Source organism: Arvicola amphibius, chromosome 1 (genome assembly GCF_903992535.2).
Source record: "Arvicola amphibius chromosome 1, mArvAmp1.2, whole genome shotgun sequence".
Taxonomy (NCBI): Eukaryota; Metazoa; Chordata; class Mammalia; order Rodentia; family Cricetidae; genus Arvicola; species Arvicola amphibius.
The window spans coordinates 192,870,453-192,942,541 of record NC_052047.1 but is presented as its reverse complement, the minus strand read 5'-3'; the positions used below and the strand labels follow the sequence as shown (position 1 = coordinate 192,942,541).

Here is a 72,089-nt window from a genome sequence, read left to right as displayed (position 1 = left end):
AGACATTTGTCTTCTAGGGGATTCTAGATGTTGACAAGTTTGCAGTCACTATCAACCATCACGGAAGTAGTTTTGTAACTTATGATGCCTCCATTTAACCATGGCTGCCAGGAAGCTCAGCATTCTACCCCCGGAAACAGCAAACCAATTCAGGCTTACAGTTAACTTATTGGGCTTTAGTCCCACATAGTAATATCAAGTTTTAAATGCTCAAGCCATATTAGGATATTTCACTGTAAGCTATTTAAAGTCCTTATTGGAAAGGGCAGGTTAATCAGGTGTGATGGTGCATGCCTATAATCCCATAACTCAGGAGGTAGACAGAAAATCCACAGTTCAAAACCAGAGTTGGCTATATATCAAGTTCAAGACCAGCCTGGGTTACATGACACCAATGAGACCGTCACTTAAAAGGCTTTTTTTTTTTTTTTTTTGGTTTTGGTTTTTGAGACCGGGTTTCTCTGTAGCTTTGAAACCTGTCCTGGAACTTGCTCTGTAGACCAGACTGGCCTCGAACTCACCTACCTCTGTCTACCGAGTACTGGGATTAAAGGTGTGTGCCACCACCACTCAGCAAAAGGTCATTTTTTAAAGGGCAGCACATATATAAACTAAGCATGGTAACCAATCACAAGCATATTTAGGTGAAAGACAGCACTCCAGAGGTAGGATCGGGAGTTCAAAGACAGTATGGAATATAATAAGACCCCATCTCAAAATAATAATGATAATATTTATAAATTATCTGACTCGTTAAGAAGAGCTTAATCAATGAAGATATTGCCTCCAAAACAGTCCTTACCACCACCACCCCCCCTCACCATCACCACCACCACCACCTCCCCTGCCACCACCATCACCACCACCACCACCACCACCTCCCCTGCCACCACCATCACCACCATGGCACAAGCACTGCTGTTTTAGACCTTTATTCGTGGGGAGTAACAGCTCAGGGTCTTTGGTGGCCACTTTCATGCTGCTTCCTGGCCACAGTGCAGTGAGCAACCTTGTGTTCCTCATCACCACGTTCTGTCTCACCACAGTTCAGAACACTAAAGCCCAGTGACCATGAGCTGGGATCTGTGAAGCCAAGAGCCCAAGTGCTGTACCCCACATCTGGGGGACAACATCAGCAGGGTCCTGCCTAGTGTATTCATCCCTTCTTGAAGGGAAGTATGAGGATTAAGAAATGGTGGGTAGAAAAAACAGAGATGCAAAAGAAAAGAAGAGACACAGGATAAAGTCAGGAGGTCAACCCAGTGAATACTTAATGTGCCCCCATTTATTTCTCATAGGCTTTATAAACCCCAATTCAAATAGGAGGGGGAAGGCAAGAGGCTTCTTTACCAAGGTGCAAGGAACAAAGTAATCACCTTCTCAATACCCAAAGCACCAAGTAACCACATGCTAGATCAAAGCATCCTGTAGGCAGCCACACCCTGGTCAAACCTCCTGTTGTAAACTTGAAGGAGCAAGAATTGGCCTGAACTCTCTGACCTTTGGTCAAAGTGGAGCGGATCCACTTCTGTGGGCTCTGACACCCAAGCAAATCCTTTGGGACTGGGGCTTCAGCTCAGAGGACAGAGCACTTGCTTAGCACACATGAAGCCCTGTGTTTGATTCCTAGACCATATAAGCCCTTGTCTGTAATCTCAGTGCTGGGGTGGCAATTAGCAGCATCAATATGGCGGCTCACAACTGCCTGTAACTCTAGTTCCAGTCGGGACATCCTTATGCTGATCTTCACAGGCACCAGGCACACTCATGGCGCATAATACAAATACAATAAAAATTAAAAATAAATCATTCCCCTTTAAACAAACAAAAACAAAAACGTAGGCGAGGGACGTAACTCAGGTGATAGATTGTATATACAACATGCACAAAGTCCTGTGTGTGAATCTTGTATCCTGTAATCCGGGCATGGTGGTGCACACTCGTAATTCCAGCCTTTGAGGGACAGGAAGATCAGAAGTTCAAGGTCATGCTAGCTTACACATTGAGTTTGTGGCCAGCCTTTAATACATGAAACCTGTCTCAGCAACAAATAAATTTAAAAATGTCTTGGTGGTTCACTCACGAAGGCCGTCACAGGTTTTACATACGGCACAACTGGTGGCCGTCCAGATAATTTCCATCTTCTGGCATTGTCTTCCTCGGTCTTAATTGGCAGCTGTCCTTCAGGCGTGACCAGGGCGGGGCAGGCTTTCCACTCCGTTCCCACAGCACCCAGAGCTCTGCAGTCAGCACCTGTTTGGTCATTGCCATCTGCTGGCTGCAGCCTATGAGGCTGGGAAGCCATGCGCCTTTCTGCCCTCAAGCTCCTGGATGAGCTCCTAACAGCACAGAGGGTGCTAGCAAACGCCGGAATGACTACTGCCCACTCCTCCCCATACCTGCCAGAGGAAAGGACAGTTATACCAAGGTCAATAAGATGAAAAATATCGTGGATCGTATATGGGAATTTAAGGTGTCCATTAATTACCTGAGAGAATCTGGTCAAGCAAGTCACTTAAGTTTCCTTTGCTGTCACTAGGAAAATGAAGCCATTAACATCCATCATACTGAGAGCCAGTCATGGTGATTCAAGCCTGTAATCCCAGCATTTGGGAGGCAAAGGCAGAAGAGTCGGGAGTTCAAGGTCATCTTTCTCTGCTAGGGAGTTCAAAGCCAGCCTTGGACCCTATCTCAAAACAAACAAACATACAAACAAAACAAAATGAACAAAACAAACAAACAACCCTATCATATTAGTTTGTTTTGATTTTAAATGGAACATAGTTAGTCAAATGTTTACTCAGAATTATGCCCACAATGACCATATGTATAAATGGTAGACATTTCATTGTTCAGAATAATAGGAAGTGAAAAAGGAAATAAAGAGTGAAATTTCTTGGATTATGATTAGTAATTCTACAGAGCATCAAACTATTTATTTTAATGTAGCTAAGTAAAATAACTTCAAACATTCCGGGTGGTGGTGGCGCACACCATTAATCCCAGCACTTGGGAGGCAAAGGCAGGCGGATCTCTGTGAGCTCAAGGCCAGCCTGGTCTATAGGGTGAGTTGGAGGACAGGTTCCAAAGCTACATAGAGAAACCCTGTCTCGAAAAACAAAACAAACCAGAAAACCTTCAGGCATTTAGTGATTAAGGTAAAAACTGCCAGTTTACTTTCAGTTCTGTGACCCTGGCTAATCAAACAAAAATTAATCTTAAGTCCTATTTGCTTTGTAAACTTTCAGTGAATCAAGTTTCCCTATATGAAGCATCTTTGACTTTAGCCAATTACAATTTTTCCCCCTTGCCTTATTTTCTCTTGCTGGTGTCCTGTGCAGAGTATACTGGACACAGAGACAGGGAGAGTTGGTCATTCAAGTGACAATCTGAACTGCCCATGACTTTGAGAATCCAAGCAGCCAGTGGGAGGATTAGCCTGGGGTCGCCTCCAGGTGTGTGGACACCTTACCTGAGTTTGGTTCCCAGCACCCATGTCTGACCTGCTCACAATCAGCTATAATCCTAGCTTCAGGATGGACCTCCAACATCTTCTGACCTCCAGACATGTGCACCCCCCCCCACACACACACACACAAACACATAATCTAAAGGTAAAAATAAACCCAAGAATGAGGAGGAGGTGGGGAAGAAGCGGAAGAAGACAACTAAACAAAAATTAAAAAAAAAAAAAAAATCCATCGCGTTAGCTCCTGTTTAGAAAGGGCTCGGGGTTAGTAATATCCAGAATGGGGTCAGGTCCGGGGCAGGAAGAAGCACCCTTTGATCCTCCCTAGGGCTCCAGAGGCATTCGCCCAAAATTAGCTCTTGCTTCCCTCCCCAAGCGCCTAAATCCCCCTCCCGCCCCCCACCATAGCCTCAGCCCACGCCCGGCTGAATCCTGGCGAGAGGGGCTTCCGACTCCGTCTCCCAGGGCTGAGAAAGAACAGGTCTCTCTTTCCAGTCACAGGAGCACGTCAGCCCCAGGAAAACTACTGCTGCTGGGTTTGTCCCTTTCTGCCTCCAGAAATAGCGCGCATTCCCTGCCTCTGCGCGCTCTGCCCACTCCCTCTGAGAACACACCGAGACAGAGATGGATTAAGAGAGCGTTCCGATCAATGTAAACACTCAGCAGTCCATTTGTTTTCAAGGTCCAGCGGCCTCCTCTGCACCTGTTGGCTTAGTATCAACTTCCTCCCCTTCGCTCAGGCTGCAGGAGACAGCCAGTCTTAGTTCGAATTACAGGCAAGCCACGTTGCTCCCAAAATCTCCGAGAGTACCGTGCCAGTTTTGGAGATGTGAGGATTGAGTCTCAGAGAAGTTCATACAGTTGAAGAAAATGGCACAGCAGGGCTAGGGTTGAGAACAAGGGTCTGGGTCCTCTCAGAGCCTGGCTTTTGCTGTGGATCCCAGAAGCATCAAGAATCAGGATGGTTCCAAGGGACGAGGTTTGTAGGACTAGCTGCAGAGATAAAGTTCACAGTGTCTGATACCCACCTGATGGATTTCTAGGCTGGTGGAGGCAGAAAACACACAAGAGGACAATAACCAACCAGTTGAGCCAAGTGCAGAAGTGACATGTATATCAGGATTAGTAGAGAACAGGAAATGAAGTCATAACTTCATCCCACCTGTTCAAAAAATTAAGCAGAGATGTAAAAAGGCATTTGAAGTCTCAAAGTTGGTGGAGTTCCTGTCCAGCACTACATACAACCGGCCAAAGTGACACACACCTGTAATCCTAGCACTTGAGAAGTGGAGGCAGAAGGGGCTAATGTTCAAAGTCATTCTTGGCTATACAGTAAGCTCCAGGCCAGCCTGGAATCCATGAGACCTTGAAAAAAAAAAAGGAAGGAAGGAAGGAAGGAAGGAAGGAAGGAAGGAAGGAAGGAAGGAAGGAAGGAAGGAAGGAAGGAAGGATGGATGATGGGGGCTGGAGAGATGGCTCAATGGGTAAGAACACTGGCTGCTCTTCCCGAGGTCGTGAGTTCAGTTCCCAGCAACCAATACCAGCAACCACATGGTGGCTCACAACCATCTGTAATGAAATCTGGCTCCCTCTTCTGGCATGTGAATGAAAAATGAATGCATGGTTGGAGCTCTCAAAGAGGAGGAGGAAACATACAATGTGCTTGAGAAATTCAGCTGATATCTGTAAGGACTGCAAGAGGGCCCCCTGCCACCTCCCAATCCTACCTAAATGAGAATGTCTTCCAAAACCAAAAATGCAGGCTGGCTGTAGCGCTCAGTGGGAGTGTTTGTGCAGCATGAGCAAGGCTCTGGGTTCTTTCCCCTAGCACCACAAAAAAGAGGACCAATGGGGAGGGAGAGGACGGAGAAGGGAAGGAAAATGTCGCTTCTAGACACCTGCAGTTGAACTAATTCACCAGACCCACACTATAGGAGATACTAAAGCAAGTTTTTATAAGATTCCCCAGCCAACAAGCAGCACAGCCAAGATTTAAAAACTACTTAGCCCCAGCAAGCACTCAGCAAATGTCAGCTAAATGAACACTAAGGGATGCTTCAGACAGGCACCACGAGCTTCCGTTTGTAAATGAAGAAGCCGGAGCCTGGGAGGAGAGGGAACCTAGCCCAGCCACACAAAGCTAAAGATCAAGGCTATGTGGACTTGGAGATTGTGTTTTTTCTTTATCTGCTAAGATCTCGATGGCAGAAGCAGAAAGGTGGTCATAGGGTCAGCCTTCCCCTGGCGAGCACATACAACCAGAGATGTCTGTGCAGTCAGTGAATAGGCCCCATCTTTTATCCACTTATCTGGCGTCTGGTGCTAAGGGACTCAGTGAAGGAAATAGAAACTCAACATTAAGGCTAGCACCCTTAGGAACTGGGTATCAGGAAGCCCAGGCTCTGCAAGCTGGCATTGTGGAGGAACTTATAAAGGGCCCTTTGCACCTCACCAAGAGTAGATGATCTTACTTCTAGGTCCACTTCTCTAACACCCATGAGAGGAGAGGAACCCCAAAAGTCCTCTATGTTCCAAGAGGTAGCATTTCCTGTATTCTAGAACTTGCTGACAGATAACGGCTCCCTTTGATGACCCTACTAAAATGTTTTGATGGCCATGTAATTGACCTTGTTAATCGAGAAGTCCTGCTTAGAACAGCAGAAGTGGCCCTGCACATCTCAGGAACATGACCGGGCTAACCTGCAAGGTCTCTAGACTCTGTCAGGCTTAGCGAGGCCCCCTCGCTGCCCTGGCCACCTTCTGGAGTTTTGCTTTTGTGACAGCTCCCACCTACAGCAGCCTCCCCATGCATGAGGATGCAATCGAGGACCCAGGAAGTAGCTGAAGCTTCAGGAGTACTGAACCCTAGATAGAACACCCCCACCCCCACACACATACTGTAAAGTTCATTTATAGGTTAGGTGTAATAACAGATATGATAATAACAGAACCATAACCAAGAGTTGAGGCAAAGGTAAAACTGGTTCTTCTGAGACCACACAAATGTCCTGTGAGGATGCAGGCTGGATGGCACAATCTACAAGAGATGATGTTGCCTCCGGCCTCCCAATGTCACCAGCTGGGTCTCATTTCCCATTCTTGTCTCCCAGCCAGAAAAATCAAGATCTCCCCACTCTAATTAAACCCTTATCACATGCTGGGGGGGGGGCAATCACAGGCTGAGGTGTGAGCGTGAAGCTGACACCAGCGCCCTCTCCCTTCTTCCCAGTTCCCTGAATGGAAGAGTCAGACTCACCACAGACCTTAGCAACCTTGAAAGACATTTTCTTTCTTTCTCGAGAACTTTCAACTTCCAACATTAGGAGTGACGATGGCAATTTGGACACACCCAAGAAAAGCCTAAAAGTAAAAAGTAAAGCAAGAGTGACCGGAGCACCAGGGGACACCCAACAGTCCCTCGAATAACCAAAATGGCTACTAAGGGAATCAAAAGTGGGGTCGTGTATACCCCACGGACACAGCACAGCAGGAGGATCTTCCTGTGAGACAGGAGGGTACAAAACTGTGTGACATTTCCTGTTACTCAGAACGGCTGTAATCTCAAACCTGCAAATTATTTCTAGACTTTTCAATTTGATATTTTCAGATCACAATGAATTGCACATATCCAAAAGCACAGACAGTGAACTCATAGATGAGGGAGGAGTAACGGATTGTGAGTCTTTTATTTGGCTACACTGGTAGGCGGGGAATGGTAACACAGGGTTTCTGTTTGTATCCTCTGTGGGCGTTGGCCTTTGCCAAGTACCTAGTGAAACCTGTAACCCATACTCTTAAAACTCAACTTGTGTGGTCGCAGTTTCCCAGTTGAATTGGCAGCTTACGTTTTCGTCGCTCCTTTGAGCTCCTTATTGTAGTGAGGAGCAGTGGGCTGTGTTCCTGCCACCCAGCACCGGGCCACCTGGTTAGCTTATGCCCCGAAATAACAACACACAAACTGTACTCAATTAAACCTGCCTGGCCCATTAGTTTCAGCCTCTTATTGGCTAACTCTCACATCTTGACTGACCCATATCTAATAATCGTATGCTACCACGAGACCATGGCTTACTGGGAAAGATTCAGCATGTCTGACCTGGTGGCTGGCTCCATGGCGTCTGTCTCACTGAGGAGAGGCATGGCATCTGACTAACTTCCCTTCTTCCCAGCATTCTGTTCTGTCTACTCCACCTATCTAAATCCTGCCTTATCAAAAAGCCAAGGCAGTTTCTTATTAACCAATGAGAGTCCTCCATCACCTTGTGTTGCGTATGATTTATCTGAACCTCTTGTTTGTTTTGTTTTGTTTCGAGATAGTGTTTTTCTGTGTAGCCCTGCCTCTGCCTCTCAAAGGCTGGGATTAAAGGCGTGAACCACCATGCTGGGCTGTGCCTTTTCCCCCTAAGTTCAGTCTTCATCTTTTGCTCATTTTAAAATTGGGTATTAGCTTTTCTCTTAAAAAGGAACTGAATGACATCTGGAACTTTTGTGCACATCTGTGCATGAGCACAGAGTGGCGGCCAGAGAATTCGTGCTGGTTCTCCCCTCCCCCACATGGTCCTGGGAATAGAGCCCAGGCCATCGCGGTGGACAGCAAGCGCCTCACCTGCTAAGCCATCTTGCCAACCCCTTTTTCTCTGTACGTTATGGAGCTTGGCCTTATGCCTAATATTGGCACAGCTTTTTGTCTTTTATCTTTGCTGATTGTGTACTTTTGGGGACACATAGGGTTGTAGTTTTTCGTTTTGTTTTGTTCTTTCAAGACAGGGTAGGGTCTCTCTGTGTAGCCCTGGCTGTCCTGGAACTTGACCTGTAGACCAGGCTGGCCTCGAACTCAGAGATCCGCCTGCCTCTGCCTCCCGAGTGCTGGGGTTAAGGGGATGAGCCACCACCTATTTTTTTGATTTGTTTTTAATTTGTTGCACTTACCAATCTTTTATGATATATAATTGTCTTAAGTCCAATTTCCCTATAGATGATAACAGGCAAGTTCGGCCTTGCTACCTGCCAGCCGAGGGCCTGAGCTGCCAGGGATCCAGAAGGGCTCAGGTTCCCTCGTGGCTACTCATTAGCTGTGGGTCTCTGGGGAGGCAATTCGCTTCCCTTTGGCTTGTCAGATTCTTTACCCCCTGTGTTAGTCAGGGTCCTCTAGAGGAGCAGAACCAAGACAACGAATATTTGTTGCAGGGGGATTTATTATAGAGACACATGCACTGTGGTCAGGGTGGTCTTACAGTGCCCGCCTCACACTGGAGAGGCCGAGAACCTGCTGATTGTTTGGCCTGTAAGACCGATGCCTCCACAGTCCCAGTCTGGCAGGAAGGTCCAGAGGGTTCCTGGACAGCTGCAGGCCTTCAGTGCGCTTTGGAAGCCAGAAGCTGGGTCCTTACATCAGTGAAGGGACGTAGTGGAGGAGAGAAACCAAGCAGAATGCACCTTCACAGTGGAGGAGAGCAGGTGAGAAGCTTCTTTCCTTTCCTTTATCTGAGCTGCCACCAGGAAAAGCTGCCCATCATTAAATGGATCTTCGAACACCAATCTGATGAAGAAAATTCCTCACGGGAGCACCCAGCAGAGTGCCCTTAGCTAATTCTGATCGGCAAGCAATTATGATTAACCATCATACCCACAAAGACAGGGCCATAGGCCACCTCAAGGAGCTGGTGTTGGAATGGAATGAGGTAGCACCGGAAGAGCGCTCCAAGTCGCCACACATCCCTGTGTAACAGATCACAAGTCCTCCACACAAAACTCCTGCGGCCCCACTTGCCTACAGGTGGCTCTGTGTGTGTGCGTGTGTGTAACAGGTGTTAAGGAGTGTGTGTTTGTGAGTGGGAGGAGGCAGGGCCAGGCTGTGGGAGACAGGGCACAGTTGGCTCAATTACTCATGGCCTCAAAATAAAAAAGCCGCTTGAAGTATTTACAGGCCCTGGGATGATTGTAAATCCCACAGCCCTGGACCCTGGCCAGAATACCGTGCTTACCCTCCCCCAGCTCCACTGGTGGCCAGAGCCTGGCTGCCTCCCTCTTTCCTCCTGACACCCGGGAGCACCAACGCCCAAAGGAATACACACCAGGGTGGTCCAACGGGAGGAGGCTTGGACCTTTGTGGTGTGCTGGGCTTTCCGTAGTCCTGTGTGTGGACTGCTTGCCTGCTCTGAGAACCGCTTAGGTAGAAAGACTGACACAGAGCCAATATACGGCAGCCTCACCTGTTGGCTTAGCTGGGTGCGCAGTTCCGCAGTCCCCATCACAGGTGAGGCTTTGTGTTTTTGAGAAGGGAACAGAATTCCTTCCCATAGGCCCATTCCTGTCCCTGGTATCTGGGAAAAGTGGAGAATTTAAAGGTCTCTCTCTTCCTGTGAGTTTATTTCTAAATAGGTAATCACGTGCCAAACGAGCTTCATAGAGCTGCTTTTCTGTGACCTTGCTAAAGAAGAAAGGCCAGGCATGTCTGTCTCCACATCTCCAGTGTTGTCCAGCAGCATACATCCTGGACGTCCCTCAGTGTCCCAAGGCGCCAAGTTCCCATCCCAGGAAGCAGGGTGCTGGCAACAGGATCACATCCAACCTCCTTGTTTGGGGCATTAGGGAGGGATGCGATGTGCCCAAGGTCACTGCAGTAAGAACAGGTACAGGATGAAGTCTGTACATAGAACTCAGGAATATTCCCTGTGTGTTCCAAGCCCAGCTAACAGAAATCCTTGCTCAAAGTGATGGTCGGCTGTACTGGAACTCGGGCTTCCTGGTGGCCAATCCAAGACGCTTTCTACTCCCCCAAGATGCCACTAGGAAGGCGATACAAAGCAGAAAATCTTTGATAAGATACGTTTTGAAGTCAGGCATGGCACACAGCTGTAACACAGCACTCTGGGACCCAGAAAAAGGGTCTCAAATTCAAGGCCAGCCTAGACTACATCATAAGACCCTATCTTGCAAGACAAAACAAAATGGTCCCTTCTTGGGGTAAGGATACTGGGTTAATGATGACAGCTAAATGTCTGCTGTTCCTCCATGGAGATCTGGCTCCACACCGCATCCCAGGAACAAGGCTGGGCATTGCGACTTAGGCCAATTGGGTGAGGTGGAAGTGAGAATCTGGAACTTCCTAGCGAGGTAATGCATTAGCTCTCTCTTCCATCTCTGGGCTCTTCTGTAAATCCAGCTCATTGTCGGAGAAATCACTTGCTCTCTCTGGCTGCCTGTGCTGCCAGCCTGGCCAGGCTTCCAAGTGGCCTGACAACCCCCAGAGTGAAGTTACTTTGGACATCTGACAACTCAGTCACACTTAAGTGACCACTGCTGATGCCACATGCTGAGAAGAACCACTTAGCTGAGCCCTGCCCCGATCTCTGACCCACAGAATCATAGATGTGATAAGATGCCGGGTGTTCTGATCTGAGTTTTGGTGCCATTTGTCACACAAAAATAGACACAGTGTGATAATTATCTTGAAAAGCTGCCTGCTGGGCTCTTTCTAGAGTGAGCTCATATACTCCCAGATTTTAGACTCGTTCTAAGCATGAATTACTTACTTAGGTTTATTTATCAGTTAAAGGACAGGATTTCTCCATGTTTCCTAGGCTGTCCTTACTCAATGCTTTCTTAGGGTCACCTAACTCAAACTGGATTTGTAAAAAAGACAACAAAAACAAACAACCCTTTTGTTAGAAATTGCACCTCCTGTCACCCTCCCCCAAAATAGTACATACTGTTAATCACACTCAGGAGGCAGAAGCAGATCTCTGTGAGTTCTAGGCCAGCCAGGGCCAGAGAGACCCTGCCTGAAAAACTAAAAACAAAACAACTTTCCCTATGCTCCAAATATGATACACTAAATCTTAGACGGCCATACACACACACAGGCACACACAGGGACACCCACACATAGGCATATACAGGTACACACATACATGCACGTGCACACACACACACACATACAGGTACACACATACATGCACGCACACACACACATACAGGCACACACATACATGAACACGCACACGTGTGCGCGCACACACACACACACACACACATAGGTGGAAAATACAGCTTCATTTTACGGAATAAATGCTGCATTCTGGCAGTTTACTCTTACGCGTCTTGATTCTTGAACTGTCTTTGCAGACTCGTGTGATGTCTCCATGGTGCCAGGGAGGAAATGGGACACAGATTTAGCAAACTTCCCAAGTCCATGTGAACAAGCAACAAAACTGAGGTTTAAAACCCATCCTTCTCAAATCATGGGGGTTTGTTCACTGCTCAGGCTGTGCTGGCCACAGTAGAAACTGTGGCGTAGATGCGTTGTGAGGCCCCAAAACCCCACAAAAGCTGTTTGCCCCGAGGAAAATAAATGAGGACTAAGCCAGCCACTCTTCACCAGCTCAAGCCCCCTCCTCAGGCCCCTGCCACAGCTGTCACCATCACGCCTCTGATACAATTACAGACCCAGGGCCCCCACTGCCTCCTCCCCCTTCTAGTCCACAGGAAGGCAGGGACCCATCTTTCCTGGGAACATGGAAGCAGAGCTCAAATCTGTCAAAGGCCCTGCCAGCTGCTGACATCATGCCCATCCCATTCTGAGCTCGTTCCCTGGTGCTGAAGAGGGTCCTGCCGTGGGGATGTGTGGAATCCCACAGTTGGCTTTCTCCGGATGTGTACCAGGCCTGGGCTCTGCACCTGCTGCTGAGGAAGTCACCTCCTGCTTCCCATCCAGTCTTCTACTTCCCACCTAGTTCATGAACCGTCACCTACTCCCCGCCCAGTGAGTTCACAGGCACACACCCCACACATCACCTCCACCTCCCACTCACGCCTCCAATGCATTACAGAATGAAGAGACACGGAGCTGAACTAACCATGGGCTACTTCACTTGGTGGCTTTGGGTCTTAAACTAAACTTAGGCTTCTCTATCTGAAAAACCGCTTTATTATAGACTTTCTATCCCAGATCCTTAACGACTCCATCTCCTGATCAACCCCCTGCTCTTGCACTGTTCTGGCACAAATGGTAACCCCTTCTCTTCACCATTAACTTCCCTTTTCCCGTCCCTCACCTGCCGGACTACATTTGGCCTAAAGAACCCTGCGGCCTCCTTGCCTGCCATCCTTATGAGCCCAGCAGCTACTTACTCCATGTCAGACTTCAGAGCAGCTTTGTGTGTTTAGAAAGTATCCAACCCCCTGAAGCAAGGCACAGCTATACCACAAACTCCTATATCCAGACACCGGGAGCAGACCCCACACCCCCGACCTCCTGAAAGATAATTGTTTGATCCACTATTTCCTGATCAATCTGGACTCAGTAAAAGGAGCTGTTGATTCCTGGTAAAGCACACAATTGCTAAATTGGAAATGGTTCAACAAGAAGAGATTGTAGCCTTATCGTCCTATAGGACTTTGATCAACCTTCTGGTCCCCAACATTAATAAGTAAATCGCTGACATACAATCCCTGCAGTTGAGATTGTTCTTTCAGAGTGCACATCAATAAAGACCTCAAATCTTGGGAGGAGGGTGGAGCTGAGGTGGGAGGGCTCTTGGGGGTGAGAATTGGGAAAAAGTTGAAGCTACCATGGATGGTAAGGACTACGCTTGAAAGAGGGATGTGCGCCTATGCCCTGGGTAGTGACGTGTAAGGTGTGGTGGTTAACGGGCAGGTGTGAGGGTGTGTGCATGTTTGGAGGGACAGCAAACCACAAATGTCATTGCTGACAAGTGGGAAGGCAAAGTATCAGTCACCCCACTTTGCTGGACCTTCTTCTAAATCTGAGAGGTGGAAGAAAACCTGGTCTCAGGGCTGACAGATGGCTCAGAGGTTAAGAGCATGTGCCCTACAATTATGAGAGCCCAGGTCAAATCCCAGAAACCATTTAACGAGTAGGGCATCCCCACAAATACCTGTAGCCCTAGCTCCAAGGTGGGTGGAGACAGGGGAATTGCTGGCTTTCAGCCCAGCAGACGATCAATGAGCCCCAGTTCAGAGAGACATGCAGGGAGTGATAAAGGAGACACTGGACACTCGCTCCTGGCATCTGCATGCATGAAGACATGAACACCAACACACAGTGCACTATCCTCACAGACACACGCTTCAGTAACATATTAAAAAAAGAAAACCTGGTCTCCATCAAAAGTTTTGAGAGACCCAAGTCCTTAGGAGGCAAAAGGAAGATTTAGTGGGGTGGAGGTAAGGGCTAGAGGACGGCATGCCCGCAAACATGGGAAACAGTGGGTGAAGGTCAGAGCCATCTGGTCCAAGAATGAAGGCCACTCCTCCAATATCCTGGATTCTAAGAAAGGCTACTGTGGCTTCCTGAGCAAGGCTCACACTGGCTGGAGTTGTGTTCTAGAAACCACTAGAAAGATTTCTTCTACTTTGCAACCAGTGTTTGCTCTATTGGCCAAGGTTGTAATACGCCCGACCATGCTGAGGCCAACAGATCCCATGGCTAATCAGGCTTATCCATGAATCCTTAGGCTTTGGGTTCACCAACCACAGTGTATTAGTTATTTAAATAAGTACTTTAAAAATAAGTTTTTTATTAATGTTTTTAAAATAATATTTTTAATGATGGGTATGTTCTTGTGAATGTGGGTGCCAGATCCCCGGAGCTGAAGTTACAGGTATATGTGGGTGCTGGGAGCAGAACAGTGGTCCTCTGCAAGAGCAGCCAGTGGCAACGTCTGAGCCATCTCTCCAAGCCCTATATTAGCGACCTTTTCATCCCTGTGACTAAAATACTTGAAAGAGATAAACTGAGGGAGGGAATGTTTATTTTAGCTCAGTTTCAGAGGGGCAGGCAGGGTAAAGTGACTGTCAGGGCAGGAGCTTGAGACAGGGCAGCTGTTCACATTCTAATGGACCAGGAAGCAGGAATGGTGTAATCTTCAAAGACTTGCCCTCCAGTGACTTCACCCTACTTCAGGGCACAGCTGGAGACCAGGGAACAGAACGGGAGTTAAGCCTGTGGGGCCATTCCAGATCCAAAGCAAAAGCCTCCAAGTGCAGAAACTGCAACAGGCTCAGATGGAAACCTTCCTGCTTTGCTAACGGGACAGGATGTGTGCCCTGTCTATCTACAGGGCTGAGCCCTACCAGTCACCAGCTGCCCACCCTCCCTGTGTCTGTGGCCATAGTGAATTCCGGCAACAAGGGTTTGTGGGAGAAGGCACTGGGGGAAAGCGAGTGTGGCCTGAGCTGACCCATCCACACTGCGAGAGGAACCCCATCTTGTGGAACTTGGAAGTGGCATGGTCTTTTAGGGTGACTTCTGTATGGTTTGGGAGGCTCGGCTCCTCTCTTTGAAAAACAGGAAGAGCAGGCCTGCAGGGCTGTCCCATTAGACACACAGTGCATGGACCATGAAGTGCAGAATCACTCCCAAACACCGACTGGACTAGTGTCAAAACCAAGTAACGGTGACACGTCACCCAACACAGAACTACAAGGGAGGTCACACAACAGTCCGCTCTAAAGACAAAGATTTTTAAGGGGAAGAGCAGAGTTCCGGAAGCACAGGTTCACTCGACCAGAGCTCGCACCACCTTTCCTCCATCCCTGTCTGTCTTAAGAGACTGGAAGTCTCAGGAAACAGACAGTGTTGTAGATAAACCCAGGTTGTCTCTCGAGCCCTGCCTTGACAATCAGGAACTGTTCTCAGCTCTGCTGACCCCATTGGCCTCTACCTCAAATGTCCCAAGTTTCTATTTTGAGCTTGCTATATAGCTGAAGACGACCTTGAATTCTTCCCACCTCCAAGGATTACAGACTTGTGCCACAGTGCTCACTCAAGGCAAATTACAATAGCTCTCGGGGGGGGGGGGGGGCAGACGACAGAAGATGTGAGTAGAACCCGAGTCCTGTTCCAGAGCAGCAAGTCAGAACTCAGTCTAAGCTTGCTCGGGAAAGTCAGGCTCTAAGCGGCAGGCGCAGGGGTCAAGTAGCAGAGCCCACTCACTGTATAACCTTTGTCGTTAAGTGGAAAGAGACAAGGGCCAAGGCAGATGGGAGGAACTGAAGGCAGGGCAGGGCCAAAACCCTCCTCACCTGCCCACAGCACAGGGTCAACAGAGAGAAGGGCAGGAGGGTCTCCTGCCCAGGCACCCTGTGGAAAAGCCTTAACTTTCCAGGAGCCTTGGTTGTGTGGCATCCCCAGGAGAGGGGAAGCCAGCAGCAGGAACCAAAGCTCCATACACACCACCAGTTTGGAAACCAGCTGTCCCAAGACACCCTCTCTTTTCCTCGTGGCTCTGCTCTCTGCTCCACCACTCTCCAGCACCACTCCCCGCTGAGGATGTCCCTTTCATGAAATACAGAAGCCCATCTGTGCCGTGTAGGTTCACACAGGCTGGCTCACATCCATTAAGACAGTACGGCACCACTCTGAAAGACTGGATCCTGATGCTTCAGCCCCAGTGCTCAAGAAATCAGTTCTAACCAAACATCTTTTCTCCCTAACCAAGTATAGGCATCTTAGAAGTGTGTCCATGAGAAAAAGGGTAAAGCCACTGAAGCAGCCCTCTTGATACACAGTGTTAGCGTTCTCTCCTCCACGAGGTTCCTCAGAAGCAAACTTCACAAGCTCAGAACAGTCATTATTCTAGAAAACGGGCTGAGGCCATTGTGACTGCAGCTGGAGCACTCACCCAGGACTGGGTTGGCACATGCACGCACATACACCTCTGGAAAGGTTTACCATGGAGGGAATCATTATTCCTTTTTTTAAAAGGCATGTGCACAGGTCGGCCTGCATGTCCATCTGTGCACAGTTCCTGGGTCCAAAAGAGCTTGTCAAATCCCCTTCAAGTGGAATTTCAGGTGGTTGTAAGCTGCCCCGTGGGTGCTAGGAATTGAACCAGGTCCTCTGTAGAGCAAGTAAAAAAGAAAGGGGGAGGTATGGCTGCACAAGCCTTTATCCCCATGCTTGAGAAGACGTGTGGATCTCTGTGAGCTGGAGGCCAGCCAGGGACACACTGTGAGATCCCCTATCTCAAAAAGAGCTCTTAACCACTGAGCTATATCTCCAGCCTCAGCCCCTTTATTTACTCATCTAGGTTTTCCTTTTCCTTTGAGACAGGGTTTTTCTATGTAGTCTTGGCTGGCCTGAAAATATGTAGACCAGGCTTGCCTTCAACTCAGACAGATAGTCTACCTCCTCTGCCTCCCACCACAGCCACCGGGGAACACTGTTTATATAGGAATGCCAGGCTACAGACAGAAACGAGAACCAGGACACCTCTCTGAGCTTAAATGAGGACTCAGAAGGCACAGGCAGAAGAAAAAATGAGGAAGCCTCTGCTCTGCAGAGGATAAGGAGGGCTGTTGCAAGGAAGGACTGCCATCCTCCTAGCACCCAAACTGTTGTGCTGTTTTTGGAAGTGCCATAACCTGCTGTGAACACCGGGCACCTTTGCCCAAAAGCGTTCCACTCATGAGTGAGCTGCAAGCAGTTAACACTTAGCTCATAAAGCACTGCCCCTGAGGTCTCAGTTATACCTTGACCTCACTTCTGCAACGCTAGCAAGGAGCCAGTCTGAAAATTAGGAAGGGATGGCATGTAGTAAGGGCCCCCTCTAGTGGTTGTGGGCAAAATAACTTGGGTTTTAGAGGGCTTTGAGAAAATGCACCTGGCACACAAAGCTGAAGAAAACATGGTTTCTAGGGAGGCAGGATAGACTGTCTGGAAACTGCTCCCAGCAACCTCTGCCTGCTGGCACTGACCTTTGCATTAGACATTAACAGGCTCCATAACACTAGTCCCAAATAATTTAAAACCATGTCCTTCAGGCTCAGTTTTTCATAGCGGTGTGTTTTATTTGTGAGCCACATGATGTGGACTCTGGGAACCCTATCAGCAAGCACTTCAGACAGAGATCTCAACACCACTGTTTTCTGAGACGTGCTTGGTCATCAGCTTGCAGATACTCAATCACACCGAACCCAGCAAAGATAATGTTCAAACGTCCATGTCCCTGGAGGACTCATACCAGTGTGCCAATGTGACAGAGTAAATATATCCACATTCTCTCTGCAAACCTAATCTCCGTGCTGCCTCATATCCTGTGTAGCTACTGGCTGCCACAAGGCCTCTTGCACCCAGCAGACACTCTGTCTCTAGGAAGGGAGACTGACGGCCACATGGTGGCAGATTTATGGAGAACACTGGCACCTTCCACACAGAAGCCTGGCAGCTCAGAGTAACCCAGTCCCCCTGAGACATGGGGAAAAGTGACCCGAGTGTCCCTAAATTAGTGAGCTCTTAAAAAAAAAAAAAAAAAAAAAAAAGGCACAGAGAAAGGACAAACTGAAGGTGGCTATAATCTACACCCTTAAAACCTGCCTCTGCGTAACATGAAGAGCCATGTGCAGTATCGATCAACACTGCACACATATGCCGAGTTTCAGAGAAGGGAACCCACAGCTCGGTTCTGGCTGATCTAGTTCCTAAATATGCTTATGTATTCATTTGGGTCACTTACCTGATTTCGGCTTCAAATTTCTTCATCTGTAAAAATAAAACAATTAAACTAAAACAACTGTGGAACTAAATGCATTCTAACTCCAAGGCCATACATAGTACATTCACTCCTAGGCAAAGCTACTGAAACAGTCTGTTGGTGCTGCCTTTTCTGGATGAAATTAAAGGCACAGGGCACCAGGGCTCCACCTCACAACAGAGCACAATGCCACCCCGCGACGCAGCATTTAAAGAGAAAAGGAGGGGCTGGAGAGACGCTAAGAGCAGTGATGTTAAGAGCAGTGGCTGCTCTTCCAGAGGTCCCAAGCTCACAGTCATCTGTAATGGGATCTGGTACCCTCTTCTGTCACACAAGCAGTCATGCAGGGACAACGCTGTACATTATAAACAAATCTTTTTAAAAATAAGAGAAAAGGAAATCCTCAAAAAGGTAGAAAGACCCTTCTACAGGCAATGGTCCACTCCTCTGTGAAGCTAGCAGTTTGCTGCAGTGATCTATCTGTAAGAACTATTAGGACTGTTAGTCTGGACAGGGAGGTCCCTTCCAGAACACCAGCTCTTGTGAGCTGAATGGAGTTAGTTCAAAACCCCCTTATATAATAGTGTGTGTGTGTGTGTGTGTGTGTGTGTGTGTGTGTGTGTGTATAAACAACTATATATATAAAAAAAACCCTTTAAAATAAACCTTAAATAAAAAAGTATTTGAAAACCACCTTTAATGATGCTTAATTTAAAGAGATCACTGGAAAATCAGCTTCTGCCTTTTCCCATTTCTAAATTTATACTTTTCACTATCTAATCTCACAGTTGATTTGCTGATTTCCTGGGTTTCGTGACATTAAGCCCAGCACAGCAGCACACACCTATGGTCTGAGTTACTGTGAAGGTCAAGGCAGAAGTCACTTGAACCAGAGTTTGAGACTAGCTTGTGCACCTGAGCTAAGTTCCAATTCAAATAAATAAAAACCCCAGGTTCAGATGTTCAGACATATTGTGGCCACATAACTGAGGATGGGATTGTGAGTTAGGGATATGTAGCTCACTGGTGGAACAGGTGCACAAAACTCAGGTTAGTGCCTAGTACCAGATCAAGTTCCCCAAATCCTAAATTTCTCGGGTATCAACGTGCCACTCACAAAGTTTCAGAGTTTGGGGATGGCAAGATGGCTCAGCAAGATAAAGGTACAAGTCTCACACCCTGAGCTTGATTCCTGGAACGCACCTATAGGTATAAGAGGAGAACAGACTCCACAAACTTGTCTGACCTCTCATGTGCACGGGAGCACACACACACACACACACACACACACACACACACACACACACACAAGCGCGCGTGCAAATCTAATTTTTAAAACATTTTTTTAAAAGCACCCTTAAAATTCTACAATAGGCTGGCAAGATGGTTAAGCGGTAAAGGTGCTTGCTGTGCTCCATCCCCGGAACCCCCCACCCCCCCCACAGTAGAAGGAGATGCAGGTCCCGTCTTCACATGCACATCACGAGATTACACACACATAAGTAATAAAATTCAGAAGAAATTCTTCAAGAATTCAAGTAATAGAATTTAAAGATAGACAAAAGATATTAAAAAAGTCTCACCAGAGAAGATAAACAAATGACAAGCTCACAGAAAGCTGCTTAATATCATTGGTAATCAGAAGAATGCAAATTAAAACCTTTACTGAGATATTGTTCCACATCCATAAGAATGGCTATTTAAAAAATAAAAGGTAACAAGTGTCTGTAAAACTGGAAAAATAGTAACTCTACATGAGACAGAAACAAAGTAGCCAGCTCCTTTGAACAAGTCTGACAGTTCCTCACAAGGTTGAAACTAGTTATTTCACCACCAAACCACTCCATTTCTAGGCGCTGTCGGGAGAGAAGTCCACAGGTATCTGTGCACTGACATCCTCAGCAGCATCATTCACAGAAGCAAAAGTAAAAAAACAAAAAATAAAAAATAAAAAACAAAAAAGCCTGCAACCCTAGCTGGTGGATAAGCAACCCTGAGTGCATAATCACACAGCAGGACAGTCCACATTACATCACAAATGAACCTTGGCAACACTGTGCTAAGTAAAAGTCAGTCACAAGGGCTACTGCATTTGTATGATTTCACACGAAATATCTGAAACAAACAAATCTGCAGCACAAAACTAAGACTCAACTTGTGGTTGCCAGAGGCTGAGGAGGAGTCATCAGTTCACACCTAATTTTCAAATTACAGAAATGACTGTACCATTCTGTGAATATACTACACATGCTGAATTGCACATAGGCAAACACACAAGGGTAAATTCTATAACATATGAATGGCAAAATCATTTAAAACAAAATGCCTCAAAGATCTCATGGGGAGTGTTGCTTCAGAACCAGTCTTACTTTTGTGTGGTACGAGGGACAGAATCCAGGGCTTTGCACATTTGAGACAAGGATTCTAACACTGAGCTACTCCTGCTGGCCAGTTAAAACCATCTCCTTAAACAGTCCCGACCTACCCAGGAAACAAGGAAACTGCATGGCTCATGTTCGGAGTCAGCATTCTGAATTTCACTTAAAACTGCTTTCCCAAACCCACAACAACCTCTATTAAAATACACTGTCATATTAAATTCACAGCGTCCGAAGGGAGCGGCGGGGGCAATAGCTCAGTGACTAAGCGCACTGGCTGCTCGTCCAGTCCTAAGGTCGATTCATAGCACCTCACTGGAAGCTTACAAACGTCTGTAACTAGCCCCAGGAGATCGGATACCCGCTTCTGGGTGTATGGACAGACAGACAAAATGTTTAAAGGACTATTGTGTTGAGTGAAAGCAGGGTGCTTAGAAACCTTCAAAGGAACTCAGCATTACCCAATGAATTTACAAGCAAGGTAGCTGAGACAGTACTCTCTTAAGAATATGACTGGACTGGCCCAAGGAAAGACCTAGCAGTGTGGCACTTTGTTCACAACAGATTAAAACCTGCAGCCAGAACTGAAAACCCACTGATGGAATGAACAGAATATGGAACTACATTTTTAATCCTCTATTAGCTGAAAGCAACACTTTCTTATGCAAAATATGTATCTGTTTCTAACCATTACAATGACAAAAAGCCACATTTACACTAAATTAGTCACAAACCAATTATTTAATAGAAGCTATAAAATGTATAACTGATAAAATAATTCAGAAGAATATTTAGAATATCTCAAAAGATTTAAAATAGGAGGACACTTTACAAAAAGCTGTGTAGGAAATAAAATTCCTCAACTATACGTAGAAATGTAACATCACAGGGGAGTTTATAAAATACAAAGACAAGTATAAAAGGACTGTGTAGTCTAAATCCAAAAGCTCAATAATAACCAATTACTTAGTTTTAAAATTTACAGTTCCTGGTTATAAAGACCACAATATTATACACATCTTCCATACTAGCAGACAGTATCTTTCAATTAACCATGGGTGGTGTCGTCTTCTACAAAATCTTTGGCCATCTCTGCTGTGATCACATCAATGTGACTGACCTGAAGAACAATAAATGTCAGAAAGTCTGTTAGATCTTAAAGGAATGTATCAGTATTGGCACTGCATAGGATAGTATCTAATATATACGGCTACCACCCAGAAAATTTTAACTTTACGTGCCATGTCAAGTGATTTTGAAGCACCGGCTATTGGAAGTCTTTATTATAATAACCCTGTCTATTCAATGTGGGAGAATAAAAAAACATCCTACAGCCTGGCATGGTGTCAACACATAATCCCAGCACTCAGGAGGTAGAGGCAGGATTGCCAGCTGAGGACAGCCTGGGTTCTATCTCAGTTTTTTTGGATGGCTGCCCCAAACCCCAAAGTCTTATGCATGTTAGACAAGCACTTGGCCACTCACATACCCACCTAATGAAAATCAAGGTAACAAATGGCATGAAAGTTAAAGAGAAAGTTTTTCTTTTTCTAGGAAGAGATCATTATTTAAACAATGACTTTCTAAGTAATATAACACAAAACCAAAATAAAAAATACAATGAAAAACAAACACCAACCTAAGACAGAATGAAATTACCTTATTTCTGAACTTTACGCCATAGAATTTGTCGGCTGACTCCAGTAGTTCAGGCCTAAAAGTAGTAGTGATAAACTGGGCATGCACAGCCAGTTCCATGATCATATCTGCGGAAACAAGGAGTAAGCTACAAATCTGTTCTCACACCTGAGGTTTCAAAAGCAGCTGTTTTTATTCTTGCCTAAAATTCACACTTGCTAAAGCAGCCTGTGATTTTTTTTGGTTTTCAAAACTTATCAACTTTTCAAAAGTAGGAATAAAATCTTTAATTAGCCAGGTGCAGTTCTGGCTGTCCTGGAACTCAATCTGTAAACCAGGACAGCCAGAACCACACAAAGACCCTTGTCTCGAAACAATGACAACAACCAACCAAAAATTCCCCTTCATCCTAGTATGACTTACAGCTATAGAATATAATGCTTTATTTACTATCAAGAAAGTTCTAACCCAGTATGGTGATAATATAATCACAGAATGTAGGAGGAGACTGGAGGATCACAAGTTTTCCAACTTCATCCTATATGACAATGTCTCAAAATGAAAAACCCAAAATAAATCTGAAACAGATTTTTAACATAGAAATGTCAATCATTTTCTCATATACATACAAAATCAAATGCTAACTACCCTGCTTCTACTCCATCTGAAAGCTTTTTCAGCTTGTAAGATCAGATTTAGCATCAGTACTATGTTCTGAGTATCTTTTGTGTGTGTGCACAAACGTTTTATTATCATGTATACATGTGCACCATGTATGTACCCGGTACCTCCCTCAAAGTCAGAAGATAGTGTTGGGTCCCCTGGATCTGAAATTATGGATGGCCCTGAGTCACCATATGGATGCTTGAAATCAAACCCAGATCCTGCAAGAGTCATCAATGCTGCTGAACTGCTGACCTATCTCCAGACCCACAAATACTACCCTTAATGCTGAAAAAGAAAAAATGTTTTAAGTCTTCTGTATCAAAATTTTATTGAAGGATTTTCAATTAAGTAGAATTACATCTATTTCTCAGAAGTAAACTCTGATAATAGTCTAATACCAAACTATTAAGCTGTTCAGAGAAAATATTTATTGAATATACACTGTCTGCCCAATCACACCAGGCAAAAGTCACTAAGAAAGGGCTAAGCCACCACCATTATTATTATCTTGAAGACATTTCTTGAGACAGGGTTCAATGCATCCCAGGCTGGCCATGAACTTGATTTGATATGCAGCTTTGGCTGGTCTTGAACTCCTGATCCTCCCGCCTGTACTTTCTAAATGCTAGGAATACAGACAAATGCCACCTTGCCCAGTTTATGAAATACTGGATATCAAAACCAAAACTTTGTGCTGGTTGGCTAAGCACTCTACTCAGCTACATCCCTAGCCCAGCCAATTCTTCAGGGCACCTATATTTAGGCCAGAGGTTGACATTAATGTCTTCCTGCCAGTCTCCCTGGCCATCCACCTCATTTCTTTTTTTCTTTCTTTAAAAGATAATGTCTCTCACTTGAACCTGGAGCTCATGGTTTTGGCTACACTGGATGGCCTTCGATCTCCCAGTGTCCTCACGTCTCCACTGGCTCCCTGCCCAACTTTAAGGTGGGCACTGGAGATCCAAACTTGGACCCTCACGCTTGCCTGGTAGGACTATATCCCCCTCCTCAGGCACAGCAAGTTCTTACTGAATAGAAAATCAAAACTGTACCTGACACAGCTTTTCTGTGCTGAGCATCCAACGCTTGGTCAATCTCATCGAACAAGTAAAAAGGAGCAGGGTCACATTTCTGAATGGCAAAAATCAGAGCAAGAGCCACCAGAGACTTCTGTCCGCCTGAGAGCTGCTGCATTTCTCTCATTTCTCCTTGCTTTCCTGTGAACGACACCCTGATTCCGACTCCGGTGAACTGGTCGACTGACGGAACACTGCTCTGTGAGCCAGAGCCCTTCTCACTCTCCCCACTGCCTTCCCCTTCATCCTGAGACTGACTGCCCTCCACATCTCCTTTCTTCATCACCAAAGTCGCTTTGCCACCAGGTACCAACTTCTGGAACACTTCACTGAAGTTCTTAGAAACCTTAAAGAAAAAAAAAAACTCAACTGAAATACAAATGTGGCTTAGGAATAGTTCTGCTTGAAACAAGTATTTAATCAGATGTATTTTTAAATCTCAGTCAAAACAACTGAACAACCCTTTCCAGAGCTGTATAAATCACTATTTAGGGGCAGTAAGCGGCATTACTTCCCATATGTTAGATCCACCTTCAAACGCAAGAACTGAAGCTTTGTCTGTCTGGGTTTCCATTATCAACAGAACATACCTGTTTGAAAGTTAACTGAATAGCTTCATATTTTCGAAGTTCAAGCACATTCATTAATTCCATGATGGATTTGTAGCCCCTATCCAATTCTTCTTGTCGCTTTATCAACTTTTCCTTCTGCTCAGAGAAGTTCACAAACTGATCCAGAGCTTTTTTGTTAACATGACTGTACTTCTTTAACTCCGTGTTGCACTGCTCAAGTTTTCGGAACAACTAAGAGAGAAAATATATTAATATCCTCACACACTGCAGGGAAGTCTGCAAGGATACTTTAAATGAAGTGCAGGGAGATTTACCTGCTTAAGGCTCAGCGTCTGGTACTTCTCGAACGCTTCCTGGGGAAGGGAGCCCAGCTCGCGGATCTTCTTCATGCACTCCTCCTTCTTCTTCAGCAGCATGCCCTGGCGGTTGGTCATCTTCTCCAGCTCTTTAGTGTCATGATTTATGGCATCCATGTGTTCTTTCTCCATATTTTTCCAGCGCTCCATACTTTTCTGGAGCTCTTTAATTCCAGCTTCTGTTTTGTCAATGGAATTATCCAAATCTAAGATAGGATAAGAAGAAAATTAACACTCATAGGTGGTTTTTAAACATAAAGCAAAGAAAGCCAGCCTACAAACCACAATCCCAGAGAACTTAAACAACAATGTGAACACTAAGAGAGGATTACATAGATCTAATCCACATGGGAAGTGGAAAGTAGAAAAAGACAAGATCTCCTGAGTAAACTGGGAGCATGGGGACCTTGGGGGAGGGCTGAAGGGGGGAGGGAAGAGGCAGGGAGGGGAGCAGAGAAAAATGTACAGCTCAGTAAATATCAATAAAAAATGTATTAAAAAAGAAAGAAAATTAAGGGTATTATCATTTCATAAGCAGAATGGTATCTGAGTAAAGATTTTCATGGTCAGATTTTCTAAAGTAGGCAGGTTTTCAGTTTTCTCAGTGAAATTCACAAATCACCTAATTCTAGACCATTTTCTCCTGAGCACTACCATAGGAAATTTGTAGGATCATTTGCATATGGACATGGTACCATGAGTGACTTAAAGAAATAACAATTCCCCCCTTTAGAGCACCACAGTTAGGAACTGGACGTGACTCTGGAGCATGGCCTGGGGAGGACCTGGTGTTCGCCTCTCCTCTCAACACCAGTAACGCTCCTGAGACGACCAGCCAGGGCATCCAGGACATATGGTGACAACACAGAAAAGGACTTACTTTTTTTTTTTTTTTTAAATCTTTTTAAAAATGATTTGTTTGCTTTTACTTTACGTTCACTGGTGTTTTGCCTGCATGTGCGTCTGTGTGAGGATGCCAATTCCCTGGAACTACAGTTACAGACAACTGTGCTGCCATGTGGATGCTGGGAATTGAACTCACGTCCTCTGGAAGAGAAGCCGGTGCTCTTAACCACTAAGCCATCTCTCCAGTCCTTAGGATTATATCTTTTGTTAACAACATGGTAGCACATACCTCAATCTCAGCATTGGGGAGGCAGAGGCAGGCAGATCTCTGTGAGTTTGAAGCTAGCCTAGTCTACAGAGCAAGTTCCAGGACAGTCAGGGCTACTCAAACACTGGACATACACAACCAAAAACCAACCAACCAAACTAACAAACAAAAACCCAATCAAACAGATGAAAACGAGTACCAGACCAGCCACTGACTGACTGGATAGAGCTCACTCCCTGAAACCAGCGTGGTGAAGGGAAGAGTCACCTGCCACAGTGCCCATCATGCCTGCCCCTGCACTTTCCTGCTCACGTCTACCTCTGCCACTTCCCCAGTAAATAAAACACAAAACATGTTACTAGTCTCATAAAACTGCCAGAATCATTTTAACAAAATAAAAGTTACTTTTGTATTTCATTTTGCAGCAAACAATTTTGCAAAACTAAATTAAACAAAATACTGAAAAAAAGTTCAACTAAGTAGTTACCTTCTGATCTTGCCATAGTATCTTTTACTCTTTTATTGATAGCTTCAAGTTCTGATGTTGTGGCAGTAAGAACAGTACCACCCTCTGTCTCTCTTAATTCATTAAGTTCCTGCAATACAAAAAAAAAAAAAAAGTTTAATGAGATTAAATCTCAAAATACAAATTTTGAGTTTAAAATGTTACAATTAGCTATTTAAATGAACATTTGAGAAAGTATATGTCTCATATATGTGTATGCATCATACTTGGACATAACTTACAGAGGAAAAAATACTGCAATTACTAGAAAATCTTAGTGCCTAACTACTAAGAAACTATAAAGTAACACTGAGCATGTAAGCATATAGAACACAAGATTATAGTAATACAAGTAGGTGCTCCTGTTACACTTACTTCACACTACAGAAAAGGCAACAGAAATGTTAAGTGATTTACCCAAGTCACACACTAGGTGACAGTGCTAAACTTCAACTTAAGGAACACTCAGTGGATCTTTCGGTCCCTTTCTGATGCTTTCAATCAGTATTTACTGATACACTTTCTGTAGTTGATGATCAGCAAGGAGCTCAAAGTAGGATGTACCTGTTCTACTTGGTCCAAACGTTTCCTCAGATTCTCATTCAGGTAAGTCTCTACTCGAGTAATAATACCTTCTAGTTTAATTCTTTCATTTAGCAGCTGTCTGTTTTCCTAGAATAGTAGAAGAAAAAGTTACAGAATTATGAAATATGTTAAGAAATGCTAAGGGCCAGGAAGACAGCTCAGCAGGTAGGCAAACGCACAGCCTGAAGACTCAATTTCAATCCTGGACCCACAGAGAGGTAGAAGTAGACAATCAACTCCACTGAGTTGTGCTTTGCCTTCCACATACGCACCCCACCCCAACATCACACATACAAACAATAAAATAATGTTTAAGAAAGAAAAAGAGAAAACACCACTAAATCTGCCGTCCTCCTGCTTATACGCAAATGAACTGAAATGGGAGATTTTCCATCCCTGGGACCATGTGGTGCAAGGAGAGAACAGATTATCAAGTCATCTTCTAATCTCCATATCCAGCCATGAAATTAAATATATATATAAAGTTGTCTTTGTTCCTAGTTGTTTTTTATAAGACATGTTACCAAGAGGGCTGGAGAGACAGCTCAGCCTTTAAGAACACAAAACACAGTGGCTCACAACCATCTGTATCTCAAGGTCCAAGGGATATGACATACTGTTCTGGCCTCCAAAACCGGCCATTTCAGTGTACACATATACACACAAGCAAAACACTCATACACATTAAATAAGAATAAAAGACATGCTCCAAAACCAACTTTCTTGGCCGGGTGGTGGTGGCGCACGCCTTTAATCCCAGTACTCGGGAGGCAGAGGCAGGCGGATCTCTGCGTTCGAGGCCAGCCTGGTCTACAAGAGCTAGTTCCAGGACAGGCTCTAGAAACTACAGGGAAACCCTGTCTTGAAAAACCAAAAAAAAAAAAAAAAAAAAAAAAAAAAACCAACTTTCTTAACCCTCCTTTTATCTTTTGGACTCAGTGTTGACCATTTACGACAATGTATTTTTAAAAAAAGGGCTAGCAAAATGGCTCAGTGAATGAAGGTATTTGCTGCCAAGACTTCCAATGTGAGTTCCACCCCAGAATATACATGGTAGAGAGAAGCAACTTCCTAGGGCTGTCCTCTGACCTCGACATGTATGCACACAAATCCACCCCACACCCCACACATAAATGAGTGGCCAAAGTAGGCTACACGTGAAGAGCCCTATAAAACAAAAACAGAAAAAAATGTAATTAAAATACTTAATTAAAATATCATACATAAAGGTGGTTATATCCGTGCATGCGCACGCAAATACACGTAAGTGCATAGAGAGAGAGCTAGCAGTTACCACTGTGATGGTTAATACCGCTCTATGTCACACAGGAGACAACTCTGTGGGCATGTCTGTGAGACAGGGATTATATTAGACTAATCTGAAGACCTGCTCTGAATGTAAGAGGTACCATTCCATGGGTTAGGGATCTGAACTGCATAAAAAGAGAGCAAGCTGAACACGGATGCTCATTTCTGCTGCCTCCAGCTCCTGATGATATAGACTGTACTATGATGTGAGACAAAATCAACCTGTGTCCTCTAATGCATTTCATTAAAAGTGACTGCCGAACTAACTGATAACAACATTCAATATGACAAATATAAATGTATAATCCTAAGATACCCAGAATAGTTTAGACAATCAACAAAACCTTATTACTCTCCTGGGCATTCAAATTCCAAGCCTGTCTGTTTTTTCTATTTTCTTAACATTCTTCTCTTTCAACTTTTTTGTTGTTATTGTTCTGTTTTTTTGAGACAGGGCTTCTCTGTGTAGCCATGGCTATCCTGTTACTTGCTTTGTGGAACAGGCTGCCCTCGAACTCACAGAGCTCTGCCTGCCTCTGCCTCCCAAGTGCTAGGATTAAAGACGAGCGCCACCATCCCAACATCAAATACTTTATTTTTTGAGACAGGGTCTTCCTGTATTTCTTGACAATAGTCAATTTTCAATGTTTTCTTCACTGTTAGGTGTACTTGCCTGCTGAAGCTGACGGATTTCATCATTCAGTGCATCTACTCTTTTCTGATCTTCTAGACTGAGTTGTGAAAGCAAATCAGTTCCTAGTTCTGCTTTCAGCGATTCTCTGGTAGACTCCATGGCATGCAGACTTGCCTCCAAGCTTTGTAAGCTACGTTGCTACATAAAATTATCTTTTATTAATATTAGTCACTATAATACATATAAATAGTAAAACCCTGCAAACTATGTATACACTAAGCAAGCTAAATAACTATATCAACTCAATTATAAAAGTACTATTAAGTGTTGGTAGGCTTCTGTTAGGTTTACTGAACGATAGGTGTATTGGAATAAAAGCAGAATCAAATGAAACATGTACAATAAAGTTTTTCCCTGTTGGTGGGAGTTGGACCCAGGGCCTCAGCATCACCCTGCTGGGCAAGGCTCCATCACCAAGTATACCCCAGGACTATACTCAGTTTGATAATTAAAGTTATATAGGTATTTATAATACAAAACTGAGGAGGGACAAATATTACAAGGTTCAACTATACAAAAATCATCAGACATATTCATAAGAACAAAAATTGACAGGATGTTTTGAATAATAATTAAGAAACCATCTTTTTTTCTTTCACTGTATTGTCTTATTGCTACTGATATCACACAGCATGAGATACCTGCCCAACCTACACTACAGCTATAACAAGTCTACACTATAACAAGTCTACACTGTAGCTATAACAAGTCTACACTATAGCTATAACCAAACATACTTACGGACCTTTGGCATAAAGGTCTTCTCTGACTGCTGCCTCTTCTCTTTTAGCATCTTCATCTCTGATAATATGCTATCTCTGGAAGCTTTAAATTTCCTTTGTTGGGTCTCTATCTGCTGCATTTGGTTCATCAACTGATCAATTTCATTATTAATCCATATACAAGGCTAAGGAAAATTCTCTTAAGGTTGTAAATATAGCACATATTCTAAATTCCCTTCAGTTCTTACAATATATCGTCATGCACTCTCCTCTATCCCTAAGTAAGGTCCCCAAATTTATGGACCACAACAATGTTGAACTCTAATACTATTGCTAAAAATGTTCGGTCATAAAAGAAGTTTGAAACATTTCATTACACATTCTATTCTAAAATGTGCATATTTATTTTACTTATACTTGAATAAAACAAAATGAAAGACTTTTATTAAAGTATGTTAAGTAAAATCAAGTAATAGTAAATCTAAAGAGACTGGCAAATATAGTCAGCTATTCAGCTGTCAACATTTCTTCTCTTTGTATCTGTGTGCGTGGGGGTGGGGTGCACATGCACACATGTGGGGGAAGGCCAGAGGCTAACACTGGTTGTCTTCTTTTACCTTCTCCATTACTTTTTGAGACATAATTTCTTTATGAATTTGGAAAGCACAAGTAGGTTAAACTTGCTAGCCAGCAAACTCCTAGGATCCACCTGTCTCCATCCTTCTTGCTTTCTGTTCTAGCGTACAGAAAGCACCACCACCCCCAACTTTTCACATGAGAGCTGGGGATCCGAACTCAGGTCTTCGTGCTATGCTGTAAGCGCTTTATCCACTGAGCCAGCACCCAACACACAAAAATCCCTTTTCTTAATTCTTCCTCATACTCTCTGTCCTAATATCTTGCCACACTGAAGCAGTTAAAGTATCATACACAAGATCCCTGCAGGACCAAAGCTAAGCCATCTGTCTTTTTCTGTACGTTATTTGAACTACAAAATTGCAGTTAAAAACATACATTTCAGTTAAGGATATCCTGAAGTAGTAAAAATTCCCGATGCTCAGGTAGCCACACTCTTAGGGGACAAAACCAGGATGCACACACCAACAGCACCACAGTTGTTTAAGAAATGCATAGGCACAGTGTTCTGTTGCGAGCAGAACGAGCCACCCTTCCCGAAGCACTACACTTATTTGGAAGAACGACAGCTACTAAGATTCGGGTAATTGTTGTCATTACCTCCACTAAAACTAAATCTGCAAAAATGTGTCAAGAGAGTATACACTAAAAGACACTTTCCAGTGCTTACATACTTTACATCTATTTAGTAACAGCATTACAATGCTTCCTACATTTCTTGAAACATCAGCCAGGGCTTCCTGTCATTTCCTCTTTGCCTGACAACCTGAATTTTGCTGTTCTTCAAGTTCTATTTCTTCAAAGCACTCACTGGTATTAACTACTTAACAGTGAGACATAAATCAGCATTACTTTTAAAATTTTTCTTTAGTCCTTGAGGTTAAACAAGATCTTATGTTGAAGCACAAACAAAAAGATATTTTCAATGTTTCTGCGCAGGTTTTCATTGAGCTTTGCTTCAAGTTCACCCAGCTCCTCTTCTGCTTTTCTGACGTCTTTCTGTAACTCAAGTCGAGACTTCCTTGTGTCGTAATAGCCTCCAGTCAGAGCACCTCGATGGCTGACTTGATCACCTGCGAACAAAACATAAGACAGTTTTCTGTATTGTAGCCTTCTTATGCAAGCTGACTTATAATGAAATACTAACTTAAGGGCTTTAACAACACAAGATTGAAAAGGGTAACTTAAGAATTTAAGCTACTCTAAAAAAACCTTACTTTTCAATATTAAATTTGGTAGTCTTTAATTTGGTAAGATTTGAGAATCAAAAATTTGAGCAAATGTGGAACCACAGTGAATTTAAAGCAAGAATCCACAAATACTTAAAAAAAAAATTGAGAGGAGGGTTCTTTGCCAAAGTAACAGGTAGAGTACATGAGAGAAGAATCACCTCTTGGAACTCCTGAGTTATTAACAAAGTGTGCTTAAGCAATTGTCAGGGAACCTGATATTCATGTAGACTCTACCTACCTACCTACCTACCTACCTACCTACCTACCTACCTATCTACCTAGCATGCATTCATTCATCCATACACCTGCCCCTTATGCGTGTTGGGATTCAAAATGTGTATCACGACCAGCTCATGTAGTCCCATGAATAAGCTCCCATATTATTAGCGACAAAAAAAAGTATCTTTACCCGGGAGACACACTAATGATCAACTTCAGCATCGTCATTATTGGACACATTATCTGCTGCATTAAGTTACAAACATCACTCACACATTATCATCATACCAAGAACAATGAACTGGGATCTAATGAGGGACAAGACAAATCCAAAGAATGGGACATTTTCTCAAAGTCCCTTTCCAGGGAAGTGAAAGGGAAAAGGAGCTGGGTGTGGTGGCGCACTTTCAATACAGACTTGGGAGGCAGAGGCAGGGGGATGTTAGTTCAGGGCCAGGCTGGTCTACACAATAAGTTCTTAGACAGTGTGAGTTACACAGTGAAACCCTGTGTGTCGTCAACCTCCTCTCCCAAAAAAAGGGAGGGGACAAGAGGCACTGCCTGTTAATATTCAAAGTTTTTGGTGTGATTGTATTAACTGGAGAACATCCTTAAGAGACACTCATATGTTCTAGGATGAAACAATATTTACAGTTTATTTTATACAGATGGTTTGACAGCAATGTGGGCATGTTACTCTGAGAAATTAAACAAAAATGAGAATAGTAAACCTACATTATTAAAAATTCTTATCCTGAATTATATAGATAAGTTCAATTATATTTGAGTGGGAAAAAGTCTGTTATTACCCTTGGAAGAAAATGTAGCATTATTAACACCTGTGACTTCTTTATAAAGAAAACAGCTATTTTTATGTCAGGTTACATTCATTACAAATATCAAAATATTATTTACATGAAAGTTGTAAATTTTTGAAATTTTGATAGTCAGCTGGGTATAGTGGTGTATGTCTTTAATTCCAGCACTTGGGAGGCAGAGGCAGGTAGATTTCTCTGGGCTCAAGGCCAGCCTGGTCTACATTATGAGCTCCAGAACAGAAACAGGGCACAGTTGAGACCCTGTTTTCAAAAAACAAAACAAAAAAGTAATTATTAGACCCACTGCTATTATTTTAAAGAATCATGTTAAAATTATTTTGGTAATTATTCTAATAAACAATTTTCTAAACGGGCTTTTATTCTTTATTTTCAAGACAGGGTTTCCATGTAGACCTGTCCTAAAATTCACTTTGTAGACTAGGCTGGCTCAAACTGCCTCTGCCAGGATTAAAAGTGTGCACCACCCCTGCTCAGCCACTGTTTTAATTTTTGAGAAAAAGTCCACAGGCTTCATTATTCAACAGCCAAAGGGGAGACCACACACAGTGCCAGAGACCAAACATTTACACTTACAAGTAGGATCTATACTTTTATTTAGACATTTTAAAAATTGATGAAACTGATGGGAATTTTCAAATATTCTTAAAATATGACTAAATCCTACAATGTACTACTCACCAATATGCCTACAGCCTGAGTGACACATTAAGCAAACCATGTTAAATGTTTCATGAGAGAGTGTTTAAAGCTAATTGCTGTTACAAACCTTCCAAAGTAATACAATCCATAGTGAAAGCACGCGCCAGCTGAGTGGAAACTTCCATGCTCCGACAGATGAGTGTCTTCCCAAACACATGTTTGAAAGCTTTGTCAAACCTCGGATTGTATCTCAGTTTACTGATCATAGGAATAGCATCCTACAACAAACATGTTAAAAAATACTATGACAATTGATTAGAAACTGTTTGCAGAATGAGTATCATCTATGTCTTTATGAAATAAAAGTTAATACAAATGACCTGATATTATAAGTTACCCAGGTTTTTTGTTGTTGTTATTTTGGGTTTTTTGTTTTGTTTTTTTCTGAGACCGGATTTCTCTGTAGCTTTGGAGTCTGTCCTGGAACTAGCTCTTGTAGACCAGGTTTGCCCCAAACTCATAGAGATCTGCCTACCTCTGCCTCCCAAATGTTGGGACTAAAGGTGTGTGTCACCACTGCCTGGCTAAATTACTGGTTTTTATACAGAAAACATTAGACCAAAAAAAAAAAAAAAAAATCATTGCACTGAACTAGCATGGAAATTATGCTCCTGTAACCAAAGGTTTAACAGCTGGTTACTGTGAAGAATAACCCTAAGCTGACCTGACCATGAAAGTTTAACTTCTAGTTCTGCTGCCAGGAGATGTGTGCTTAATTTACCTAGTTAAGACCTACTATGTGTTTAAGACTGTACAACAGCCCCTTCCTTATAAGATTGTAAAGATTACATGAGGTAACACATGGAAAGATGAGATAGTATATATGACATAAAGGCAAAAATATAAAACTAGTTATTTCCTCGGTGTTCTAATTAGATATAACAGACATCTAAATTAGATATTCAGAAAAATACTGTTTCAGATATTTATTTCACAGGCTAGGAGAATGGCTCAGCAGGTAAAGGGCTTCCTGTGTAAGCATGAGGACCTGATGTCAGTCCCCTAGCACCCATGTAAAAAGCAAGGTATAGCAATGCACACCTGTGACCACTGCACGGGGGACATGGGGAGCTGGGAGGCTGGAGACAGGTAGATCCCTGGAGCTCACAGCACAGTCAATCTAGCCAAATAGTGGGGTCTAGGCTTCGTAAAGTGAACCCTATCAAAAATTACGGTGGAAAGGGATAGGAGGACATTCTCTGGCCTCCACTTGCACATATACACACATATATATCATTTTCACTTTTTTCTTTCCTCAAGTCAGAACAGGTTTTTTTTAATAATCAGAGAGAGAACAAGCTAACCACCACACAGCACAAGAAGGAATATACTGTGGTGCAGAAGCCATGTCTAACTGCACCACAGCTACTGTGTGGTTACCCACTGAAGGTGAGCACTACTCAGACTATGCTACCTTCTCTCTCTCTAGCCTGTTATCTTAATTAGCTCACTCTTTATACTGCACAGACAGAATCACACTACATCCACTCTGTCATGCTGAGGACTGAACCCAGAGCATCTTGCATGTTATATAAATATTCTCCCAATGAGCTACACATATCTCAAACTCTCTCCCTCTGTGCAGTATTTGTGTGTGTGCACCCGTTTGGGCATGTTGTATGTACCTATTTATACATGCCACAGCACACACATAGAAGTCAGAGAACCATTTGGAAGACTCAGTTCTCTCCTTCCACCAGGTGGGTTCCAGGGATCAAACCTGGGTGCTCAGACTTGGCAGTACATGCCCTCACCCACTGAGTCACCTTCCCAGCTTTCTTTTTTCTTTCTTTTTTTCTTTTTGTTAGCCTTCTGTCATATGGGTGAGCCTCAATTTTCCTCCCCAGAGCTTCAAAGGTAAAACTGGCATAGTTGAAAGCAAGACTCTCAATAGTCTGCTTAAATCACCGATCATTCTAATATAGGTTCAGCCTTAAGCCTAGAGCATAACAGTTTGTTATGATAATCAACATTCTGAGATCAAATGCTTCAAAGCAATTAACATTTTTAAAGCTGGCAATTCATTTAAAGTGTATATACCTACTTAGACACTTTGAACTTAGTTGAAAAAATTTTAAAAATATATCCAAAGCCAGGTGGTGGAGGTGTACCCCAGCAGAGAAAACCTGTCACAAAATAAAACAAAACAAAAAAGCATATCCAGAAAACCTCAACATGGGAATTCTCCAATTCCTAAACCTACTGCTGTCTGTCACTCTGACAATAAACACATATACAATGGTTTGTTTTATGACTTGGCTGTGACCTCTCCCTCCTCAACCCAACCCGGCACTAACTATACTCCATGCAAAGAAAGCATGTCTATCTTACAGAGCAATGAATCCCAATGTAAAGTACCTAAGCACCAAAACATATTAACAGATGCTACAACAAAAACAACTTTTACTCACATTGGTTTCAGGATAGGCGGTATCTCTCACATCTAACTTGTTAAGAGGCAGAAAAGTCACCTCTCCAGGAAGATTCATTTTATTGAACTCCATTAAAATCTTCGTGCTGACTTCATCAGAATCAACAATATGGTAAAATAACCTACACAACAAAGTAAGACACATCTTCACTAGACTGTAAGGTGTTGACAGCATTTAAGGATTGCACAGTTCACAGCTTTTCTATGCAATCCAAGGTGTATGGAGAAAAGACTGAGAATGTTCCAATGGCCTGTCGAGCCCTGAAAGGGTAAAGTATCTAGCATCTACCTTCTTTAATTAGACAGTTAAATACAGAACTGAGGATAAACAGGTAACGGAAGACACACTGTATTACAAAACTACAAAACTGTTTTAAGATGTTCTCATTTCTTCATCTTTAACACAACAACAAAACCCACTTAAATGTCAGACAAAAAAAAAAAAAAAAAAACAAAAACAAAAACCCAGAACCTCACCTGTTACCAGCAGTGACCTCCACACATGTATAGAAGGCTGGCTCACACTCAAAGTTATTCATTACGATGCCATGGTAGCCATTTTGAACATGCTGGTTTATTCCTTTTCGACGAAAATGATCTAACACTTTGTTTATGCTGTCTATTCCATTTAAAATAGCCTGTAAACCAGTTAGAGAAAAATATTAGCATCACCAATGACACTCCTGTTGGCAAGAAATGAACCTATTATGCCATTCCTTGGCTATAATCTTAAAAATTAAACACCATCCAGCATATCATCCACTTGAAATATAATAACTATATTTACCACTGGTATAGGTTGTTTTATGATGCTAGAGTTTAAAATGGGCTCTTTATTTAACAACCAAAATTGCTTTCATTAGTAAGTAGTGAACCAGGCATGATGGCACACACTTGTGATTCCAGCACTCAGCAGCTGAGCAAGACCATGAGTTTAAGATCAGCCTGAGCTACACAGGGAGACTTCTAACTCAAGTAGAGCAAAGTAGAAAAGTATAAAGCAAACAAAAGAAAACCTGCCTACATGAAATCCCACTCCTTCCTATTTCCGAGTGATCTCTTCTTTACTTGGAACTCAGGCTGTAGACTGATGGACGGCTCAGGAACAAAGAAGCCCCGCCTACCTTTCCTGTTGCTGCTCTAAGAAGCTGCTGCTTCTTTTCCAGGTCTTCTCTCTTAGCAGCAAGTGCTTGTTGCTCTGCATTCTCCTCTCTCCACAAGTAACTGACCAGAAAGAACGAGACGTGAACAGTTTTAATTAAGAGAAGAACACTGAACCCAAACAAAGACCACAGAAATATCACAACAGATCTCAGTCTACTAACTTTCTTTCACTTTGTAGTTCATCTTTCTTATTTTTTACTTCATAATATTTTCTGTCCAGTTCTTCAACTCGAGCTTTGACTTCATTGAGATCTTGATCCAGTTTCTACAGAAAAAGAGTTTATCATCAATTTAATCCACTGACAAAAAGCAAATACATATATATTGAAATCCAACAATGATGTAATTCAGATATGTCCAATTTACTATATAGTGATTATACATAAAAGCGATTAAAAACCCAGTGAGTTCTAGAAACAGTCTGAGCTCAGAGTAAAACAATGTCTCAAACAAACCAAAAAAAAAAAAGAAAGAAAATGAAAAAAAGCGCAATATTGTTCTTACATTATATTGCTCCAGATTCTTCTCTTTATTTGCCTCGGTATCCTCCAAATCCTTATGTATAGCAGCAATCTGTCTTTTCTTGTCATTAATAGCCTGATCTAAAGACTTCAGCTCCTTTTTAATCCACTTATCCCTTTCTTCTTTTGATGTAAACTGGCTTCCTCGACCCTGCTTTGCATAAAGGTCAGTTCTTTCCTGGGTAGCTTGAGCCAATCTACAGAAGATGGAAAAGAACAAGAAATAAAATTGTAATCATTATCGCCCCTACAGAAACTACCTTCTTAAAAGTTACATCAGCAGAGAAATTAAGGGCTGGTGAGATGTCTCAGGAAGGAGAAAATACTCATAAAAGTTGTCCTCTGGTCTCCAACCTGTGGCGAGCACATTCACACCCCACAGTGAAATAAATGGGGAAGTTGGTTAGGTGCTAAAAATAACTGCTAAATAATAAACTCCCCGTGCTCCCTGTTTTTATGTTATGTGACACCAAATGAACTTTGATATCATAATTAGCACTCAAGTAGAATAATCCCTTCACTAAGGGTTTTAGACAGACCAAAGGTCTGACAATGCCACTGTTCAGCCTCAGGAACTTTCAAGCACATTCTAACTGTATTTAACTGATACATGACTTTCAACGATACAATAAAATACCCTACAGGATAATATGTTTTAAACATATAGAACATAAATGTTCTGATTACATAGAACCTGAAGATCAGAAAAGCAAGAGCCAGCCACTACCTCTACCTCAGTCCAAAATGGCGATCCTTCCTCCAGGAATCTCAGAATGAGACTATGTGTCAGACCTGACTCCTCCCAATCCTCTCTAGTGCTGAGATTAAAGGCGTGCACCATTACTACCCAGTTTCTATGGCAAACTAGTGTGGCTACAGGAACTGAAGGTGTGTGTCACCAATGCCTGGTTTGTGAGGCTGATCAGAGTGGCTGTTTTACTAGCAATCTTTATTTATTAAAATACAAATGAAATAGCACGGTAACCTGTGTAAATATGAGTATGGTGTTGCACACATGGTGCAGGTGCCTATAACTCCAGCACTTCCTAAGTGGGGTCAGGAGGATCAAATGTTCAAGGTTTTTTCAAGTAACATAATGAGCTGAGGGCTACCCCAGGTTTAAGGAGACTCTGTCTCAAAAACAAAAACATAACCTTTTAGAACCTAGGTTTTTTAGTTTAAAGCAGACAGCAGCAGCCAACAGGAGATGGCTGAGTGGGAAGAAAGTCTTGCTGACAGATCTAACATCAGTTTCAGCCCCATCAGTTTCAAATCACATGACAGAAGAAAACTAATTTAAATTGTGTTCTGACCTCCACATGCTCCATGGCATGACCACACACACAAGAAAAAGAGTGCAGCTGAGAATGATGATGATGCCTTTAGTCCCAGCACTGAGGCAGAGGCAGACAGATCTGAGTTCAAGGCTACCTAGAGCCATAAAGTGAGACTGTTTTCCAAAAAGAAAAGGCATGCCCATCTCCTAGGGCTTTTGAGTAGTAGTACTCTAGAGATCTTATAGTAGGTACAAAAACACCATGGGTGTGATGACACACAGAAACTAGCCTTATAAAGAGAGATCCAATCTCAAAAAAAAATTAAAACCACATGGTTCACAGTAATCACTAGTGTTGCTTAGATGACATGGACCTAGGATTTTTGCCTTTATTATGCTGGTACCTTCTTCACCCACAGCCACATAGGTTCTATAGAGGAACTCAGACTTAGCAACATGAGCTCCACTTGGCTGGGCTATGCACATAGCCCTCTCCTAACAGTGCACCTAGCAACCTATTGGCAACCTGGGACCCATACCTGCATTGAACAATGGAAGTAAGTTACTCCCCTTAGCAACCTCTTGATAACTACCTGTTTGTGTTCAAACATGGATTTCTGCTTTGCTCTAGGTAAAACTACTGGTTGTTTTCCTTTGTCTAAGCATCTTTCCCAATTCTTTGAACAAGGGACCAAGAACCTGGAACCACCCAGAGATCACCAGTAACGGCTAGGCTGCAAGGTTAATGGTTGGCGAAAATTCTCAGACCTAGCAATTCCTCGCTCTTCTTTTTCTTTTACGCTGTTGAATTTAGGTTCTGTCTCTGCCAATTCTTTCTGCTTTTCTTCTATTTTTTCAAGCAGCTTCTGCCTCTCTTTTAGTAAACGTTTCTGTAAATAAAGCAAGTAAAATGCAATCTGCTTAATTTATACATCAGCAAAAAAGAATCTCTTTATAAAATAACTCAATTTTACAATTAAACTATTAATAAAAAGAGTACTTACAAAGTTAGTATTTGAGTAAAAGTCAAATGGAAAAACCTTTTACAAACACTCAACCATCACAGAAAAGGTTATCTTCTGTAGCTCGTCAACACATCTTTTATTAACTTACCCGCTGTTCGCTATTGCCGGCCAGCTCATCTTGTAAATCCTTGGCTTTAAGTTCCAACTTGGTCCTTTGTTTAATCTGTTCCTGTCTTTCAGCACTAAGCTGCTCTTTTTCTTCTTTCATAGCTGAAATTTTTGTTTTCAGTTCTCTAACCTGGCGTTCAATATCCTAATGAGGAGGAGAAAACCAGTCAGAAACAGAAGTACAGTGGAAGGCCCGTGACGACCAACCAGCCACGCTTCTTTACAGACATCTGTGGACCTGCGTGCACACACGGTGAGGAACATGTGGGGTCAGAGGACAACTTCCTGGACTCAGTTGTCTCCGTTCACTTTCATGTGGGTTCCAGAGAACCCACACAAGGAACTCGGGATGCTGGCTTCCAGTGTGCACCACTTTTGCTGGCTCCATCTTTCACTTGAAACTTAATAATAAAACAATTACTTTCCGATGCCTAATCTCTGTCACTCCCTTTATGGTCACCACCCCACAATTCTGGTACAAAAAATTTACAACGTTAAAAATATAAATAAGTCTGAAGCTTATTTATAATCTTACCTCCATTTTATCTCTGGCATCCTGCTGGGCATCTCTTAATTGTCTAGATTTCTCTCCACTTGTCTCTCGCTTAGCAGAAAGCTGAAAAACAAAACAACCTACTATTTCTAACTCATTTTGTATCTAACATTATGTAACACAGTTAAAAAATTATTTTGCAACTGCCAAAAAGAATTAACCTAAAATTAACTTAAAAATGTATAAAGAAAATTCTTTTAAGTTTTCCTCTAAATAAAATACAAGGATAATCTAAAATATTTTTCTGTAAAGAATAAATATTTTACAAAATACATTCTAAAATGTGAAGAAAAATATCTAGTTTGACATAACCATTTGCTGTATTTTAGTACAATGAGAGCTCTAAACATATCCTTTTCAGTAACCTAAAGAAAATTAGTAACCAATAAATCTATTACTTTTTGGCCTGGTGTAGAGGCTAATTCCCGTAATTCCAAAACTCAGTAGCCACAACTAGCTTGAGTCTTAAAGTAAAATTGTCTCAAATTCACAAAGAAAAAGATTTTCATTTTTAAGTTTCTAATTAAGAATCACTAAAAGGTAGGTAGAAGTTTTACCATGCTCATAAAGCAGAACAACTGTGATGTAAAGGTCGTGTCTTACCTCATCAAGCTTGGCCCGCGTCTCATTGAGCTCCTGGTTGTAGATGGTATACTCCAGGGCACGCCTCATTTTATCCCACTTCTGATACTGGGCCAGTTCTTCCTTCTCCTCCTCTAGAGTATGCAACCGCTCTTCGATGTATTTTAACAACTCATTGATTTTTTCCCGTTTACCCTCTTCAAAATAATAATAATAAAAAAAAGACGGTGAATAGTTTTCATGTAATACCACTTCTCAAACATAAAATTATCCTCTAGAAGTATAACATTATTTCTTTGGTATCGTGTAGTAATGAAATCTAAAATGTAAAAACAGCAACTAAGATTTTTTTTTAAAGAAAAGCACAAATTTACACACTAGCAGTCACTCTGACATGTGCAAAGGACTTTAATTTACACTCTTTTCACATCAATGTGCTGTCTCACATTAAAGAAAAGAAATTATCACCAGCATTACTCAGTATTTATCATTAACTGCATGTTGCTACCATACAATGAACACTTACTATAATCCAGGCATGACATTACCTTAATTGCCATAGTCTACAAGACAGCAGGAGTCTGCAGACAGGAAGTCTTGGGACCAGGGAGGTCAAGTCTAAACTCGTGTCAGTTTACTGACTTTGGACTCAGAACGGTCTCTATGCTATTATATGGTATGATGTAGCATTTGGAAAAGCAAAATATACTAGTAAGGACTCCAAGTTGTCTCCATCTACATTTTTCTGAACAATTTAGAACTTTGTAACAGTGGCTATTCCAATGGAAGGGAGGGGAGGAAAAGCACACCAGTTCATTGATAACACTTCTAAGGAAGCTAGAATAAGAAGCTGGTTGACTTGCCAAGGCCCTATTATCTAATATCAGTCCTTCCCTATTCAAAGATGAAGTATTAGAAACCTCAGTCCTTAAACTACCTCCAACTAATTTTCCCTCTACTCAGAAAAATTACCACCTAATACATTTCTGAAGCCAGACAACACTTTTTAACTACATTAACACCAGAAAATGACTGATGACAAAAATTAGGTAGAACACATTTATTGTACCTGTTTCTTTCATTAAAGAAATGCTTTCTTCTTTACGTTCATCATACACTCTAGTACCAGCTACCTCTCTCAACAGCTTCAATCTCTGAGAATCTGGTGCTGTTGCCATTTGGTTGATCTATAATTTGGGGGGAAAAACAATAATCGTTATTAACTATTGACAACTCCTTAAGAGTAAGAACTCTATCTTAAAATGTTTAGGTTTTCCTTTATTATTCGGCTTCTTGAGCAAAGTTCTCTTTATGTAGCCCTGGTGTCCTGAAACTTATTATATAGACCAATTTAACCTCCAACTTAGAGATCCACCTGTCTCTGCCTTCTGAGTGCTGGGATTAAAGGCGTGCACTACTAAGGCTGGCTCTTTTTATTTTTGCTTTTAAGACCCGGTCTCACTATATAGCTTAGGAGTTGACCTCAAACATTCAATCCTCCTGCTTCTGTTCCTTAAGTGTTGGGATTACTGAATCCCAGTGCATCACCATGCTTGGCTCCGAAAGGACTTTTTTTGGTTTGTTTTTTTTTTTTTGTTTTGTTTTTTGTTTTTTTTTTTCCCCCAAGACAGGGTTTCTCTGTAGCTTTGGAGCCTGTCCTGGAACTCCATCTGTAGACCAGGCTGGATCACAGAGATCCGCCTGCCTCTGCCTCCCGAGTGCTGGGATTAAAGGCATGCGCCACCTCTGCCGGGCTCCGAAAGGACTTTTAATTCAATATGATTAAACCAACATAATGTATATAGTAAACATACCATTTCTCTTGTGTGCATATTCAAGTATGTGTAGTTGCATATACAAATACATGCCCGTGAAGTCAAAAGTCTGTTCTTCAAGAGCTGTTCACCTTGTTTGAAACAGCCTTAGGAATAGTCCTCTCTCCATCTCTCCAGCACAGGTCACAAGAGTGAGCCACTGCATTAGGCTTTTTACATTGGTGCTGGGGACCACCAAACACGGATCCTACTTGTACAACAGGCACCTTATGCTGTAGGAAATCCTACAGCCAGTAGCCTTTAAGTTTACCGGCCAACTTGGGCATGGCCTCTTAAACTATAAATGTCGACATAAAGCACGTTCACTTTCTCTTCCGGCTGCTGGATTTGGTTGCTGTTCCCCATTCGTGCAGAGGACTCTGATCTGTGAGTCCACCCCTAAATAAATAACCCTTTATTATACTCAATTCTGAGCTAGAGTGGGGTTTCTTTTTAGCATCCGTCTTCATCCTTACCCACTGAGCTTCTCCCAGCCCTACAGTCAACATTCCTTTATCTCTCTTATTTACCGGTCTCTTTTATGAGTATCACTATCATAAATAAAATACCACCATTTTTCCCCTTAGGCAATATAATAAATGTATGAAAATGAACACCACTATCAAAGAACAAAGTATTTTTTATTCTCTTTTTAAATTTTTATTTCATGAGCAATGTTTTGCCTGCATGTATGTCCTTGTGTGGGTGTTGGGTGCCCTGAAACTAAGGTTACAGACAGCTGTGAGTTGCCATGTGGGTGCTGGGAAATGAACACCGGTTCTCTGGAAGAGCAGTCAGTGCTCTTAAACCACTTAACCATCCTGCCCCAGAAAAAAGTATTTTTTAAAGGGAAACCATTAAAGACTCTTAAAAGTTATTTAGGTTTATTTTATTTTATATGTTATGGGTGTTTGGCATGCATATACACTTGTGCCTACTGCAGATGTCAGAAGCTGTTGGATTTCCTAGAACTGGTGTTACAGACGGTTTTGAGAAGTGCTTGTGGTACAGACCTGTCAATCTGAGTTTGCTCTCCAGAACCCACATAAAGGTGGAAAACAAGAGCTGACTACAAAGTTGTTCTCTGATCTCTACAGTAAGCTGTAGCACATGTACCCACATACCATGCACATACAACAGTAATTTTTAAATTTTAAATTATAAAATATAACAAGAATGGTATGCTTTAATAGACAAAGATACTGGTACAACAGCATGTAACAATACAAATTACTAGATATCAAAATACTACCACTGTATTAAAGAAATTATTAATTATTCTTATACTTTTACATTTAAAAAACTGGTAATGAGCTAAGAAACTACAGTTTATCAAAAATACACATAGCAAATAAGATTTCACAAAAAAATATACTGAGGGATAAGTTCTGATATGAAAATTCTATGAGGAAGCAGCAGAATAATCAGCCAGAATTTATAGTCTAGCTGATAAAAAGTCTTAAGGGAAAATGATATGTATAGCATTATGCCATGTTCTTTGTTATGTAAGACTTTAATAACTGTATAATAAACTAAATGAAACATTACTTTTAGGAAGTAATTTTTTCAAACATATTTTATCTTTTTTTTCCTGTTTGTTTTGTTTCTTAAAATAGGGCTTTTGTGTAACAATACTACTGGTTCTGGGACTCACAGGTATCTATCTGCCTGCCTCAACACCCCAAGTAGAGGGATTAAAGACATGCAACCACCACTGCCTGGCTTCATATGTCTTTTTACAGAACTTATGTAATAGTCTTAAATATGATCACTGTAACTTCCAAAAGCCAATGATTTCCAATAAATTCTACCTCACTAGGTCACTAATAAATAAGATACACTTAATCTTCTGTCATACTTCCTTCAATATAAAGTTAGTGCCTCATGATGGCACAAGAACGTAATTTAGCACTAGGGAGGCAGAGGCAGTTGGATCTTTGTTAGTTTGAGACCAAAGAGACTAGTCAACAGTTCTCAGACATCCAGGGCTATATATAAAAACAGACAAAAAAATGCTCAAATATATTTGGTACTTCAAAGCCCTGAATTGAAAATCATTAGCTTCAATACAAAAAAAAACATTCAGGGCAGACAATGAGGGCTGCTGAGAAGCCAAGGACAATGACACTAGATTTGGATCCTACTACACATACTGGCTTTGGGGGGGCCTGGCCTGTTTGGATGATCACCTTCCTGGACCTGAATGGAGGGGGGAGGAACTTGGACTTCCCACAGGGCAGGGAACCCTTACTGCTCTCTGGACAGGAGAGGGAGGGGGAGTGGAGGGGGGAGGGGGCAAATGGGAGGCGGGGAGGAGGTGGAAATTTTTAATTAAAAAAACATTCAGGGGAAGTCAATATCAAGAGAAACAGTTTCTATAAAAAAGCATGTAACTACCTTTCCTTGTTTAACGATGTAGTAGGGATTACTTCGAGAAAACCCAGCACTTTCAAGGAGGTTCATCACATCATTTTTCCTGTTAATAAACAAAGGAAACTAGATAAATAATTTTAAAGCAACCAACAATAAGCAAGCAAATCAGCAATGAGTTACTCAGCATTAGGAACTACAGATTGAAAACTGAGTCATCCATCCACCTTCCAGAGAAAGCAGGGACTAATGTCACAATACTGCTGAGTAGGAGGCAGTTATCTCGTGCTTATTGTAAGCATCTGTGAACAAACTGTAACATAAAGACAAATGCTTACGTGACCATCTTCTTATCTAGGAAATACTGATCTTTTTTGGCACCAATAACTCTTCGAAGTGAAACTTCCTCTTTATCAATCTAAGAAAAAAATAAAATCCCAAAGATAGTCAAGTAGACAACTTTTTAGATAAGTTCATTTCAAAATCCTTGATCACAACCAATTCAGAATTTCAATGATCTCTCTAAAGATGATACTATAAATATTCAGAAAAATGTTTTCTTATAACTGTTTTACATAATCCTTTGTTTACTAGAGTGGTCATTAAAATTAAAACGCAAAATCCATAGACAAACGATTTATTTACTTTATCATGAACTAAACTATAAATCCTCAGTGCTTTTGACTTTAACATTTAAGAATAAGCCATTGCATAAAATTCCCATCATCATTATTTAAAAAATAAATTAAATATCACTTACTGGTAACCGGTTGTCTGAATTGTCAAAAATGATTTCCACAAAAGCAGAAATAACACGAGGACCTGTACCCTCCTAAAACACGAAAAAGGAGGGAGGGGGATTTTAACTTTATGGTATTTTTATAGTGCTTAAATCCATTTTAAAGTCTAGCACAGACAGGCACACTGGTTGTACACCTGTAATCTCAGCACCTGAGAGACTAAAAGGGAGACTGACTTTTAGTTTGACATCAGCCTAGGCTACACAATTAAGACCCCTTTCTCAAGATAAACACTCCTCCCAACAGACATCACAAGTCTGACTCACTAGAGAAAGCTTCCACCACACTAGCACATATCCTGATTGCTGAATATGAAAGGCACTGAATCAGAATGACAAAACTTTTTATCAAATATTTTTATTCTGAAGGACTGTACGAAAAATATCAAAATAAAATGTTGTGATGGTTTGGATATGAAATGTCCCTAACAAAAGTCACATACTGAAGTTTTGGGCCTTCATGAGACCACTGTTTTAGGAGGCAGGGGGAAACTAGAAGTAGTGTAGTGGGCACCCCTCTGTGAGGGCTGTATTATGGCCCAGGTCCCTGAGACTATTTTGTTAAATTTTTGAGACAGACTCTCACTAAGTAGCCCTAGTTGGCCTTCAACTCAGAGATCTGTGTTGTCTCTGCTCCCCCAAATGCTGGGATTAAAGGTGTACCCCATGATGTCCAGCTGTTTCTTGTCCACCATGAAATGAGTAGCCTCTGCCAGACATTCCCGCTTCCATGTTCTGACTCCTTATGTGGCCAGAGCACTGGACAAGGACCAGGGATGAAAGCCTATGAAACTGTGAACCAAAATAAATCCTTTTATGTTCATTTTTTATGTCAGGCATTTTATCATAGAAACAAACACTACTGCACACAGACTCAAGTTTAATTCTGAAAGCCACGTTATTAGGGCACAAGAGCCTGCTGCATTCACTTTGCAATATACCTTGAGGATTTTTTCTTGTAGCCTCATCTTGATGCTGGAAAAGAACCCTAAGAAATCATGTGACGATTACTAAAGATCTCTTTTTAAACACCACAGTTTGTGATTTTAACTCTGCTAACAGAAATGTACACATTTAAGGTGTCCCATTCAGAGCACCCTATGACATAACTACACACCAAGTCCAGATAATTTACCATCTTACCTACTCAGCTCAGACTATCCTTCTTTGTATCAGATCACTATATACTTTCTGGAAGTGAGAAAGTGCAGGCAAGGCTAGCATGAGGACCTGAGTTGGGATCCACAGCACCCACATAAAAGCTGGGCACAACAGCCATCTCTGTAAGTCCGTATTTGGGGGCAGGAAACAGGCAGAGAAAGGAGCCCACCCAGGAGCCCAGTTGAATGAAATTGATGAGCTCCAAGCTCAGTGAGATCCTATCTCAAAAAATAATGAAAATAACAATAAGAGGAAAACACCTGATCTTCTTGACAGCTGACCTTTAACTCTTTCCCCACAACAACTCTCCCCCACCTAAAGATTAGTTCTTTTAATGCCAATTTGAGAAGCCTAACAAGTGTTCCAAATCAGTTTTGATTACTGGGCTACAAACAAAAAAAAAAAAGGCAGTAATTAAAAACTTCCTATATGTAAGAAACATCATTTAGGTGTACTGTGCAATCTTATCTGATTTTAAAACTAATTATATACAATATGCAAACAAGCTAAATTGCGGTATCACATTTATAGTCATTTATAATTTCTTACCCTAATAAAATATATAACAACTTTCCTTACAGGTTTTATTTTGTAGTGCTGGGGATCTGCTGTAGAATATTAGCTTAAAATGTGTTACATTTGCTTATGCTGTAGAATATTTGTTTAGTGATGCAAACATGTGTTGCATTCTTTTATGTGCATCTGTTTAACTCTGTGAAGCTGTGTTACTTTGCCTGTCTAATGAAGAGCTGAATAGTCAATAGCTGAGCAGAAGAGGAGGATAGGCAGGGCTGGCATGCAGACAATAAAAGGAGAACAAGAGGGAAAGGGCAAGGAGCAAAAAAAGAGGAGAGAGGACCCCAGAGACCAGTAACCCAGCCATACAGCCAGCCATGGAGTAAGAAAGGAAGACAGTTCTAGAATAAAGGTTAAAAAGCCCAGAGACAAAACACAGAGAGAAACCAGGTAATTTAAGTTAGAAAAACTGGGTATAAGTTAAGGTCAGACATTCGTAAATAAGATTAAGTCTCCGTGTATTTATTTTGGAGCTAAGTGGCAGGTCCCCAAAGAGCGAAAAGGGAGGAAAAAACAAAACAAAACAACAACAGCAAAGCACAGAGATCAAATCTATGGCCTCAAACATGCCAGGCAAGCATTCTACCACTGAGCTACATCACTAGCCCTAAATATACTGTTTTCCACATTGAAAAGAGGTACTAAAGGGCTGGAGAGATGGCTCAGCGGTTAAGAGCACTGCCTGCTCTTCCAAAGGTCCTGAGTTCAATTCCCAGCAACCACATGGTGGCTCACAACCATCTGTAATGAGGTCTGGTGCCCTCTTCTGGTCTGTAGGCATACGTGTAAACATGTATACATAATGAATAAATAAATAAATATATAATTTTTTTTGAAAAAAGAAAAGAGGTACTAAATACAATACAAACTTTATTAGGTTTGCAATGATAATTTTTCTGTGTATCTTAAAGCTTCCCAATCTGTAATTTTTCTTTGTCCTCAGCAAGCCTGTCTATAGAGCCAAGTCTTGTAGAAAAGTAAAAGGGTTGAAGAGATGGCTCAGTGGTTAAGAACACCTACTGTTCTTGGAGAGGACCCAAGTTCAGTTTCCTGCACCCACACAGGCGGCTCACAACCTGTGACTCCAGTTTTAATGAATTCATAGCCCTCTCTGGTTTCTCAAGCACCTGCACTCACTGATATAAATGGCAAGGCAGCAGGTGGGCACAGCATATGAACACACACAACACACACACACAAATAAAAATGTTAAAAGAAACTTATAAAGCCAGGAAAGGCTCACACCTCTAATTCTAGCACTTGGGAGTGGAAGGCAAGAGAATTACAAGTAAAAGGAAACCTGAGCAACAAAATGAAAACTGTCTCCAAAAGCACCAAAGGAAAAAAAAAAAAAAAAAGGGCTGGCAGGATGTGTCACCAAATAAAAGGGTGCTTGTTATATAATCTTACTGACCTGAGCTTGATCACAGGAACCCATAAGAAGAGAAAACAAATCCCCAAAGTCCTCTGGCCTTAATAATATATACACCTTGGCACATGTACCCACATTCACACACACAATAGTTTTTTTTAAAAAAAATCAAAGCTGAAAAAGTTTATACGGAAGAAATGTATGTATCTTTATTCTAATGATTATGAAATTATTAGGTTTTTATCTATCATTGATGTAGTATACTAAATTTTACAATAGAATAGCACACTTAAGGAATTAATACATCATGCTTACAAAGGTCTTATAACCTGAACTTTTTAAAATTTATTTAACTTTATTTTATGTGAATTGGTGTGAAGCTATCAGGTCCCCTAGAACTAGAGTTAAAGACAGTTGTGAGCTGCCCTGTGGGTGCTGAGAATCGAACCCAGATCCTCTGGAAGAAGTGCCAGTGCTCTTACCTGCTGAGCCATCTCTCCAGCCCCAACTTGAACTTTTTAAAAAAGATGTATTTACCTTTACTTTGCATGCACAGGTGTTTGGACCGCATATGCACCATACACTATGTGTGTGTCTGGTGCCCAGAAGCCAGGAGATACAGACGTTTGAGCCACCATGTTGGTGCTGGAAATAGAGCCAAGTTCCCTGGGAGACCAGTCAGTGCTCTTAACCACTGAACTGTCTTTCCAGTCTTGTCTGCCCCAACGCCCTTTTGAAGGCCAGATCTCACACTGCAGCTCTCACACTGCAGTTCAAGCCAGCCTGGGTGGCCTCAAACTCAAGGGAATCCCTCTTCAGCCTTTCTTTCAAGAGCAGCAATTACAGAGTGAACTGCCATGCCCAGCATTTTTTTTTCAAGGCAAGGATTGACAATGTATGTTTAAAAACACGTAACCAAGTCTTAAAGAGTCCCACTCACATGCAACAAAGCCAATCGCTGCTCCGGGCGAAGATGACTAAATTCATCACTGAGAACAAACTGAATTGCTAAAAACACAAAAACAAGGCTATTAGTACATTCCAAAGGAGAATTTATAGCTTATTCATAACTCTATCTTAATAAAATATAACGTTTTAGGTAATAAACATTGCAGATAAATTGTTCATATACAAAATGATTGCAGATAATTTTCCAGTATATCAGGCTAATCTGGTAGGGAGAATGATATATCAATAAACTAAGCTTTCACTGAAATATAAAAGACATTCAAGTATAAAAAAAAATTAGAGAAGCAGAAAGTAGGTCTACTCCCTAATAAAAGTATATATTATACTAATTAATTAGGTCAACACTATAAAGCCATGCACTATATAGTAACAAACTACATAAACAGGCCACACAAAGTTTTAATCACCTAAAAAAAAATCCCTTTGCCTAATAACAGTACAATGATGTACTGCTACAGTTGAACACATTTCTGCAAACCAAATTCCACGATCCCCCTGCACTGCTAATACCTACCACACTTCTGTAAGTACTAGCCCTACATTCTGCACAAAATACCTAACCAATGGGCCACTATCCAAGAAATGGAATGCTTTAATTTACCTGTTCTGGTCCATATCTACCCAAGAGATCTCTGAAAACTGCCAGCGTGAGAACACGAGGGCGGGAGCACTCACCTATGATTCTATGTGCTTTGACAGAGTGTGTGTCTCACCATCACCTGGAATGGATGCCTTTTCCCTGGGATCTGAGATGAATGCTTTACTTCAATCTGCTCTCTGACCTCAACAAATTACAACCATTCTAGGGCTTTCAGTACCCTTCAGACACATGTGTAAGGAACAGAACCTTTACTCCTACTAAACCACTTCCAAAAGCACTGTAAACTAAGCTAACATTTTTAACTCCCTCCTTATATACTCCAACTCCACTGTTTTTTTCTCCTCAAAAGACTTAACAAAGGCATGTTATTCTTTTTTAAAAAATATATTTATTTATTATGTATACAAGTGTTCTGCTTGAATGTGTATGCCTGCACAACAGAAGAGGGAACCAGATCTCATTATAGATGGTTAAGAGCCACCATTGTGTGTGCTGGGAATTGAACCTGGGATCTCTCAAAGAGCAGTCAGTGCTCTTAACCTCTTAACTACATGTTATTCTTAAAATACATTTTTATCATCTTCAAACAGATATCAGCATTTTTACTACACTGTTCTATCCTTTCTTAGAATTCACCCAAGATATAGTCATTACTAGCAAAAATAACTTGAATAAGTGTTTCTGCCAACTCACATAGCCAGACTGAAGACAGACAATTCAGATCCTCATACCAGAACGCACTACACTAAACCACAACTATGTATGACTTTTATGTTTCATATAGGCACAATCTCAGAAATCAATCATTTTAATAAACTATTAAAGACACTTAGAGCTGGAGAGATGGCTCAGTAGTTAAGAGCACTAACTGCTCTTCCAGAGGACCCAGGTTCAATTCCCAGCACCCACATGGCAGCTCACAACTGTCTATAACTCCAGTTCCAGAAGACCTGACACCTATGGCAAAACACCAATGCACAATAAAAAATGGAAAGACACTTAAGTCTTCATATAGTTAAAATCCAAAAATCTATACTTACCATAAAAAAAGTTGCTTTTTCCAGATCCATTTCTGCCCACTATAAAATTTCAAAAAGTACAGGTTAGTTCATATTAAAAAAAGGTCAATTTAAAATTACTAAATCTATTTAAAAATTTTTCCACAGTATTTTTTGACTTGGGAATTTTACATTATGATGCTTACATTATAAGCACATTCACTTCCCAGTCCTCCCAGGTATGTCCCGCCCCTATTTTAAAAATTCAAATGCAGCTTTCTAACATAATACCTTAATACTGAAATTAAACAAAAAATGTTAAGTAAAAGAAACCAGCAGAGCTGTAATTACCTACTAAATTTAATCTTTATATAGATTTTTGATAGGTTGGTTTTTTTCTTCCTTTGTGGCACGTCTTCCTAACACAGCTCTGGTTGGTCTGGTAGTACAGACTAGCTCCTAATTTTCTAATCCTGCTGCCTCAGCTTCCTAAGTGCCGACACTATAGACGTGCACTATCATACCTGCTTCAGATAGCTTTTCTGTGTGTGTTGTATTTGTGTACACCCATGAACACATGTAGAGGACAAAAGTCAACATGGTGTCTTCCTTCCTCCCTTGCTCACTAATTTTTGAGATGGCCTCTCACTAAACTGGAGCTCACTGTTTCAGCTACTAACCCTGTATACTCTACTCCAGCCCCATGCTAAGGTTACAGATACACACTGACACGGCCCACTTCTATATGGTGCTGAAATACACTAAAGTTTCACGTTTGCACAGCAAATACTTTACCCACTAAGCCACCCCCCTCAGAGAGTTGATTTTTGCTCTCTCCTAATATGTTAAGCAGGTATAAGTTTAAGCAGTGCTACCTGACACTGGCAACTCATAAAAATGCACAAAAATTTGTATGTAAATTATATAAAATGTTTTTAGCAATTTGGATTCATATTGTTAACCATCGCATCCTAAACTACTTGCAATCAACCCTAAGGAATCACAAAAGTGGAAACAGTTATAAGACATTTCTTTTGTTGTGTTTTTTGTTTTTGCTTTTTGAGACGGGGACTGGCACAATGTAACCCTATCTGGTCTCAAACTCAAGAGATCCTCCTGCCTCTGCCTCCCAGTTCCTCAGGGAATAAAGCTGTGCACCACCATGCCAGCTATAAAACACATTTTAAAAAGATATTTCACTTTTTTACTTTGAGGTTTTTCAAGACAGGGTTTCTGGCCCTGGCCATCCTGGCCTTTTGCTTTGTAGACCAGACTGGCCTCTAACTCACAGAGAGCCATCTGCCTCTGTTTCCCCTGGTAGTGCGCCACCACACCCAGAGGAAATGTTAATTTTAAGTATGTGTATGTGTGCGTGCACACTCGCAGAATCAAGTTTGAGCGAAGGGTGCTAGGAACTGAAGCCTGGTCCTCTACAAAACCAGAACGTGCTCTTAACTGCTACATTACCTCTGCAGCTCTGTAAGGCACTTTTTCATTACCTGAATTTAATGTCAGCTATTCCACACATTTGACTTTCACAGGCCAAATCCTAGGTTAATATGAGTACCAAAATTGCCACCTTGATGATTAGTAAAAGGAACAATCCATAATTTATAGCAATAATAGTATAAATATGAGGAGCTCTTGCTTAGAGGGACCACCTACTGTCAGTGATAAAAAGCAAAGAAGACCAGAAATAGAAAAATCATTATTTTACAGCTCATCAATAAATGCTAAGCATAAAGGCATTTTTTCAAAAGGACAGTTGTAGGGGGCTGAGTGGTTAAAAGCACTGGCTCCTCTTCCAAAGGTCCTGACTTCAGTTCCCAACACCCACAACCATCTGTAACTTTTAGGGAGTCTGATGCTCTCTTCTGGTCTCCAGTTACCACACATGCATGTGTTACAAACATGCAGGCAAACACCCATCAACATAGAATATAATAAAACAAATTTAAAAACAGAATAGTTGCATTGTCCAAAAGTGTATCACCATATTAATTATTTACAAGGGGGAAAATATCTCCCTGTAGCATTTACAAAGGGGAAAAACCAAGGCAGTGAAAACATCAGCCATGACCTGACTAGTTAACAGTATAGCAACAGCACCAGTAAGAGGTGGACAGACCTGTTTCCAAAAATGATACTGTGAGAACACAGAACACTACAGCACTTTTCAGAAGGAATGTCATGAAAGACAAAAAATGCCAAGCACAGTGGTATAGACATTAGTGTAATCTAAACACCCTGAAGGTGAAAGGATGAGGATTTCCAATTGAAAGTACCCTGGGAAACACAGCAATGCACTATCTCAAAACTAGATAACTAACTAAACAAATTTAAATAGAAAATACCTTCCATGGGTGGATAATGTTCCTCCCAGTAGCCAAAATTATTAAATGAAAATCCTAGTACCAGATATGATATAAATTGTTGATCAGGGAAGCCCAAGTACCCTTAAATATTACAAGCTATTGCTGCTGATCTACTTGGCTGACCACTACAAACATATCCTACTGCTGAAGACACCACATACTCGGTTGTAAGATAATGAGAATACAAGTTGTATCTGAGCTGGAAGTTTCCTTCCTCCTGGATAACGTTCAAAGCACTGCAAAGCACTACAGCAGCTGCTGGGGGAGAAAAGTCATCAATGGTCCTCACCCAGCTGTGCGCCCATAAACTACAATAGAGACCTGCCTGGTAAGATGTGCCCAGTGGTACAATAGTGCCATGACTACTGTTGGGGCAACCAACAGCTTTCTGGCTGGAAACTTCAGGTCTGGTACTTTGAACCTAGACAAAAGCCCAGAGCTAGGGTAGTCATAGGCCCCAGGGAAGAACCTACTACAGTTCTGCTAAATGGACAAGACTGTTTTGTTTTGTTTTTTTCTTAAGATTTTGTTTTTATGTGTATGGGTGCTTTGACTGCAAGCATATCTGGGTACCACATGCATGCCTGGTGTCTGAGATCCAGAAAAAGGCATCAAATCCTCTGGAACTCAAGCTACAGACAGTTGTTAACTGTCATGTGGGTGCTAGGACTCCAACAGCGTCATCTGAAGGAGCGGTCAGTGCCCTTAATTGCTGAGCCATTTCTTCAGCCCCTAAAGGGACATGGTATAAAACTGCCTACTGAACTTTGTTTATGCCCATAGATTAGAGCTGCTCTCAGAGAAGATTTGTTTTGCAAAGGGCAGTGGTTAATCCATTGACTCACAATTGGCCAAAGTGCAGAGACTATGAAGTGTTTGTCCCTAAATGGATCCTCTTTATCATCCTTCAAGACTCAGGAAACACCACAGAAGAGGAGGCAGAAACAATCAACAGCCAGAGGTTGGAAGGAGTGCTGTAGAATGTCTTATAGACATGGCATGGCCACTACAGTCACCAGTTCACCGCCGCCATGGCCACCTGCACAAGACTGGATCCAGCACCATTCCATCATGGTAGGCTAACAAGCTCATGAAGCCCCATAACTCACTGAAGGACTGTGGGTAATTAATGGGTACTGATCAGAAAGTGTTATTTTCTTCAGGGGTACAGCAACTCATAAGCTGCCAGACTCCAATAAAAAACTTAATAGTCCAAGGTTTACACTCCCACGAGCAATATTAAATTTAGTTGGTCAGAAGGGAAAAATAAGTAGGAGGAGCTTGTTAGGAAGCAGGACTTCAGTCTGTGGTCGGAGTGAGGGTAAGGGAAATCGGGTTTTGTGAAAACTCTATATATACACGTATGAAACTGTCAAATTTTCAAAAGAAAATAATGAAGGTTGTTGAAATGTTCCAGATTAAAGGCTCCTAAAGAAACGTGACAATTAAATCTAATAGTTAATAATAAACTGGATCCCGTATTGGGGGAGTCCTGCAAAGAATACTTCTGGGTCTATTAAAATAACGAAAACCTGGAGAATGCTATTCTTAAGCTTATGTAAGATGATTACTATACAATGACTATAAGAATATCTCTATCAGCAAAAGATACATGCACCTTGGGGAAAATGTAAAAAGGATAATGAGAAAAAAAGGTACAATGATTAAAAACAAGCATCAGTTCTCACTGGGAAATTTTTCCATAAAGTCAAAATTAATCCCAACTAAAAACTGAAAAGGTAAGTCCTTAAAACTTATCTTTAACTGAAGCTGGAGAGATGGCAAATGGTTCCTAGCACCGACATCACGTGGTTCATAACCACCTCTAACTTCCAGCTGCAGGAATTCTAATGCTTTCTGCACATGGGCACACACACACCTTATAAAAATATGTCACAATTCATTAATAACTGGAAAAATGAAAAATAATCTATAAAAATTACTCCTATCCATTGAATAAAACACTAAAAATCTTAAAGGATACTAGACATTCAAGATCTATTCTGAGCTAGGCATAGTGTCCACAATTCTAGTACTCTGAAGGCAGAGAAGGGATTGCAGCAGGTTTCAGATCGGCCTAGTCTCCAGCAAAGACTCTACATAAATAAATAAATAAATAAATAAATAAATAAATAAATAAATAAATGTAAAATTATTCTAGCTGGATGTAGTGGTACACATCTATAATCCTAACACTTAGAAAGCAGAAGCAGGATTACAGCCAAGTTTAAGGCCAACCTGGTCTACAGAGGGACTTCCAGGCCAGCCAGAAAACCTGCCCCAAGTAACAAAAACAAACATTTATTCTATGTGAAAAAATAGCAGATTGCCAACATGTTAAAAGATGAACCTGACTTTATTTAATAAAGATTAAGTCTATAAATTTAATGGAATCCTGGGGTAGACAGCATCTATAGGCTCCCTGATTTACACACCCGTTTCCCAATACTTTGGGAACTAATCAATAGGTTGTTTCTGCCTATCTAGAGATATGTTCAAGCCAGGCCTGTGGATAACTAAAGGAGGCTGTAACTCCACAACTTCTTAAGAGTTTTGTATCCAGAGCTAAGCATTACAGAAGCGTAAGGGAATCAATGCCTTATGCAGTAAACTATGACCAGTGAGTGACAGCCATCAGCAGACAAACCCTCTCCAGTCTCTCTCTGCTGACCTTTCCCAGGCACGGCAGGTCCAGAAAATCTGTCTGAAGTTACCCAACGAGACAACAGACCAAATGCGCCTTCTTCAAAAACTGAGATCAGGGGCTGGAGAGATGGCTCAGACACTATTACAGAAGATCCAGGTTCACTTCTTAGTACCCATATAGTGGTTCACAACCATGTCTTAACTCCAGTTTGAGGGATTTCTGACTTTGTAGACATAAAGCATGAATATAGTACACACACAAATGCAGGCAAAACAAGCATACACATCATGATAGTTTGGATGAGAATGGTCTCCAGCTGATGGAACCGTTTGGGAAGAATTAGGAGGTGTGTCCCTGGTGACAGGCTTTAGGGTCCAAAAGCCCATCGTGCCACTCCCACTTAGCTTTCTCTGCCTTGTGCTTGTATACGGAGGCCTGAGGAGGACTCGCCTGCGGTTCCTGTCCCATGACCAACTAGCCGTGCTTCTGCCACAACAGTCACAGATCGAACTCTCTGAAATTGTACACTCCAAATAAACTCTTTCTTGTTCTAAGTTGCCTTGGTCACAGTATTGTCGCAGCAAAAGCAAAACATAAAATAAAATAAATCAAAGAAAAGGTTGACATCAGCTCTTCCACATCACTCTTGCCCTTAGATTGCACCTTCCATTGAAGCCTGCCTATATCTTCCAGAAAAATCAGGATTAATGCAAATTTTTTTTTTAACATTTATTTATGTGTATCTATGTGCCAGGAACGTGTGCACATATGCGTGTATACATGGAAGCCAAAAGGAGTACACTGAATCCCCTGAAACTGGATTATAGGTGGTTGTCAGCCTTCTGATGTGGGTGTTGGGAACCCAATTCAGGTCCTCTGGAATGGCAGAGAATGCTCCTAATAACTGAGCCTTCACTCCAGCTCCTGGTTTTCCTTATTAATGATTGTGTAGCTCAACATGGTATATTCCTGTAATCCAAGTATAAACAACAGGATCAAAAATTTAAGGCCAAGTCTGTGCTACATAGTGAAGCTCTGTCTCCAAATAAATAAGTGAAATTAAATTTTAAAAGGGACAGGGAGAACAATCATTTCTACATGGAACTATTTCTTTTAGGTTTCATGATTTATCATAATATCATATATTAACAGGTACTTCTTATTAAAAGGCTGGTTGAAAGAATCCTAAAAACTATACATACAAATCATTCATAATATCCATAGGAGATTGATTCTAAGAAAGCTCGCCTCTCCAGGCACAGATACCAAAATCCGAAGATGCTCAAATCCCTTCAATAATATGGTAGCATGTACACACAGATCCTCTGTAGATTATGTATAATCTCCAATGCTATAGTTAGTAAGAGATTTAAAAATCTGATCTTTTTGTTGTGGTGGTGATATTTTGTTTGTGATCTAACAAATAAAGCTTGCCTGAAAATCAGAGTGCAGAACAAGCCACTAGTTAGCTATAGAGGCCAGGCAGTGGCGGCACACCTTTAACCCCAGTACTCTGAAGGCAGAGACGTTGTATCTCTGCCTCCAATTCTTGCTTTTACTTATTTAACATGGCATGGAAGTAACGAGATTGTACTAACGTTTTGTTCCATGCCATGTTAATTCAATCAACACTCTTCTGAAGCTAAACAGAGTAGTTTTCTCTACTCCCACAAAAGGTTACAGCTCATGTACCAAGAGAAAAACCCTAGCCTCCATAACGTCAAAGTCCTGCTATAGTGATTGGGTTGGCCTTGGGCTCCTGAACTCAAGCATCCTCTCACCTCAGTCTCTTAAGTAGCTGGAACTAAGTGACCATACCTGGCTTTCCTTTATCATTTTCTGTGATGTCTGACTCTCTAAAAACCTCGTACGACACAGGAATTCATCATTTCCCCCAACATGCACGCCACAGGTATTGAGTGCACTGGATTAGGGAGCCTGAGGAAGATGCTAGCTGTCAATCAGGCAGAAATGAGGCCTCAGAAGAATCCAATCATGCTGGTACCACAAACACAGACTTCTATCCTCCAAAACTACGTCACCAATCTATGGTACTTTTTTATGGCTGCCCTAGCAAACTGTAACAAGGATACTGTAATAGCGAAACTGTCAATACTACAATCTGTTTTCTGATGGCTAGAAGCACAATTTCACCCATCCTTTAGAAATTCAGCAGAATGTGTTTTTGCCAGCTGCAATAGCAAAACGGAGACTTACAAACAAACAAAAATCGTAATAACAACCACTGCTAATGACAACGACTAAGTACCTTCTCAGTCCCTCTACTCTCGTGAGACAGGTATGACGTCTACTCACGCCTATCATGAAAACGCACACTCACAAAGAAACTGGCGAGGGGAAATGACGGAGGACAATGTGGGAATGAGCCACCTTTCACAGCAATGTCAGCACGTCAGAACAGAACAGGTCAATGTCTACCTCTCAGTCATCACAACTTAAAGCTTTCCGAAACACCCTCTCACACGCAGAAGGCTCACAACAGAAACACACAAGTAACATCCTCCCCCACACACGCTAGGCAAGCACTCCTACGACTGAGCCTGGCCCCCAAAATGACTCACCTCTGACTGAGTTACCTGAACATTCTATTTTTTATGAAATAAGCAATTCGTCGGTACAGATAAGAGAAATTCCATACCAATGTTCAAAGACAACTGTCTCCTTAGGTCCGCATAAAGGCGGAGTGCACTTAGCTGTATCAATTCTAAAGCATATTATGCCAAGAACACTTACCAATAACGTTATGTTTGGAGCTGAAAGGATCTACAATCGTCTGATCTCGGTAACTTCGGAAGCCCTGGATAATCACCTAACAGAGAAGAGACACCCTTCAGAACACGCCCGGGAAGAACTACGGCAACATTCTTTCCTCTCCATGCCCTGCTTCCCATTTAATGCCAGACAGACACCTTTTGCTTCGCTTGGGAGCGTGCAAGTTAAAAAGCCGCTAAAGCCCTTCCGATGATCTGCAGCCTCTGCAGGTGCAGGGCTGACGCGGGAGCAGCTTTCAAAATGAAGGGGTGTCCAGAATGACAGAGTGGGCTGCCCCAGCGAGCGCGGCGGCGCCACATTGAAGGCGGAGAAGGCAGGAGCTGCTCCCAGCCCGCCGGACTGCAAGCCCAGGAAAGGCATCTTTCAGCCGGACCGGGCAAAGCCGTCCAGCTTGGGGGAGACGGCGGGGCCTAGGGCCTGACAGGTCCAGCACAGAACCTTCGCCAGGCCTGTGTGCACGGCTCACCACTGCGGCGCCCTCCTGCGCGGGAAGACCCTTCTGACAGAAGTAAACAACCGAGCGGAGGCGCGCCGCGTTCTGCAACAAGGGTCCGCCCGGCTCGGGGACAGCCAGCGAAGGCGAGGCGGCGAGAGGCAGCCTTCGGGCGGGCGGGGGCTCCGAGGCCGCCCCGCCATCGCGGAGGCCCGGGCACCGCCATCCCTGCAGAGGGACGCGGCCCGCCCGCCGCAGCCCCCCACGAGCCCGCGGTCCGCGGCGCCCGACGAGACCTCGGCAGGCAGCCGCCGCGCCCCGAGGGGAGCTCCGGCTGCAGCCCGACCCTAGCCCGACCCTCGGCCCACCCGGGAGCCGCTCCCCGCCGCCCCCACGGCCCGGGCCAGCTCCGACCCACCCCGCCTCTCGCGGCTCGCGAGCACAGAGGATGTCAGCCCCTACCTGCTTGATGTACATGGCTGCGCGGCTTCTCTCCTCGGCGGAGAGACGGCCTCACCTCAGGACGGCAAGAGCGCGGCCGCGGGGTCCGCAGAGGCGCAGGCTGAGCCCCCTCCCACCGGGCTCCGCTCGCTCCCGCTCGCTCCCCTCTGGCCCAACAAAATGGCGGCTGCGGCGGGGGCGGAGCCAGCGCGGCGGGCAGAACCACTCTGCGATCGCCGCGGGTGGCGGGTGGCGGCGGGGGCGGCCCCGCGACGTCGCGTCGGAAGGGTCACGTTCCCGCGGTCCTTCTGGATGAGCGTCCTGCCATAAATTAGTGTCTGTCGTTCTGTTTGCTGAGAGCTGCTAGGGAGCCCGGCTCGGAGAAGCCGTGCTCGGAAGGCGGGCCCGCGCCACCTCCGGACGCGGGGACAATGGTCGCGCCCGTGAGGGGCGGGGCCTGCTCGGCGCCAAAGCCTGGAGTGAGCCGAGCGGAGCCAATCGGCTAGCGCGCCCGAGGTCACGCGGTCGCCTGGCAGCCGAAGAAGGATGGCTGGTCCCGCTAGCGCCTGGCTTGAATGTAGGTCTCCTTGTGATGCTTGGAATTCGGAGCTCGGAATCCCTGGGCTCCTTTATTCTCTGTCTGACCATCGGGCGCCTCCTACTGGTTCTGAGCCTCCCGACAGCTCTGAGAGGCCTGGAGGATGCTAGAAGATGTGAAGGTTTTGCGTTTGATTGAAGGAGGTGGTTTTTGTTTTGTTTTTTTTCTGGGCGTCTCTCAGATAGCCCAGGCGGGCCAGGAATTCACCTTGTAGCTGAGGATGACCTTGAACTCCTTATCTTCATCTCCCCCACCCCCTCTCCCTGTCTTGAGTGTGCTAACAGGGGGGCAAATGCCTTAAATCCCAGCATTCGGGAGGCAGAGGCAGGCAGATCTCTTGAGTTTGAAGCCAGCATGGTCTTCAAAGCAAGTTCCAGGACAGCTAGGGTTGTTATATAGAAACCCTGTCTCAAAAAAAATTAATAATATAAAGACTTACTAAGATTCAATGAAAATGACCACACAACATACACAACGTAGGTGACACAAAGTGAAGAGTCCAAGAATAAGAAAATAAAAATGTAGATTCTAGAAATAAGAATGTAGAAATAAAGAAATATAAAGTTATAAGTCTAGGAGAGTAAGAACAGCTTTCTCAGCAGATCAAGGATCACTCATTCACAGTGGGCTATTTTCTCGGATGCTTGGGAAGCCTCCATCAGCTTAGGTCATTCCATTTTACAATAGAGCAGTGTAGATAGGAAATGTCTCCTAGTAATCTTTGGAAATCATTTAGAGGCTACAATCGATCTCTCCTAATTTGGACCTTTGTGGTCTAATTTTTTGTAAACCTATTTTATATCCTAAATAATTAATAGAATTTCTTCTTTCTACTTTTTTCAGGAGAAATTTGTAATCCCTATCAAGTCAAAACTTCTTTTACTTCTTCAAACATTCTCCCTAAAGTATTTACATTTGAATCAGATAGAAAAATGTTATCCATGTAATGGTAAACAATAGATTCAGGAAACTGTTTAAGTATCATTTCCAAAAGCTGACTTACAAAATATTGGCACAGGATGAGGCTATATAACTTTTGCATAGAGAATTGGTGATGTGGGAGTCCCCTCTGTGTGCTGTGAGTACCATTAATGAATAAAGAAACTGCTTTGGGCCTAAAGCAGGGCAGAACTTAGGTAGGCAGAGAAAATGGAATTGAATGCTGGGAGGAAGAAGGCAGAGTCAGGGAGGCACCATGGAGCCACCAGAGTCAGACATGCCAAAGCTTTAGCTGGTAAGCCACTGCCACGTGGTGATACACAGATATGGAGATGGGTTATATTAATATGTAAGAGTGAGCCAATAAGAAGTTAGAGCTAATGGGCCAAGCAGTGTTTTAATTAATACAGTTTCTGTGTAATTATTTTGGGTATAAGCTAGCTGGGAGGCTGGGAAGAACAAGCAGCCTACCTCCTACAAATTGATATTTTCAAAAGTCAGAGATTTATTATTTGTGTGGCTTCTGAATTTGGTATCATTATTTTTACTGCTGAAGTCAATCTTTGTAAGAAATCTGTAAAGGCTTCCTTTGGGCCCTGTGTAACTTTAGTAAATGACTCCATTTTCTTTTTTATTTCCCAGTTCTGTCCCAAGCATTCAAAGCTGCTACACAACACAATGCCAGGGTGTGGTCATCATATACAGCTTGTGTGTCTATAGCAGCATGACATGGGATTAACCTCTGTATGCTATGAATATGTTTTATTACTATTGGTAATAAAGAAGTTGCTTTGGCCTATGCCAGGGCAGAATACAGCTAGGCAGGGAAACTAAACTGAATGCAGGAAGAAAGAAGGCACAGTTAGTCAGACACCATGTAGCCACCCAACAAGCAAGATGTAAGGTAACAAACCATGAGCCTTATGGTAAAATGTAAAATAATAAGATATTGATTCATTTAAGACATAAGAGCTAGCTAAGAATATGCCTAAGCCATTGGCCAAATAGTATTGTAATTCATATATTACATATATGTGATTATTTGGGTCTGGGTAGCCCGGAAATGAAAACACAGTCTCCATTTACATAATGGCACCCAATATTTGGCAATATACATCCACATAAAGCCTAAGAAAGTTCTTTAAAAAGGGCCTTCTAGACCCACAAAAACAGGAGTCCAATTACAGCTTCTCAGTAGCTGCATTTTTCCAGATAGGCTCTGTTTGCTGGCCACATACAGAGGCACAGTTTCTTTAAGAGACAGCTTCCTGGTTCATACTCTTAGCACAAATGACTCTGGATATTTCGAGAGGTCTTGCTAAGCGCATTTAAATGAGGTTTGTGAGCAGAATGCTGCAAGTTGCTTAATGGTGACAAAGACCCACTAAGTCACTGGAGTTTGGATGGTGACCTTGACTTGCAGAGGCAATGAACATACCTCTGCCATGTTGGAAGGGGCAGAGCCAACAAGCCAAGTCTCAGCATTAGTCCTAGCCATGCCTACTTAGCATCTTTAAAAAAAATTCTCCGGGTCAGAAAATTCCTGACTAATGTGGTTTAATGCAACAAGATCCCCCCAAAGGTCTCCATGAACCCTAAAAATACTTTGCCCAACAAATAGCCAGAAGCAGTTTATAGAAAACAACACCCAAATTCCCAAAATGATTGTCTATAAATGTTTGTTTTCATTGACAGGAATTATGTAAATTAAGGCTGTGCTTTCATTTCCCAGCCACCCAGACCCAAATAATCACACAAAAACTAAATTAATTACAACACTGTTTGGTCAATGGCTCAGGTATATCTTAAATGAACCCATTTCTATTATTTTATATTTTACCACGAGGCTCATGGTTTGTTACCTCACTTCTTGCTTCTTAGGTGGCTACATGGTATCTGCCTATCTGTGCCTTCTTTCTTCCTGCATTCAGTTTAGTTTTTTTCACCTAGCTGTATTCTGCCCTGCCATAGGCCAAAGAAACTTCTTTATTAACCAATGGCAATAGAACATATTCATAGCATACAGAAGGGAATCCCACATCAATACCATAGTCTCCTTCTCCAAGAATTTGATCTTAGGATATGTTTGCTCCATTATTCAACAATCTTAGCCTTTTCTCTGAACCAGATACTCCACTGTAATTGAAGATCAGGTTCTAAATTTTATCCAGTCTTTAGGGATGATTCTGTTATCCCTAAACTGACCACAAGTTTAACATTTGCTTTGCGAAAGGTGAATGAATGTCATATTATACTATTGCTTCCTTGAATTTCCTTAAATCTAACATTGACACAGGAGCCAGTTAGCTGTAACAGAGCCTCTGCCATTTGGCAGTTCTGGTAAGGTTACTGGATATATTAATGTTGGTTGTCTGAAAACCTTAGGTTTGTTCCTGTCTATTCTTATACTGCAAGGCTGAAATTGACTCTCCATTAAATTCTTCTGTCTGGATTTGAATATCTCTGTGATCTGTTTTATTAGGTTTATATAAAGCCTGTATCTTAGCACTCTGATTAACCAACCTTTTTAGTGATAAGACAAAAATGATAAAGCTGATAATGCTTACAATTGACGTTATACAAATCCCATTTAAATTAGATATCCTCAGCCAGGGCAGTGGTGGTGCACGCCTTTAATCCCAGCACTCGGGAGGCAGAAGTAGGTGGATCTCTGTGAGTTCGAAGCCAGCCTAATCTACAAGAGCTAGTTCTAGGACAAGCTCTAAAACTACAGCAAACCCTGTCTTGAAAAAAACCAATAAATAAATAAATAAATTAGATATCCTCTCATTTAATTGTTCCACTTTCAAACTGTCTAGCATATTCTCATACTGTATGTGCCTTCTTTCCTCACCTCTGATTTTGTGCACCCTTGAGAAGGAAACTAGAGAGGCAGCATTATCTCTGGACCAGATGTTGAAGTGAACATTAGCTGTAGGGACACATTGAGCTAAAGACCTGGAAGTTATTAAATAAAGTCCCTACTGTCTGTAGATCATGCCTGAGGTCACAGTTATCCTTGGGATCACTTTACGGCTTCCCGGAGAGGGACCTAGTGATTCTGCTCTCTGGAGGAGGAGGTCTCACTGTCCAACCTTGGTCCTAAATATCTAACACAACACCATCATGTACAAGCAGACATCCAGTACAATGTCTCCTGTATTACTAGATTATCAGGACAGTGCCACTGTGATGGCTAAATTGTCAAATTGACACAATCTGAATCACCTGGGCAGAGCGCTTCAGTGAATGATTATCTACATCAGGTTAGCCTGTTGGCATGCCTATGGAAGATTGATCACTGTCCTTGATGTGGGAAGACCCATACAATAAATGTGGATGCCATTTTCTAGTAGTGGCCATGTTCAAAGGGCATAGAACAGAAACACCTTTGCTTTTTTTTTTTTTTTTTAACTTACTTGGCTTCACTGTCGCTGGTGAGTTCACCTTTCCATGAGGATGGTGATGATGTTGATGATGATGGTGGTGTTGTTGATGGTGATAATGGTGGTGGTGGTGGTGATGATGATGATGATGGTGGTAATGATGATGGTGATGGTGGTGATGATGTTGATGGTGGTGATGATGTTGATGGTGGTGATGATGTTGATGGTGGTGATGATGATGGTGGTGATGATGGTGATGATGATCGTGGTGATGATGATGATGATCGTGGTGATGGTGGTGATGGTGATGATGGAGGTGATGATAATGATGATGATGGTGGTGGTGATGATCATGGTGATGATGGTGATGGTGGTGATGGTGGTGATGATGATGGTGATGGTGATGGTGATGATGGTGATGATGATGGTTTTGATGGTGGTGATGGTGATTGCTTCCTTAATATTAGAACCAGTGTCTTTGGGCCTGCAATGTGGACTGAAGACCAGTAACTCTCTAGGACTCCTCAAGGCCTTTGGCACATACTGAAACTGCTGAGACGCCTAGTCTCACAGGCTGAGTAACTACCAGGTACTCAGCCTCTCCAGTGTCAGACAGCCATTGTTTGACTACTCTGACTGCCAATCAGAAATCCTCTTTCATTGTACATTCACTTTGCATGTTCTGATCCTCATCCTACACACGACCCTGACCGGAGAGCTACCATATACAACTTGGCAGTAAAACAGTGCCTCCACATACAGCTGGGTGTAGCGCTCTGCAGAGAGAGTGTTTGCCATCCCATAGCAGTGCAATGTGAAGAACTGAAGATAGAGATTTTGAATAAAGAACTCCTCAAATAAGAAAGCACCAAGAAAGGCAAGCACTAATGAGTGTGGATGCTCACTAAGACCAGTTCTCTTGGTTGCTGTCTTAGTTTCTGTTTTATTGCTGTTAGGAGACACCATGACCAAAGAAACTCTTGTGAAAGAAAGCATTTGACTGGGGACTTGCTTATAATTGTCAAGGTTTAGTCCATGATCACCATTGCAGGAGGCAGGCAGGCAACGAACGATTCTAAGGGGCTAAGTGCTTTTTGTAGAAATGCACTATTTAATACAGCAAGTACAATTATTGTCTTATTACACAGGAGATAAAAGAAGCAAGTTCAAACCCTAAATAAACAACTTTGAAAGAAAGAACATTGGATCTAAAAGCTGGTAGAAGGGGCTGAAGAGATGACTTAGCCATTAAGAGCACTTGTTCTTGTAAGGGACCAGGGTTTGACTCCCGGTACCCACATGGAGATTACAACCATCTGTAACTCTGGTTCCAAGGGATCTTTTGCCCCCTTGTGGACTCTACAGACACTGCACCAGTGTGGTACACAGACATACATGTAACCCAAACACCCATTAAGTAAAAATGAACAAAAATTGTATTTATTTATTGTGTTGTGCTTATACGTGCGTGCCCACATGCTGCAATGCACACATGGAGGGCACTAGACAAGCTGATGGAATTGGTTCTTTCCTCAGGATAGGTCCTGAGACTGGACTCAGGTCACCAGGCTTGCAGAGCGAGCGTGTTGATTTTCCCTCTGAGCCGTCTCCCCATCTGTCTTAGTCACTGCTGTTCTCTGTTGTGTGGGACAATCAAAGAAGGAGGGCCACTCTAGAATGCAACTTAGGCTCTCTGGCAGCAGGAAGGTCCAACCTCTGACGGACTGAACCTTGAACAGCCGTTTAGAATTGCACTGATTATGACCCAAAGGCTATATTTTGGGTAAAGCATACATGTTCCTCATACCAAAGCCCCTTTGATCCATTCTATATCTTCTCTAAATGAAATCACCAAACTCCCACAACTTTAGTCTTTATTGTACACTGTTTACAGTGCCCAATAATGCAAGAAATTCAGAAAAACAACTCTATAAATCATAGAAAACAATCATTGTTATCTACTATGATTTTTCCAACAAACAGCTATTACAATCTAATGTTCCCCTGGATCCAATGGCTCTACGAGAGTCCCACTACAAGTTAGTGTTTCTACTGTGATGAAACACCGTGCCCAAGGCAACTCTTAGAAGAGAAAGTGTTTAATTGGGGCTTGCTCACAGTTTCAGGGTCTCAGTCCATTATCATCATGGCAAGAGCATGGTGGCACAAAAGCAGACATGGTACTGGCTAAGTACCTTAGAGTTCTACATCCTAATCCTCAGGCAGCAAGCAAAGCGGAAGTGGAGAGGGCTGGACCTGGTACAGGCTTTTGAAACCTCAAAGCCCACCCCCAGTGACACACTTCTTCGAACAAGGCCACACCTTCTAATCCTTTTGAGCAGTTCCACTCTCTGGTGATGAAACATTAAAATATATGAGCCTATGGGGATCATTCTTGTTCAAACCACCACACCAGCCCTCCACTAAACTAACCCCCTCCCTCCTGACAAGGTCTCTCTATGTGGTCCTGGCTGTCCTGGAACTCTGTGTGTAAACTAGGCTGGCCTTGAACTCACAGAGATCATCTTGACTGCCTCCTTGCTGCTAGGATTAAAGGCCTATGCCCCATGACTGGCTTTCCACTAAACTCTCTTTCTTATTTTTTATTTAAATTTTATTTTATATGCATCTGGGTGCTTTGCTTGCATGTGTGTCTGTGTAACACATGCCTGGTACCTGCTGAGGTCAGAGGGGGATGGTGGATCAGCTGGAACTGGAGTTAGAGAAGGCTGTGAGCCACCATGTGGGTGCTAGTAACTGATCGAGTGCTCTTAACTGCTGAGCCAACGCCGCAGCCCTCTGCTAAACTCTTGTGCAAATGAAACAGAAACAGTTCTGACGCCCATTGCACCTTGCAGTGTATCACTGGGGTCCATTCTTCCTGGACTGGAGAGTTTAAACAATCATAATAATTTTTCCACACTAAAGTCACTGACTGTTGATAGACATATAATGCTCATGAAAAGCAGGAAAACATAATTTTACTCAGAATTTTTCATCTAGTTATGAAAACAGAGCACCATAATATGCAATTCTCTATAACAATAAAAAATAAGCACATCCAATAGATATATACCAATTTGGACTTTACTTTCCCAGGGTTAATGGAATGTACTTTTATCTGTTGAGTCTTACCTTAAAATTTTGGTTTTTATTTTACATGTTTTTGTATCTTGATATAATTTACACAGTAATTCACTTTGATTGTATAACTCAATCGCTTTGCAACCCTAAAAAACAAAAAACACTAGCTCTTCCCAGTCCATTTGTAAAACACTGTCCTATTTACTGTATCTGTAAAGTGGATATGGATGTTTACCCTTTTGGTTTGGTTTTGGTTTGTTTTGGGTTGGGTTTTTATTTTTGACAAAGGGTTCACTATGTAGCTCTGGCTGGCCTGGAACTCACCATGTACAATCTCAGAGATCTACTTGATTCTGCTTTTGTGCTGGGATTAAAGGCTTGAACCTAGCTGTTTGTGTTTTCTGAAACAGGCTCTCTCTCCCTAGGCAGTGTGGCCTAGCCTGGAACTCACGATGTAGCTCTCAGGAATCCCTCCCTCCACACCCTAAATTCTATCTGATTACCATGTGAGAGCAATGCAGGTTGCTCTCAGCATCAGTTTTCATCATTTCCACTAGAGGGCACTCTTACACTTACTCACTTATAACTGTGAGGCACTCCAGAGCTAGGGTGCCCGAAACCAAGAAGGGGTGGGGACGGGGACACGAAGATCAATGACCATTTCCTGAACACTCATGCCATCTTGTGCCATTTTAAGACTCAATAAAGGTTTTGCGGCTGGAAAGATGGCTCTGAATAATAGGCGCTTGCCACCAAGCCCGATGACCTGAGTTCAACCCCTAGGACACACAGAGACACTGATTGGTATTGGTAGAAGAAAAGGACCTATTCACGCTAGAGTCATTTGACCTCCGCGCGCACACCCCATGTGCCTTTCCCCACCCCACAAATAACAAACGAATGAATGAATAGTAAAAACTCATCGGAGACTTTAAACCCAGTGACTGTGTACTTGTGGCTAAAACCCAACACGGTCATGGCAGATAGAATGGGTGCAAGGTGAAAGAGGCAGCTTGCACAGCGGGAGAGTCCTGGTTATTGGCTTCACAACATCAGAAGTGTAGACATGGAATGTACATTTAAAATAGCACGGTAAGTTTTGCGTTCTTTCTAGTTTATAACGTAGTGGGAGAGAATGGATGAGTGACACACTTGTGCACCATTCCCAAAGTCTAGAGTAGGCAGGAACTCCTCCATGGGCAGCTGTGGCTCACAGGTGTGGAGATAGGCAGCGGGACATAGGTCAGCACCTCAAGGGTGAGCTAAGCTTTTGCTTTCTGCATGCCGAGAGGCATGCGTTTGCATAACACACACACACACACACACACTTTTATTGCATTTTATTAATGCACGTAGGCATGCATGTGCCAGGCACTCACGTGGAGGTCAGAAGACAGTTGCTCCTGGAGAGGATAGAGAGGTCCGTCCTCTCCACCACGTCATTTCAGGATTGAATTCAGGTAGTCGGGTTTGATGACAAGAATCCCTCTACTGGCTGAGCCATGTCCCCCACCCCTTTTCATTGAGGGGTCACCACTTCTAGTCCTTTCATCACAGCAGCCTAGAGACAAGACAGGCAGATCGCTGAGTTCAAGGCTAGCCTTATCGACATAGTGGGTTCCTTGCTAGACATGGCTACCTAGTGGGACTCCTGTCTCAAAAATTATACTTGATTTCTCCCTCCCTCTCACCCTTCATCCCACCCCCACCCCCGTGTGTGTGTGTGTGTGTGTGTGTGTGTGTGTGTGTGTGTGTGTGTTTGGGTACATATGTGTCACAGCCCACATGTGGAGGTCACCTTCAGGAATTAGCACAGCTCTTTCCCTCCACCAGCAGGTCTCAGGTTGCCAGGGTGGCGGCAGCATCTTAAACCACAGCCATCCCATTGGCTACCGCCACAAGCCTTAGCCTATTGCCCTGCCTAGGAAAATGTGGCAGGCTCCTTCCATGACTTGTTATTTCTGCATGCATGCATTCGATATTTTCTGAGTTCCAAGCATCTAGCAAGTCCCTTCAGGATGGCAGTAAAGTGGACAAATGCTTACAAGACTCCTCTTTCTGACTGAGAACAGGAAAGTTCTAGCAACTGTCTGTATCTCCCTTCACCACCTTCGATCACTCACCAGTGGGTCACTGGGAATGGCTGTATCAGGGAGGCAAGAGGAATACTAACTTCAGAACCACAGAGTCCTAAGGTTGCCTTGACAACAAGATCAGAGAAAATGGTCAACCCTAGTGGTGCCAGGGCCAGCTCTGAGGCTCAGCTAATCATCCATTCAGGGTCACCTTTCGACTCCAACAGAACTTCACTGAGTGAACCTCTGAAATCTAAAACAAGAGACCCACGCCTTGAGAACTCATCCCATAGCCAGCCTGCCCTTGTTCCAATACTGCCCATGTACAGAAAGGCCTCGCACCAAAGTGTTGGACACCGCAGAAGCCGTGTGGGGTCATGAGCAAGAATTTGGTTTAAGAAACTAACAAAAAGTAGCTGTGTGATTTTGGATACTACAGATTTTGTGATTTTGAACCTCAGTTTCCCCCATTTATTTGTAATGGGGAAATGGTAGCAGCACTTCAAAGGTGTAAATCCACAGGCAGCTAACAGTCAGTTGAAAACACAAGCCGAGCAGGAGCCCAGAGATCCTCTAACTCCTTCATTCTTCAGCTGAGAGAGCTGAGGCCCAGCTTCAAAAGGCAATAAACAGCAGTCAGACAGAGCTCGTTTGAAATCTTGGCTCTATCCATGTCTTCAGCAATTTCTTCTAATCTGTGAAATGTAGCAAGGGTTGTTGCCAGGACTAGAGGAGATACGTTAAACGCTTGGCATCAAATCCTAGTATAGAATTCTTGAACTTAAAATGTTTCTTTGTTGCATTCCTTCTTCCCCCAACCCCCAGTCAAACTAGGTCCTAACTTGAACACACAGGCTCCAGATCAGCAGCTGACCTAAGCCGATGCAGGCTAGGGATGTAGGCAGATTCCCACCACGGGAGTCCCTGACCAGGGGCAAGCCCTGCTGCAGTTTGCTGGTTTGTAAAAGGTGGGAATAGTAGTGACCACCTCTAAGTGCCAGTGTGAAACCTGTGCTCCTTTTGAAAATATCTGGTAAGTGTTCTCTTCCCCTCGGACTTTTGAGACAGGGTCTTGCTCTGCAGCTCTTACTGTCCTGGAGCCCATGGATCTTCCAGCCTTATCCTCTGAAATGCTGGAATTATAAGCACATTTAAACGTTGGGTTTTTTATTTGTTTGTTTGTTTTTTGTTTTTGTCTTGCAACCAAGGCTCTGATCAATGAGACTCTCCAGTAGATAAGCGGTAATGCCGGTATTTATTTGTCAATTGCTTCATGTTTTTACTTGTGTGCCAGGCTGTTATCACAGCTGGCGTTCACAGGATTCAACAAGACTCTTGCTCTCCCATCCCTTACAGGGCAGAAGAAAGACAATGGCTGAAGCTGTGGATCAGTTTGTTAAAGAGCTAGCTTAGCATGGGTTCTGTTCCCAGCACAGCCCAACAACAGGCCATGGTGGCACCTGCCTGCAACCCCCAGCATTTGGGAGGTAGAGGCAGGAGGGACATAAGTTCAAGGTCATCCTCTGCTCTCTGTGGAATACAATGTCACCCTGCACTACATGAGACCTCACTTCAACAAAAGCAAGAGACAGGTCGTGGTCACAGGACTGTGGGCCAGTGACTTCAAGGACAACCTAGCTAGTTAGATCTTAAAAGTCTAGACTCTGGGACTGGGGAGAGAGTCAGTCAAAAAAGTTCTTGCCATGTAAACATGAAAACCCGAGTTTGACCTTCCAGAACTAACTCACCCTCCCTCTCTCCCAAACAGATGCACACATACACACACACATAA

General features: G+C 42.6%; 1 protein-coding gene across 1 annotated transcript; it reads right to left on the bottom strand.

Annotated features, from left to right (window-relative positions):
* Nucleotides 1-21,067: 21,067 nt before the first annotated feature.
* Nucleotides 21,068-60,395, bottom strand: Smc3 (structural maintenance of chromosomes 3). Its single transcript, XM_038345659.2, has 28 exons — nt 60,237-60,395; nt 59,303-59,378; nt 51,569-51,607; nt 49,899-49,966; nt 45,811-45,882; nt 45,389-45,468; nt 45,078-45,156; nt 41,936-42,053; nt 40,888-41,063; nt 40,267-40,347; nt 39,712-39,876; nt 39,367-39,488; nt 37,306-37,519; nt 36,963-37,066; nt 36,762-36,861; nt 36,115-36,275; nt 35,618-35,759; nt 33,274-33,424; nt 31,138-31,290; nt 29,605-29,756; nt 28,839-28,997; nt 26,837-26,944; nt 26,255-26,363; nt 24,612-24,859; nt 24,316-24,528; nt 23,702-24,071; nt 22,005-22,111; nt 21,068-21,465 (listed from the first exon to the last, which is right to left on the bottom strand). Exons 1-28 carry the CDS (start codon nt 60,249-60,251, stop codon nt 21,394-21,396), a joined length of 3,654 nt encoding a protein of 1,217 aa, XP_038201587.1. The 5' UTR covers nt 60,252-60,395; the 3' UTR covers nt 21,068-21,393.
* Between the last annotated feature and the right edge of the window lie 11,694 nt (nt 60,396-72,089).

What these genes read in the sequence shown, in the direction of transcription:
- Smc3 (XM_038345659.2), bottom strand. An exon ending in TTCTTTAATGAAAGAAACAG is followed by an intron (nt 41,064 to 41,935) that starts GTACAATAAATG and finishes ATTATTTTGAAG; the next exon opens with AGGGTAAACGGGAAAAAATC. An exon ending in TTAGAGCAGCAACAGGAAAG is followed by an intron (nt 36,276 to 36,761) that starts GTAGGCGGGGCT and finishes ACTGGTTTACAG; the next exon opens with GCTATTTTAAATGGAATAGA.